At 43.8% G+C, this 72,089-nt stretch overlaps 3 protein-coding genes across 3 annotated transcripts; 2 read left to right on the top strand and 1 right to left on the bottom strand.

The window, feature by feature from the left end:
- Window positions 1-46,736: 46,736 nt before the first annotated feature.
- Window positions 46,737-48,948, top strand: LOC123137787 (plasmodesmata-located protein 8). The gene is made up of 3 exons (XM_044557633.1): window positions 46,737-47,657; window positions 48,433-48,534; window positions 48,704-48,948. The coding sequence occupies exons 1-3, from the start codon at window positions 46,916-46,918 to the stop codon at window positions 48,706-48,708; spliced, it is 849 nt and encodes a 282-aa protein (XP_044413568.1). The 5' UTR covers window positions 46,737-46,915; the 3' UTR covers window positions 48,709-48,948.
- LOC123137786 (vacuolar-processing enzyme beta-isozyme 1-like) lies at window positions 48,150-54,201 on the bottom strand. Its single transcript, NM_001405094.1, has 9 exons — window positions 53,732-54,201; window positions 52,460-52,624; window positions 51,230-51,386; window positions 51,065-51,150; window positions 50,792-50,991; window positions 50,447-50,495; window positions 50,165-50,371; window positions 49,450-49,656; window positions 48,150-49,354 (listed from the first exon to the last, which is right to left on the bottom strand). Exons 1-9 carry the CDS (start codon window positions 53,939-53,941, stop codon window positions 49,172-49,174), a joined length of 1,464 nt encoding a protein of 487 aa, NP_001392023.1. The 5' UTR covers window positions 53,942-54,201; the 3' UTR covers window positions 48,150-49,171.
- Window positions 54,202-54,447: 246 nt separating this feature from the next.
- Window positions 54,448-59,608, top strand: LOC100682494 (hsp70-Hsp90 organizing protein-like). Its single transcript, NM_001405096.1, has 7 exons — window positions 54,448-55,452; window positions 57,348-57,636; window positions 57,776-57,861; window positions 58,513-58,736; window positions 58,829-58,895; window positions 58,982-59,041; window positions 59,125-59,608. Exons 1-7 carry the CDS (start codon window positions 54,550-54,552, stop codon window positions 59,236-59,238), a joined length of 1,743 nt encoding a protein of 580 aa, NP_001392025.1. The 5' UTR covers window positions 54,448-54,549; the 3' UTR covers window positions 59,239-59,608.
- The last annotated feature ends 12,481 nt before the right edge of the window (window positions 59,609-72,089 follow it).

Raw genomic sequence — 72,089 nt, 5'->3', positions numbered from 1 at the left:
ATTCCTACATGAATAGATCTTGTCTACATCATGTCATCGTTCTTATTGCATTATCCGTTTCTCCATGACTTAATACACTAGATGCATGTTGGATAGCGGTCGATGTCTAGAGTAATAGAAGTACATGCAGGCAGGAGTCGATCTACTAATGTTGGGCGTGATGCCTATACAATGATCATTGCCTGGGTATCGTCATAATTATTTGAAGTTCTATCAATTGCCCAACAGTAATTTGTTTACCCACCGTATGTTGTTTTCTTGAGAGAAGCCACTAGTGAAATCTACGGCCCCCGGGTCTATTTTCTCATCATATATCTTCATATCTATATTGCTATTTGCCTTTTTATTTATTTGCATATTTTATTTTCAGATCTATATTATCAAAAACCCAAAATACCTCGTTGAATTTTATTTGCCTTTATTTTATTTGCATCTACCAATCTATCACTTTACGAGTCTTTTACCCGGGAGGGATTGACAACCCCTCTTCTGCGTCGGTTGCAAGTATTTGTTCTTTCTGTGTAGGTATCGTTTACATAGTGTTGTTTGGTTCTCCTACTAGTTCGATAACCTTGGTTTCACAACTGAGGGAAATACCTACCTACGTTGTACTGCATCATCCCTTTATCCTCGGGGAAAACACTGACGCAGATACGATACATAAATAAAGCATCAGGAGGAATTTCTAGCGCCGTTACCGAGGAGACATCATCAACATCTATCAGGTTCCTAATCACAAATCTCATCTCCTTGCAATTTACATGTTTTGCCATTTGCCTCTCGTTTTCTTCTCCCCCACTTCACAAAAAAATTTCGTTTTATTCGCCCTCCTTTTCTCGCTCGTTATTTTTCTCGTCAGATTTGTTTATGTGTGCGGTCTTGATTGCTTAGTTTGTTAATATGGCCAGCATGACTGCTCCTCCTTCATCTCCAGATTTTGAACTTTTATACTTCAAGCAAAGACAAGGAGAAAATTTGAAAGATGATTGGTATAGGCTAATGGAATTTTACCGCATTAGCAACCTAAAGGGGAATGCAAAGATTTTGCTTCGAAATTTTTATATAGGATTAACCTTACATCATAGACAACTCTTGGATTTTGCCGCAAATGGAAGGGATGAGATCCTAGAAGGGATTTGGGGAATTCCACCAACCAAAAAGAGGATTTCTTTTACTCAAGAGGGAGTTCAGATTTTAGATAAGTTGAGTGATTTGCATAAACATATGGTTGAGTTGCAAAAATATAACGAACCTCTCAAACATATTAGTGGAAATCTCAATCATATGAATACTTTGATTACTCTTTGCAATAAACGGTTGGATATTTTAGATCTCAAGATGGTTTCTTTTTCTAAAAATTTGGGGAAGCGCAAGGAGCCTCTCGGCTTCAAGAAATCCCTTAAGATGACAATACTTGAATCTATGCATTATGCCTAGCTAGGGGCGTAAAACGATAACGCTTGTTGGGAGGCAACCCAATGAATAAAATTTATTTTTTGCCTTTTTCCTTTCCGTTCTTGAGTGTTTGCGCAATTATTCTACTGTTATGATTGTGTTTTTAAGTTTTAATTAGTTTTTGTGCCAAGCTCCTTTGGAATCATGTTAGGTGATAGTTGATTCGATCTTGTTGAAAAAACAGAAACTTTTGCACTCAGTAAAATAATTTTCATAAATCACAGAAACGTGATTTTGCTCTGTTTTTTTACACAAGATTGATATACAAATTTCCCACGTTTTCCTAATTTTTCAGAATTTTTGGAGTTACAGAAGTATACGAAGTTTCCACATTTCTACAGACTGTTCTGTTTTTGATAGATTCTGTTTTCTTTGCGTTGTGTGCTTATTTTGATGAATCTATATATGGACTTTATTGGGGGGGGGGTATAAGCCATAGTAAAGGTGGAATACAGTAGATATAATGCAAAAATAAAATATGAATGGGTTTGCTACAATACTTAGAGTGGTGATTTGCTTTGTTATACTAACGGATCTCACAAAGGTCTTGTTAAGTTTTGTGTGGTTAAAGTTTTCAAGTTTTGGGAGAGATCACGATGGATGAAGGAATAAGGAGAAGCAAGAGCCTAAGATTGGGGATGCCCCATGGCACCCCAAGATAATATTCAAGGATGAACAAGCAACTAAGCTTGGGGATGCCCCGAGTGGCATCCCCTCTTTGTTCTAACGACCATCAGTATTTTACTTGGAGCTATATTTTTATTTGTCACATATCATGAGTTTTGCTTGGAGCGTCTTATATTATATGAGTCTTTGCTTGTTTTGCTTTTTATCGTGTGTCAAGTATCCTTGCTGAACGCACTTATTTGAGAGTGCCAAAATTATGCTATAATATGTTAGAATTGCTCTTTATGCTTCACTTAAAAAAATTGAGCTATGGAATTGCTCTAGTGCTTCACTTATATCTTTTTGGGCACGACGTGCTTTGATAATTTTGAAGAAATTCTCTCATGCTTCACTTAGATTTATTTGAGATTTAGTATTTTTGAAGAAATTCTCTCATGCTTCACTTATACTATCTTGAGAGATGAAATTTTTTATGCTCATGTTCTTCACTTAAATTTGTTTGAGCTTGTAAAAAAGCAATTACAACATATGAAACTAGTCCCAAAGTGATAGATATTCAAGAGGAATATAATAAAAACTTTCATGAAGATCATTGGACAAAATAAACTTGATTCTTTGTAATAGTTTTGAGATATGATGATATTGATATGTGAGTCACGTTGATGAGTAATTATGCTTTAGTAAGAATATTGGTGTTAAGGTTTGTGATTCCCGATGCAAGCACGAAAGTCAATAGTTATGCAATGAAATTACATCCTACTTGTGGAGCATTATTCAGTGTTAGTTATGCTTAATGCTTGCTTATGTGATTTTTCGTTTCTTGGTTGGTTGCTTCTCAATCTTTTTGCTAGCCTCCACTTGTACTAGGTAGAAATACTACTTGTGCATTCAAAATCCTTAAACCCAGTTTTTCCATATGAGTCCACCATACCTACCTATATGCGGTATTTCCGTGCCATTCTAAGCAAATTTGCATGTGCCATCTCCAATTTTCAAAATAATTTCCTTTTTGTGTGCTCGTACCGCTCATGAAGCGATAGGGGGTGGCCAATATTTTCCATGCTAGATGTGTTATTCTCAAGATGAGTGTTTATTCACTTGTCATTGCATGAGAGTACGGCAAAGGTATTAGGGATGCCCAGTACCGAAATGAAAAATGAATTTACTTTATGTTGTCAAATAATAAATACCTTGGAAAGTGTTGATATGGACAACACCTGTGGATACGACTAGCCATGGATTGTGAAAGAATGCTGGAAAAAGGAATAAACTTTACTTTCTGATTAGGAACCGCCTATGATATATCTGGCATGGAAAGTGTTGGGAATTACTCGGTCGTTTTCATTGACGGGAAAAGTATGCCACCCAAAATGTTTTTATCTCAATTCAAGCGTTGAGCTCTGGCACCTCTACAAATCCCTACTTCCCTCTGCGAAGGGCCCTTCTATTTACTTTATGCAATTTTTATTTTTTGAGTATCCATCTTCTCTTATAAAGCACCAACTAAGGGGCACTATGATCATACTTGAGCATTGGGTGTAGCTAATATGCGAGTGTGTTTCATGAATGGATCAATGATTGAGCATGATGGGCTAAGGATAACTTGCTTTAGTATTGATATTTTGAAAGACATGGTTGCTTGTTGATATGCTTGAGTATTGAAATCTTCATGTCGAAACTAGACTATTGCTTCGAACCATATAAAAGTACATATGTCCGTGCTACAAAAGAAAAGAATGTGATGAACATGATAGGCAACATTCCACATCAAAAATTCTGTTTTATCATTTACCCACTCGAGGATGAGCAGGAATTAAGCTTCGGGATGCTGATATGTCTCCAACGTATCTATAATTTTTGATTGTTCCATGCTGTTATATTATCATTCATGTATGTTTTACAATCATTTTATAGCAACTTTATATCATTTTTTGGGACGAACCTATTGACATAGTGCCTAGTGCTAGTTGTTGTTTTTTGCTTGTTTTTTACTTCGTAGAATATCAGCACTAAACAGAGTCCAAACGCAACAAAACTTTTTGGAGAATTTTTCTGGACCAAAAGACACCTGTTGGGCCAAAGAAGTACCAGAGGGGGGCTCCGAGAGGAGCACAACCCACCTGGGTGCGCCTGGGGGGCCCAGGTGTGCCCTAGTGGGTTGTGCCCACCTCGGCTGCCTCCCACACAACCTCTTTGCTCTATAAATACCCCAAAAATCCAAAAACCCTTGGGGAGTCGACGAAACACAATTCCAGCCGCCGCAAGTTCCAGAAACACCAGATCCAATCTAGACACCATCATGAAGGGGTTCATCATCCTGATTGGTGCCTCTCCGACGATGCGTGAGTAGTTCATTGTAGACCTACGGGTCCGTAGTTAGTAGCTAGATGGCTTATTCTCTCTCTTTTGATTCGCAATACAATGGTCTCTTGGAGATCTATTTGATGTAACTCTTTTTGCGGTGTGTTTGTTGGGATCCGATGAACTTTGAGTTTATGATTAGATCTTTTTATCCATGAAAGTTATTTGAGTTTCTTTGATCTCTTATATGCATGATTACTTATAACCTCGTATTTCTTCTTCGAATCTTTGGTTTAATTAGGCCGACTAGATCGATTTTTCTTGCCATGGGAAGAGGTGCTTTGTGATGGGTACGATCGTGCGGTGTTCTTTCCCAGTGACAGAAGGGGCAGCAAGACACGTATTGATCGTTGCTATTAAGGATAACAAGATGGGGTCAATTCCTACATGAATAGATCTTGTCTACATCATTTCATCATTCTTATTGCATTACTCTGTTTCTCCATGAACTTAATACACTAGATGCATGCTGGATAGCGGTCGATGTGTGGAGTAATAGAAGTACATGCAGGCAGGAGTCGGTTTATTAATCTTGGACGTGATGCCTATATAATGATCATTGCCTGGATATCATCATAATTATTTTAAGTTCTATCAATTTCCCAACAGTAATTCATTTACTCACCGTATGCTATTTTCTCGAGAGAAGCCACTAGTGAAATCTACGCCCCCCGGGTCTATTTTCTCATCATATATCTTCAGATCTATATTGCTATTTGCCTTTTTATTTATTTGCATCTATTATTTTCAGATATATATTATCAAAAACCCAAAAATACATCGTTTAGTTTTATTTGCCTTTATTTTATTTGCATCTACCAATCCTTAATTTTACCTGGGAGGGATTGACAACCCCTCTTTTGCGTCGGGTTGCAAGTATTTGTTCTTTGTGTGCAGGTACCATTTACATAGTGTTGCTTGGTTCTCCTACTGGTTCGATAACCTTGGTTTCACAACTGAGGGAAATATCTACCTTTGATGTACTGCATCATCCCTTAATCCTCGGGGAAAACACTAACGTAGATACAATACATAAAGAAAGCAGTAACTACCCGTGATGCTTCCAAAGGTTATAGACGTTGCATGTGTAACTTGGTGCTGGTGCAGTTGTGTAATGGGGTAGTTGAGTGCTGAAGCTATATGATGTTGTACTCTAATGTATTTCAATTATGAATCATGCTTCCTTAATACGAAAATAAGATATGTTGTTGTTGGAGATATGCCCTAGAGCAATCATGGTATGATGATATTTCCTATGTGTTTATGAATAAAGATAGTCCTTGGACATTATCAATGATGTGTATGAGCAAGTACGTGACTTGTTTGTGGGGACTATGCATTGTATGATGACTGTCCTAAAAGGGCCCTAGTTGAAGGCTGTGTGGGCGCGCAGCCGACTAGGACTAGCATATGACACGGTCGATGGCTTGGTCTCACTAGCCCAATGGAGCATTGGATGCTAAATCCGGATAATATTGGACTTGGAATAAGGCTGGTCAGATTCGACGTAGTCGGATCCGAGTCGAGAAAGATCTGAGCGGACAGACCCAACAATGAGACGCAGCGATTATTCATCTAGGTGAGTCGGCTAGGTACAACCATACGTTCTATGTCCTAAGACCTAAGCTGAACGCATGTAACTCAGGATGGTGACAAACTGCTTTGGGCCGACCAAACGCTACTCCGTGACTGGGTAGTTACAAAGGTAGGTTTCGGGTTTGTCCAGTCCCATGCTGCGAGACATGGTCGAGCAAGATGGGATTTGCCCCTCCGATCAGGAGAGGTATACTCTGGGCCCCTCGTGTGATCCGACCAGGAGAAGCATGGCCATGCGATAGGGATTATCAAATAATCCAGATTGTGGTCAGTATCACTGGAACGAGAAAGAGGTCGGGCTAGAACAAGGATGACAGTTTCGCCTTGAGTCCGACAACATATATCGTGAGGCAAAGGGAACAGAAGTGTGACACGTTGTACAGGTTCGCCTAACCAGCTTCATAGTTTGCTTGGTGATCGGCACGCCTTGCTAGAGGCCACTACCAACCATGTAGGTCGGAGGTGATCCTAACTGTGACCAAGCTGACTTGAACCTAAGGGGTCGCGCGCTTAAGGGAAGGAACCTACGTGGTCAGTTCGTAGGACACTGGTCGGATGTGATCCGAACTGGACTAGGAACGTGACCGAGTAGACTTTGGGCTTTAGGGTCCGTGCGAGGCCCAAGTGTTGAGCCTGCGACGGACGCCTATATAAAGTGGAGGTGCAGCGCACTTATTGGGTTGATCGCTTCGGCGCTGCGACTAGGGTTTGCATGTGTTGCGAATAGCCACCTCCACTCGCCGACTGTGTGATCAGACCTAGCAGTCCGCCGCACGGTGTTTCTCCTGCACGCATGGATACCGTTAGAGGCAGTGCACTTGCACCGCTCCGGCGAACTTGTGCGTGGGATCGGACGACCGACTGTTCGAGGGAGATCGGACGAGGAGATGATCCACGCGGACGCGCTGCCCCAACTCTTCTTCTGCTGCACGGCACTGCGCGTCTAGTGGTAACGAACTGTGATCCATCTCGCGTAGCATGTTCTTGGTTGTTCCGCACGTAGGAAATTTTAATTTCCAGGCAACGCACCCTACCGCAGATCCCAACATTGTTTGCTTAATATGGAATGTCAATTACATTAATAAATTGATTATTGATAATAGGCCAATTAGCATGCTAATTGGGGTTTTCTCTTGCAAACGGTTATTGAGAAAACACCGCGGGCGATGACCTCAAACAACACACACAGTTTCTAGAAATAAAACGTGTTGGATCAATGAACAATCGCACACGACTTCCTCTTGAAAACTGTTTGCGTTATGCCACCATGCGCAAACATTTACCACATAAAAAGTGTGTGTGATGGACAACCTATGCCACATAGTTTCTTCTACGCATGTGTGTGGTGCATTCAATAACGTAAACGGTAAAATTGTTAATATCATCCGCAATGGCAACGGTATCACAAACGATTTAATGGGGAAAATTATGTGTGTTGTATGTATGAACGGAAAAGTTTTCCCTGGATTGACTGTGTGGGATGTACATAGGAATGGAAACATACTTCTTGGATTGACTGTGGGGGATGTACATACAAACAGAAACGTATTCCTTGGATTGACTGTGTGGAATGTACATACCTACGGAAACGTTTGTCTGGGACTGTCTATGTGGGATGTACTTACGATCGGAAACATTGAGCCTGTATAATTGTATTTTTAACACAACTTGACGTATAACCGAATTTGATCGCTCGCCCGTCGCACACGACCTCATTTTGCCGAGCGTGTGTGGCCGGAGGGCCTATCCCTGACGGTTTCTAGGTCATGTGGGAAGTACCCTCCTATCGCACACACTCACTTGGCAACGGTTCAAAACGCTGTCGCGGAAAGGGGTTAAAAACCATTTGTATAGCACCTTGTTGTACCAGTGATAACTAAGATGCACACAGTCAACACTAATGCACACACAAAAAGGATCCTGCTGGCAAATAGCAAAGTCATACATGACCAAAGCTATGACTAGAATAAACAACCCGAAGTGAACAAAACATCGAACGAGGAAAAACAAAAACGACCATGGGCACCAACTATCTCTTGACAACACATGGATTATGAGAAAGGTTCTTCAAAAGAAACGCCTTCACAAAAGAAATGACGCTCAAGCGCCGTCATAGCCGGGTCCAACAAATGAAGTCTAGATCGTGGGTTTTCACCCTGAAGATAACGTCCGAGCAAGTTTCGAGCAATGTCTTCAACAAGGTAAAGAAAAAAGTCTGTGACATTGTCAGGTATAACCAACTAGAGTTAGACCCGAGGTTTTTACCCCAGAGCATGAAAGGAGTTACTCAAGAAGCACCCCAAACCAAAGTCATCTTGTGTCCACTTCCACTTTCCGCTACTCCAAGAGCGTTGCACACGCGATGAAGTCACTAGCAATAGAGGGAGGAAGGTTGTGGACACCGCCAAAATCCCTCAGAATGTTGTGGCAGCACCACATCAGACGACTACAGACTATTGCCACCGCTGAACCTTAGATCACGGGAGAGCCACCCATGTCTGGTGGTACTAGCCCAGCCATGGCCGTCATTGTATCTTGTGGACTGCTGCTTGTTGTCGCTGATGCCACAACTGCTCAATAGTACATACAATCATCTTTCCTCATAACTAGATTGATGTCGCGCCTCCTTGAATAACTGTCGATGTTGGCCTGCTGCTCACTCCTCGCGCCGCCGCGGAACCATCAAGGACCCGTCGCCACCGTCAACCGCCAAGCCATTGCCCGACAACATCGTCCAGCAGCAACGAGGGAGGGAGATCGGAGAGGGAGTTCATAGAAAAACTGGATTAGATCACCTCGCCTGCCACCCATCCAGACGACATGGGGGTAGTTATCACTCGATTCCCTGCTATGTACTCCTACCATGTTTTTTTTCATGGTAATACATGTCTCATTCATATCGTAAAGATTAAAGTACAAGCCACGTAAGGACCAACATGACAAAACTAAAAAGATGGCAGAACAGCTATGAGTTTGACACCAACGCCCATCATCTGCCTCCGGCACCACCACAACAGCCACCAAAGAAAAGAATGACGGATCACCTCCTCACCTGAGCTTGATGCAGCTCCATCGCTGATATGCAGCTTTGCGGACCTCCAAGGTGGCTCACCAAAAGTGAAGCCCTTGCCATTGAACTAATCAGACCGGGGCAACACCCTGGACGCGCCATCAACCTCTAGATCTGGCACACCACCATGACTAAGATGCCGAAGGAGGAAACCATATCTGCCCTCCACGAACCACGAACCCAGCACATGTTCTGTCTTCCAAATGTTGTCGATGCAGACCACAATCTGCATCCGCTCTGGACTACCTCCCGCGCCAACGCTGGAGCAAACGCCGTTGCAACGATGAAGCCTGAGGACACAGGTCAACCATGAGGATGTCGCCACCGCCACGCTATCCTTGCTTGATCAGACTGGTTTCCAAATCCATCCCCAACCATAGGACCGATGGCCTCGTCAGGGAAGGATCCAAAGAACCTTTGTTCAGTGTAGTCATCTTCGTTGATGAAGCCAAGATGATAAAAAGCCTAAAAAACTAGACTATGAGGAAGTAAAAATGATCCACAAGCGTGGATCCGGCGACCCCCTCCCCCCTCACCACGGACGACCGAGGTCGCAGGTGTAGGGGAGCCACTGGAGGACGGCGCTGGAAGACTGGCCTCTCCTAGCGGCGGCTAGGGTTGCAGATGCCAGGGATGAGAGGAAACACACTACTCCTACCATGTACTGATATGGGTCACTAGAAAATCTGGATCATATATATACTCCTACCATGTACTGATATGGGTGCTCTGAACTTCTAAAGTCGCACAATCATTTCTTACCATCAGATAGTCGAACAAGGAAATCTTCATAGAACAAACGCAGCTTGATTCAAAAAGCACAAAAGAAAGCTCCCTTTTTTTAGAACATAGATGCAAGGAGCATCAGACTTTAAATTAGTAAATCCACAACAGGCAGAGTCAAGGTCGAAACCAACGAGAGTACCAACAGACTAAGTCCACGATGAACAGAGAAGAAGTAGCATTACATGGGGTCTCGGGCCCCAACCCAAGAGCACACAGGCTCGATCATACTACGCAAAAATGCTCACACAGGAGCAGGTGGTGCTTGGGAGACGGCTTGTATGTTCTTGATGCACTCCATCACCTCGGTCGTGATCTCATAGTCCTATCCTTTCCCAAACGGCGTCCACTGCTACAAGTAGAGATGACATCTTGTAGGATCGAAAGTATGTCTAGAGGGGGGTGATTAGAGTACTTGACCAAATAAAAAATCTAGCCTTTTCCCAATTTTAAGTCTTGGCAGATTTTAGCAAATTATCACAAGTCAAGCAATCAACCCACACATGCAATTCTAAGAATATAGCAGCGGAATGTAAATCATTGCATATGAAGGTAAAGGGGAGGAGTTTGGAAGGAGCAAACGCAATGTAGACACGGAGATTTTTGGCGTGGTTCCGATAGGTGGTGCTATCATACATCCACGTTGATGGAGACTTCAACACACGAAGGGTAACGGCTGCACGAGTCCACGGAGGGCTCCACCCATGAAGGGTCCACGAAGAAGCAACCTTGTCTATCCCACCATGGCCATCGCCCACGAAGGACTTGCCTCACTAGGGTAGATCTTCACGAAGTAGGCGATCTCCTTGCCCGTACAAACTCCTTGGTTCAACTCCACAATCTTGACGGAGGCTCCCAAGTGACACCTAACCAATCTAGGAGACACCACTCTCCAAAAGGTAATAGATGGTGTGTTGATGATGAACTACTTGCTCTTGTGCTTCAAATGATAGTCTCCCCAACACTCAACTCTCTCTCACACAGATTTGGATATGGTGGAAAGATGATTTGAGTGGAAAGCAACTTGGGGAAGGCTAGAGATCAAGATTCTTGTGGTTGAATTGGAATATCTTGGTCTCAACACAAGTATGTGGTTCTCTCTCAGAAAATGAATGCTGGAAGTGTAGGCATGTTCTGATAGCTGTCTCCATAAATGGAGGATGGGTGGAGGGGTATATATAGCCTCCACAGAAAATCTAACCATTACACACAATTTACCAAACTCGGTGGGACCGAATAGTGAAACTCGGTCAGACCAATTTAGTTCAAAATATGAACGTTAGGCTTTTCGATGGGACCGACATGATCAACTCGGTGGGACCAATTGTGTTAGGGTTGGGCATAACGTAATCTCGGTGAGACCGATCATATGAAATCGGTGAGACCAATTTCTGTAATAGGAAAATAAAGAGTTGGTTAGGCAAACTCGGTGGGACTGATTCACTCATTTCGGTGAGACCGAAACGTTACGAAAAGGAAACAGAGAGTTTGCATTGCGAACTCGGTGGGACCGATCGCTCATCTCGGTTATGAAACGTTACGAAGGGAAATAGATAGTTTGCAATCCTATCTCGGTGAGACCGAGATCCCTATCGGTGAGACCGAACTGATTAGGGTTTCTGGCTATGGCTATGTCAAATGAACTCGGTGGCGCCAGATAGATCAAATCGGTGAGGCCGAGTTTGACTTTTGGTTTGGGACATATGTGGATGTGAGAAAGTGGTTGAGGGCTTTTGGAGCATATCACTAAGCATTTTGAGCAAGCAAGCCATTAAGCAACACCTCATCCCCTTTTAATAGTATTAGCTTTTCCTATGGACTCAATGTGATCTCACTAAAATGAAAATGTAGAGTCTTGAGCTTCTGCCAATATGTGTTCTTAGCATTTTGAGGGGTCCACATCTCTAGTCCATGCCATGCCAATCATTGAACTTTCTGAAATGATTATCTTGAAAGAATATTAGTCCAATGAGCTATATGTTGTTAAGAATTACCAAAACCACCCAGGGATTAGTTGCACTTTCAATCTCGCCCTTTTTGGTAATTGATGACAACATATAGATCAAAGCTTCAACAAATGATAATAAGAATGAAATACATCGTCGCTTTGAGAAGTATGTGATAAGCAAGAGCTCCCCCTAAATTTGTGCATTATTTAAAATTTTCTTTTGAATGCAAATGCACAATCGATTAGGATCGTGGGTTACTCGTCCATGTCACATACATCTTGGTGGAGCGCTCAAAATGATAGCATATGAAATATGCACTCATCACCAAGGCAAGATGTGAATGATCATACATGAAAGATAGATAATATCATCATCCAAGCACAAGCATTAACATATGATATGATCAAACACATGACCATACAAGTATCTCACACACACATAAAGTATCATCCAGGCAAGCAAACAAATAAGTAAGTAGCAAACAAGATAGCAAAAAGAAGCAAAGCTCTCTCTCTCGAAGCCTATGATCTATACACTTTCTCCCCCTTTGGCAACAAGTTATCAAAAAGCTTGAAAATGCATAGTGCTATGTGGCTCCCTAAGCTTGATCTTCGAGAGGTGGCATGGAGAGGAGTCCTGCAACAAATGCATCTGATGAGGTTGTAGGAGCTGGTGGAGTTGCAACCGGAGGGGCAACTGAAGCTGTGGCTGCAGGTGCTGAAGTAGTAGCTCTAGTGTCTGTCACTGGCACGGTTGCAGACCTATGTGCCCTAGGCACTCTCTGAAAAGCTTTTGTGGTAGCTTTCCCTTTCCTCTCTTCAGCTTCTTCCTGGAGCTGCTCAACTGCTGTTTGCATCTCTGTGACCTTCAAGTCTAGATCATAAATTTTTGTCTCAACGATCCTTTCAAGGCTCTCTTGGTTTTGAGTCAGGGTGGCCAATCCTTTCTCAATCCTCAAAGTGGCTTGAATGAGATAGCCAAGTTGATCTTGTTTTGACTTGAGAAAAACTTGTGAAGCCTCTCAGCACTTGGCATCTTGGCTGCCTTCTCTGCTTTTGCCTTCTCCCGCTTCTCTTGAGCCTCTGCTGATGTAGGATCTTCAGCATCCATGACAACTGAGTTGTCCTCAAAGTCAGACCTCAAGGGAAGGTGCTCTTTGTCCAACAAGTATATGCCTTTGCCCATCTTGGAGTTAATGAGCATCTGGATGTGTGGAGCATACCCACATGATCTCTTTTGGTCTGCTGCTATTCTCTTGATGGTTTCAACAATCAAACTCATCACTTTGAATTTCTAGGGCACATCAAACATCTGAAGCAAGTTGATGGAGTGGCCTCTGATCATCCTGTGATCTCCTGATTTGGGAAGCAAGGTGTGCCTCAAAATGGTGTTCATGGTGGCCAGTCCAGACAACAGATAATACACTGAGCCTAGCTTGTGTGTCTCCAAGGCCTTGTCAGGAATTTCCTTGTACATGTTGGCCATGGAGTCGTGACCCTTCCTAGGTTTAGCATAGACATCAATGTCATCCTCATGCTCTTCACGGGCATTGATCAGCTTGGCCCACTCAGCAACAGTAGACTGATTCCTTGTTCCTTCAGTCATCAATACAATTCTTCCATCAGGGTAGAAGTGAGCTATTGAATAGAACTGCATAATGAGCTCATCATTCCACTTGGTCAACTTCTGACCCACAAATTTGTCAACTCCATTGAGTCTGAAGCTTTCATGCACTCCAGGGAAGTGGTCTTCATTATTGTCGATGTACTCCCAATCAACCCACTTCATATCACACACTATGGGCTTCTTTATCCAGAAGAACTCTCTCATAGAAGTCCTGCTGTTCCTTGGTGTGAAAGTTGTAGTCCACAACAGTCCTTCTCCTCACAGCATAAGGGTCTGATTGTCTCCACAATCCGCGACCTTTATCCTTCCTCTCCATCATGTTTTCAGCCACTGGGTGATTGTCATCATGATCAGGGATCTTAGGCTTCAACTTTCTGAGCACTTGGGCTTTATCTTCTTCTTCTTCTTCTATTTCAGGCACTGGGGCCTTGTTCTTTTCAGCAGCTGGTATATTTTTGGTGCTCCTCTTTGGTGCAGACTTGGTGGCTAGAGCAGTAGCTTCGGGGGCAGTCTTGGGCTTTGAGGGAGCAGCCCCAGACTTGATGGCATCCCCCATCAACTTCTGAGTCTTTGATGCTGGTGCAGCATCCTCTTCTTCTTCTTCCTCATCTGATTGGATCATCATTAAGGGCTTTCCAATAACTCTTGCCATAGTTTTCTTGGCCCTTTCCTTCCTCTTCTTGCCTTCACCAGTAGCCTCTTCTCCAGATGATTTGGAGGCTTCAAGAGTTGAGGCTCTAGCCTTTGACATGGGCACTCTCTTGGCAGGAGCCTTCTTGTTCAGACCAGGCTTTGTTGAAGCTGCTGTGCCAAATTCCTGCTTGACTACTTTCTTCTTGGAGCTGACCTCCTCCTCAGCAGCAAAATAGTCTTCATCCTTAGAGTCTGAGTTTCTCTTTCTCCTCTGCCTACTAGCAGCCTTAGGCAGGTTGCTAGGAGTGCTTCTGCTACCATCATCATAGCTGTCAGAGGGACTAGTGCCCTCACTCATGTTAACTTGCTGCTCATACTTGTTCTGGCTGTCACTCTGATCAGACATTTCTGACACTGCAAACTGAAAGCTGACCCTGTGAATAGATATAGTTGAGATAGAGTGGATGATCATCACAAAGTGCAGAGATTTTGCAAAAAAATTGAGTCAAAAACTTAGTTTTAGTTTTCCACAGAAAGCATTTTGGAGCTACCTATTTGTTAAACTCGGTGCCACCAAAGCAATATTGGAGTCTGAACTAGTGACATCGGTCAGACCGAGACACAGTTCGGTGAGTCCGAGATTGCTAGGGTTTCGCTGAGAGTTGAACTCGGTCACACCGATTTGCAAGTTTCGGTCAGATCGAAAGTTACAAGTGCAATGACCTAAGCCAAATCGGTGAGACCGATTTCTACAACTCGGTCGGTCCGAGATGAGTTCGGCGGAAACCTAACCCCAAATTTTTGAATCAAAACTAATCTAAAGGAAGTTTTTGCTGGACAGATTGATCTCATACGTGGTAAGAATCATGACATTGACTTTGTGCTAAGAATCGGAGGTAAAGATTGCACAAAGGATCGAACTCATACCCTAACTTGGCGATGAGCTCGCTATGGCGGCAACAGCGCTGAAGATTCCAGTTGACGGCAACGGAGACCAGCGGCGGGAGGTCGCTGGCGATGAGGAGATGATCTGGAGACCTGAGTCGGCAGAGCAGGACACGCGCGGGCGAAAAGGTTTTGGAGGAGTTTCCAAATTTTGACCTGTGTGTATATATATCCCGACCCTGTCGGTGTGACTGAGTGGAATGATTCAGTGGCACCGAGATGCAGAATCACAAGCGGTTACTGCAACTTGGTGTGACCGAACTGTTCTAATCGGTTGCACCGAGATTGAAAACCTAGATCAACTCAATGAACTCGGTATGACCGAAGTGGACGAATCGGTCAGACTGAAATACACAGAGAGGTTTTGGAAGTTTAAGTCTATGACGAATCGGTGACTCTGAGTGCTCCTCACCTAGAGGGTTCGAATCTGACTTGTTTAAACTTTGTGATGTAGCATGAATAGAGTTTGAGACGAGAAATGCATAGATAGCTAGAGGAAGTTCTTAGGCATTCTTGTCCATCCATTTGGCAGAAGAAGAAGAGCCAAACAATCAAAGCAACAAATGGATGTCCTCGAATGAGAAAAAAAAATGCAATCAACATGCTCACACAATAAGATGACAAATGAAATATGTGGCAAAGCATGCACAATCATTCTAGCATCTATCAAGCAATTGGCGATGACTAGGTCATCTGTATATGAGTATATTGACTTAGGAGTCAAATGAGAACATTTGATCATAGGTCATACTCATCGTTTAAGCGCAAGTGGGGTTACCACTTTTACATAAAGCATTGTTGTGTTCACACAATTAGAGTTGCTTTAGCTCAATTCTTAGAGTAAAGCTCCCCCTAGATGTGATATCCCCCCTAAGAGGGATGAACTAACATTGGGTTTTGTCCATGATGACTTCATGTAGATGTTGAAGATGTGGATGCTCAATGTTGATGTAGATCATTTGGTGCAATCCATTGGAGTGAGTTGCACTTTCAATACCTACATGGGTTAGTCCCACAAGGAACAAACGGATATCCATAGACATAGAGTGAAGTACACACAAGATGATGTCCATGAAAGAATTAAGTTACCTTGTCCCTTGACTTACCAACAAGAGGGTTTGTAACTCCTTGAACTAGTGCAAGATATGAAAGTTGATTGCACTTGTTCTCACCAAAATGATATGAGAGAAGTATGTTGGCGTTGTCACCCTCAAGAACTCTCTAGTTCTTCTTCTTCGGGATCCACATCAACTTGATGGGAATCCTTGGGGTTGTAGATGTACTTGATGAAGTAGAACTTGATGTAGACTTGGGAACCCACTTGACCAAGGCCTTAGGAGCTTCTTCAAATGCATCAATCTCTTCTTGAAGCTTGTGCTTGCCTTTTTGCTTGTGGTCTTGTGGTGGAAGATCATCTTGAGCTTGTGTCCCCTCGAAGGAAGTAGGATCATACTTCTCTTGTTGAGGAACAAACTTCATCTTGGGGTATTGATCTTCTTCCCACTCAACTCCATTGGCATTGAACTTTTGTTCAAAACCAACACCTTGATTCTTCCGGTGCCTTCCTTGCTTGCGTACAATTTCCTCAAATTGCTTACTTCCGGCAAGGCTCTTGTAAACACCTTTCTCTAGAATTCCCTTCAATAAGCTATTTTCTTGCTCAAGTGTAACTTGGCTAAGAGAATCATTAGTGGAATCAAGAGAACTACTAGAAGCAACAATATTGGTTTAGCATGATTATTGTTACTACTAGAGGAAGAATCTTTCTTAGCCTTGTTGCTAGATTTTACTTGTGGCATGTAAGTGGACAAGAGTAAACGCTTGGCAATGTAAGAAGAACTTTTCTTACGAAGATCACCATTGATTGCTTTTAAGAACCCATGCTCTTGCTCTAGGTTGAGCTTTTGAAAGCATAGCTTCTCATGAGTCGTAATGATCTTCTAAGGTAGTTTCATGAGCTAACTTAAGAGTGTTTAGCTCTTTAGTTAGACGCTCAATCTCCTTCTTATCATCGTCATTCATTTTATCTTGATTAGCATGATTAATAGCAAGTTCATCATAGTTTTCATCACTAGAGTTGTCAACAAGTAAATCAGCATCACCTAGCAAATCATCTTCATCACTATTGAAATCAACATACTTGGGATGAGATAGCTTTGGGCCTTTAGCCATGAAACATCTTCCAATTCCTTCATTTGGTGAGTCAAATATGTCATAGGAGTTGGTTGACACAAGTGCTAGACCGGCAACACCTTCATCTTGAGTATATTCTGAGTCGGAGTGATAACTTCTCTCGGAGTGATGGTCGGAGTCAGAGCTGGAAACCCATTCACCAACATGAGCTTGATGTCTTTGTTTTGTGTAACTCCTTGAAGACTTGTCCTTCCTTTCTGAATCCTTGGTTCTGCTAGAGGTTCTTCGTACATAACGATCATCTCTACTCCTTCTCTCTCTTGGAGGTGATACTTCTCTTCTTTTGTAGGGAGCCATACACTCATTGGAATAGTGTCTGGGTCTTCCACAATTGTAGCAATTACGCTCATGACTAGAAGATCTTTTGTCATTGTAGGACCTTGGCTTGGAACTTCTTTCTTTGCTTCTACTCTTATAGAACTTGTTGAATTTCTTCACCATTAGGCTCAATTCTTCATTGAAGGCTTGTTTCTCACTTGATGATGTAGGAGCATCACATGAGGCTTTGTAAGCACCATTAGACTTGTTGTGAAGCTCTTCTTTATCCTTGAGTGACATCTCATGAGCAACAATTCTTCCAATGATTTCGGTTGGCTTGAGATCCTTGTAATTGGGCATCATTTGAATCAAAGTGCACACGGTGTCATATTTTCCATCCAAGGCTCTTAGGATCTTCTTGATGATGAATATGTCGGTCATCTCATCACTTCCTAAGCCGGCAATCTCATTTGTGATGAGAGCAAGCCTAGAGTACATTTCAGCGACACCTTCACCATCCTTGATTTTGAACTTGTCAAGCTGACTTTGAAGCACATCCAATTTGGATACCTTCACGGAGTCGGTACCTTCGTGCATATCAATCAAAGTATCCCAAATTTCCTTTGCATTCTCAAGACGGCTGATTTTGTTGAATTCTTCAGGGCACAATCCATTGAAGAGGATATCGCAAGCTTGAGCATTGTATTGCAGCATCTTCAATTCTTCCGTGGTAGCTTCACGATTCAGTTCTCTCCCATCGAAGAATTCACCTTGCAAGCCAATATACACAATAGCCCAAATGGCGGGGTTATGTCCAAGAATATGCATTTTCATCTTATGTTTCCAACAAGCGAAATTAGAACCATCAAAGTAAGGACCTCTACGGTGTTAATTTCCCTCGCTAGATGCCATACTCTTCTAGGTTGTCAAACCAAGGCTATGATCACCAAAGCTATGGAAATCAAGGCAAATGGAGACCAAAGCTCTGGTACCACTTGTAGGATCGAAAGTATGTCTAGAGGGGGGTGATTAGACTACTTGACCAAATAAAAAATCTAGCCTTTTCCCAATTTTAAGTCTTGGCAGATTTTAGAAACTTATCACAAGTCAAGCAATCAACCTACACATGCAATTCTAAGAGTATAGCAGCGGAATGTAAATCATTGCATATGAAGGTAAAGGGGAGGAGTTTGGAAGGAGCAAACGCAATGTAGACACAGAGATTTTTGGCGTGGTTCCAATAGGTGGTGCTATCGTACATCCACGTTGATGGAGACTTCAACCCACGAAGGGTAACGGTTGCGCGAGTCCACAGAGGGCTCCACCCACGAAGGGTCCACGAAGAAGCAACCTTGTCTATCCCACCATGGCCATCGCCCACGAAGGACTTGCCTCACTAGGGTAGATCTTCACGAAGTAGGCGATATCCTTGCCCGTACAAACTCCTTGGTTCAACTCCACAATCTTGACGGAGGCTCCCAAGTGACACCTAACCAATCTAGGAGACACCACTCTCCAAAACGTAATAGATGGTGTGTTGATGATGAACTCCTTGCTCTTGTGCTTCAAATGATATTATCCCCAACACTCAACTCTCTCACACATATTTGGATATGGTGGAAAGATGATTTGAGTGGAAAGCAACTTGGGGAAGGCTAGAGATCAAGATTCTTGTGGTTGGATTGGAATATCTTGGTCTCAACACATGAGTAGGTGGTTCTCTCTCAGAAAATGAATGTTGGAAGTGTAGGCACGTTCTGATAGCTCTCTCCATGAATGGAGGATGTGTGGTGGGGTATATATAGCCTCCATAGAAAATCTAACAGTTACACACAATTTACCAAACTCGGTGGGACCAAATAGTGAAACTCGGCCAGACCGATTTAGTTCAAAATGTGAACGTTAGGCTTTTCGGTGGGACCAACATGATCAACTCGGTGGGACCGATTGTGTTAGGCTTAGGGCATAACTAATCTCGGTGAGGCCGATCACATGAAACTGGTGAGACCGATTTCTGTAACAGGCAAACAGAGAGTTGGTCAGGCAAACTCGGTGGGACCAATTCGCTCATTTTGGTGAGACCAAAACATTATGAAAAGGAAACAAAGAGTTTGCATTGCGAACTCAGTGGGACCGATCGCTCATCTCGGTTAGGAAACGTTACGAAGGGAAACAAAGAGTTTGCAATCCCATCTCGGTGAGACCAAGATCCCTATCGGTGAGATCGAACTGATTAGGGTTTCTGGCTATGGCTATGTCAAATGAACTCGGTGGCGCCGGATAGATCAAATCAGTGGGGCCGAGTTTGACTTTGGTTTGGAACATATGTGGATATGAGAAAGTGGTTGAGGGCTTTTGGAGTGTATCACTAAACATTTTGAGCAAGCAAGCCATTAAGCAACACCTCATCCCCTTTTAATACTATTGGCTTTTCCTATGGACTTAATTGTCTTGAGCTTGTGGCAATATGTGTCCTTAGCATTTTGAGGGGTCCACATCTCTAGTCCATGCCATGCCAATCATTGAACTTTCTGAAATGATTATCTTGAAAAAATATTATTCCAATGAGCTATATGTTGTTAAGAATTACCAAAAGCACCCACGGATTAGTTGCACTTTCACATCTGAATATACAGTCAGCCGGGTGAGACGGAATTTTATTTTCTTGTTTGTGAACTTGTTCCTAATAGTCCACAAAGACCAAAGAAGCGCCCCAACACATCTCCATAAAACCCTACCAAATGCCCCGTGGTGGGCACTAAGAATGTTGCAAATCTTGATGATCGAGGTGGAATTCCAAGATTTATGAAAAACTCACGCACCGCACTCCAAGCGACACGAGCAAGGTGGCAGTGGAAGAAAACATGATGAGCGTCCTCACTTTCTCCGCATAGAGCACAATTCTCATTCGAGGGACCTTGATGCTTAGCCGCATTCCCGGAAGTTTGGAGACACTGCGGATCATTTACCAAAAGAAAACTTTGATTTTCAATGGCAGACCCACCTTTCATAGCCTCTTAGCGATATCTAGCATTAGTCCTTGGGTAAGTCTCGCGTACATGGAATTTATTGAGAACTGGACGGAGGGAAAGAGCTTCCACGGGACCGCGCCCGGGTTCGGGGATAGATGCACGTCGGCCAGCTGTTCCTTAAGCTAGCCCATCTTAGCCCCTCCTCAGGGGAGAGAGCCCTCTTGAAATAGACAGCCGACGGTGTTGCAGGCAGTGCCTCAGTTATAGAATCTTTCGTTCTATCACAATGACGAACAGGGTTTGTAACTCCTGCCAAAGGGGCTCGGTGCCAAGCCAGGAGTCAAGCTAGAACCTAGCTAACTTGCCTTCTTGAACCTCAAACTTGGCACATAACGCAAACGCGAACTTGACCACGTGGATCCCATTCCAGAAGGCCGATCTACGCATGGCGACCTCAAAAAAATTCCCATTTGGAAAGTACTTGGCCCGTAAAAGATTGGCCCATAGATCTGAGGTGTTTTGGGCTAGCTTCCAAATCCACTTAGCTAACAAGGCGACATTCATAAGTTTGGAAATGAGAATGCCTAGACCACAATTCTTCTTCAGTCAGCATACAACAGCCCACTTGACTAAGTGGTACTTGCGCTTAGTCACGGCCCCTTCCCAAAAGAACCAAGGAACCGGGGTGTCTAATTTGGCACGGACACCGTCTACAAGCAAGAACGTCCCTATTGTAAACAGGTGAAGCGAGGAGAGACTAGAGTTTGTTAGGATTAGTCTAGCACCGGAGGAAATGAAAGCGTCCTTGCCAGGGGCAAACCCTATTCGCTACTTTGCCATACAAAGGCTCCCATTCCGCAATAGTAATTTTCTTGTTAAATATGGGAAGGCCGGGGTACCGAATAGGAAAGCTCTCTTCTAGAAGTGTCAAACTAGCATTGGGACTATTACTTTGCTCTGACGAGGCCTGATGACAAGTATGACAAACCTGAAAAACACAAGGAAAACCAGTCTTCACGCTCTGGAAGCAAAAATTGTAGTTATTGAATCTAATCTCCGCATCAATAGTTCAACACCCATAGTCCATAGAAAAGGTTCTGCCGCAGATACATGAATGCAGTGTGGGGTGGTGAAGAAATGCAAGGGCGTCTCCAAAGCAGACTCTCAGATCGCCCGCAAACATTTGAAAGTGCCCTCTCCGGATGTGGTTTGCCATCCAATGTTGTCCCGCATCGGTCCGCAGTCCAGTCCGCTTTCCCGCAAACCTAAAGCAAACTAGGGGAGGCTTTGCGGAAGTCCGGACCACCGTCATGTAGGACTTCGGTTCACCCAAAACCTCTCCCGACCCCCATGTCCCCATTCCTCCCTCTTTCTCTTCACCCTCTTCCTTCCTCGTCGATGCCGCTGCTCTACCACCCCGGTCATCTGCCAAGCCCATCCCAAACCTCCGCAACCTCCACCGCTATAGCCGGTCACCATGCTGCTAAGCAATGGGATTGGAGACCTTATGGCAGGTGATGACACATTGCATGATCATGCACAAAAGTGATCGTGGCGGATGAGAATGAAGATGATGTCGGAGGTCTGAATTTGAGAACATGGGTGGTCCTGTCCAAGTTCCAGATCAGAATCTGGCTACGTTTGATGAGTTTGTTCAAATGCATCAACAAATTCGGCATCGAGCAACTCATGACAAGCTCAAGGAATATTTAATATGTATGTGGTTAAAGGGGACAAGTAGAACATATGTGCGAGTGCATTTCAAGTTTAAACTATTTTATTTGAGACTGAGTTGGATTGTAATGTTTAAATTAGAACTACTATCGCATTTGAATATTTTCAATCATCGACAATTTTATGTGCTATTATTTTGAGCTCCCAAACTTAAAAAAAAGAGATGGAAGTTTTAGGGAATGAGGTTGGATGTTTGGTTCCCGCATCATTACCCGTGGATTAGTTCGGATCAGTCCGCGAACAAATAGTGTGTCCGTTTTGAGGGTCAGCGTTGAAGATGCCCTAAAGTATGGTTATACACGTCCTAAGAGTTGTTGCTTCTTTTTTGAGGAAGTTAGAATGAGAGTATTCATTCTTTTTCTAGATCAATTTGCTAGAATTTATTGCTCGATAGTAATGTTTACAGGAATAATGGCAGGATCGTGGGGTTGACTCTGCCACACATGACAACCATGATCTATGCTCTAGTGTAACAGAATGCGTAGCGAGTGTATGAGCTTTAAAGTTTGAGCTCCTATTCTCAAGAACATAAACACATGAAATAAAAGAAGACCTCTAGTTTCTAATCTCCGTGATAACAACTCCATAGTTTCCTTCAGCTCAATCATGTATATCTTTGATTACCATCTTGCAGTCCGGTGCTTTGAAGAGGTTTTGGATACCCAAATCTTTTTCTGGAGGCAGAGTTTCTTGGCAAGCCAATGCTTCAAACCACGCATGATCATATAAGGCGGGAACTAAAATCGCAAACGATCTCAGGTAAACACCGTCTTGAGCACTCACATATCACATTACCTGCACCTCTATTTCTTGCTCTTGACATTCCAACATCAACATTCAATTTCACAGATTCCGCTGGAGGCGGAATCCACCGCGTCCCCAGGGTAATGACTGCCACATTCATCCTAACCCGACCCCGCCCCCATTTCACGCTTTGACTTTGATTTGTTCAAATTCAGCAATAAACTGAGTCACAAACAAATGAGTCGAGTGAGGACTTTGGTTAACACCCTCCTGGATGAGCTTCCACCTCGCAGTCCAGACGGCCCAATGGGTGACCGCCATTCTGGTAAACACTTCATGTGGTAGTACTTGTATCATGAAGAATGCCCAAATTTCGTAGTTGGCTATGGTGGTTGCTATCATATGCTCAATCAGTTCTTAATCAACTAGGGCCCAAATGCACCTTGAAGATGTACACTCCAACAAAGAATGCTGCTATGAATCCTCCATGCCACATAGTACGTAAGTACATGATGTCGACATGTTTCTATTCATATGGATATCCTCCGCAGGGAGCCAAAGCAACCATTGCTTTGCCGACCACCATAAAAGGAGTTTCAGCTTTCTGGGAACCCACATTTTCAACAAATGCGCTAGTAGCCGAGACTATTCATTTTGTCGAGACGAATCTCCTCATCCTCGCCCAACCAATAGCCTTTGATCATCCGGCCCATTAGTCTCAAATGTTGTTAGGCAACGATCTAATGAAGACCAGGGTGTGTGGCTGTGTCTCGCCCGCAGCGAGATACATGCCCATCTCACCTCAAGGACGCCTTGAATACGCCGGCCCATAATAACACTATTAAATGTCCAATTTTCTTTTTTTTTATTGTTCATTGCAAATTTGAAAAAATGTTAACATGGTGTACTGTTTTGTTAGTGTAATTTAAAATAATGTTGATAGCATTAAAATAATGTCCATGACTTTAGTAAATGTTCACACGTTTCAGAAATATGTACATTAATTTTTTGAAAAAATATACATACCATGTTACAAAATTGTGTAATTCGAAAAAAAAAGTTCAATACCATTAAAAAACGTATGTTCAATACAAAAATGTGTATTTCAAACAAATGTATGTGACATTTTTGAAAATTTCCATATAATGTTAAAAATGTTTGTGTAATTGAAAAAATAAATATTTCATACCATTCAAAAAGAATAAATTAGATTTTCCAAAATGTACACGCATTTAAAAATGTGTTTGTCGTATTCTCAAAAATGTTTGTACCATTGAAAATAAAAAATTATTTTCAACATGTATTTTACTTTTTTCAACACGTAATAAAAAGTTTAAAAACATAGTATTTTTCCAAATATTAGCCATATATTTGGAATATGGTAAACGTTTATAAATTTATTTATCTTTGTAGAAAAAATATACAATGTATATGAAAAAATGTGGACATCAAAACATATATTTGGAAAGATGTTAAACTTGTACTCCCTCCGTTCCCTAATATAAGATATTTTAGCTATTTCATTATTGACTACATACATACTAAAATGAGTGAACATACATACAAAAATGTATAAAAATGTTTCTGATGTATTAGAAAAATCAATATGTACAAAAAATGTAGACTTGTGTTGGGAAAAAACACAAAGAAACCCGATGAAAACCAAAGGAAAAGGAAAACATAAAATAAATTAAAAATAATAAAGAAAACCGTGGCAAAGAATGAAAAACCCGATAAAATAATGCACACAGAAAAACTTGCACCACTGCTACAGTAATGTACTGTCCCAGTAATTTGCTTGTCAGAGGCGAGACAGAGCTCCATCTGGCATCTCCTATTTGACACCCTCAGCGCTTTGGCAAATCCTAAACGGCGCCCGTTGCGCCCGTTTCTTCTATTTCGACAAACGGGCGCACACCCTGTCTCCGCGATGGGCCGGCCCCTTTTCATTTTTTTTTGTTTTCTGAACTTGCTGCAAAAAGCGAAGTGACAAGGAATCGAACCCGCGCCGCTGGGGTCTTTACAGAATGAGCTAACCAACACAGCGAAGCCACCTTCCATGATTATCTAATTCCTCTATCTTCTTTACTTCTACCGAGTTTTTCTTTTTTCTTTTTTTCTGTTGTTTTTTCTTTTGGCCTTTTCTTTTTCTTTTTCCTTTTTCCTTTTTCTGCCTTTTTTCAAAATCGACGAACTTTTTTCAATTTTATGAACTTTCTTTCAAATTCGATGAAGTTTTCTTCAAAATCGATGAACTTTTTTCATATTCGGTGAACTTTTTGCAAAATCGATGAACTTTTCTCACCAAATTCCATGAACTTTTTTCAAAATTGATGAACTTTTTTCCAAATTCAATTAACTTTTTCAAATTCGATGAACTGTTTTCGAATTGGATGAACTATTTTCAATATCCAAAATATGTTCAGATTTTTCGAAATTCGTTTGCCTTTTCAGAAAATGTTTTTTGAAATTCCAAATTTTGTTCATGTTTTCAAATTTTGTTCATGTTTCAAAAATAGTTTCGAATTTCAAACTTTTGTTCACCGTATTGAGGAAAAATGTTCACCATACATTGAAAAAAATGTTCAGTGTGTATATAAAAATGTTTCATCGTGTATAGAAATTTTGTTCAGCATGCATTCAAAACGAGTTCATCGTATTTAAAAAAAAGTTCTATGTGTATTTGAATATTGTTCACCATACATTGAAAAAATGTTCAGTGTGTATAAAAAAATGTTCATCATGTAGAGAAATTTTGTTCAGCATGCATTCAAAAAGAGTCAGCGTATTTAAAAAAATATTCAGTGTTTCTTTGAATAATGTTCACCCTATACTAAGAAAATACTCAATGTGTATTCTAAATTCCCTTTCTAAAAATTGTTCATAGTACAAAAAAAGTATTCAATTTTCAAACTTGTTCTCTTTTTAGTTTTTGAAAAACATAGTTCACATTTAAAAGAAGAGGAATATTCGAAACATTTGTTCGCATATTTAAGATTTTCAATTTTTCCAAGAACTAATGGAAAATGTTGAGAAACCCTGGATCTACCATTTGGGTTGGCACTTAAAAACAAACGCCGTTTTTAGGATGTACACAATTAGTATCCCAGCTGGCCAGCTTCGTTAGCATGCAGCGCTATGTCTGGAGTTCGAGTCCCATTACGATTGTTTTTTTAAATTCGTTGAACTTTTTTAGATTTGATGAACTTTTCTTAAAAAAGAAGGATGAAGGTTTTTTCAATTTCGTTGAACTTTTTTTAGATTCGATGAACTTTTCTTAAAAAAATAAGGATGAACGTTTTTTCAAATTCGTTGAACTTTTTTTAGATGCGATGAAATAATTTTTAAAAAGAAGGATGAATTTTTTTCAAATAGATGAACTTTTTTTAATTTACTGAACTTTTCTTAAACATCAATGAACTGTTTTTTTTTTAATTCGTAAACTTTTTTCAAAATTTGATGAAGTGTTTTTAAAATAATTAGGAAATCTAATAAATAGCGCTAATTTATTGGTTCTTATACATTTCGCGTTCGTTGTAGTCACTAGCTGTTAGTTGTTGTAGTGGTTAGCGGAATGTTTCCTCCCTTGTAGTTTGAAGTCGTGAGTTCGAGTGACTGTACCGGCAGTTTTTTCCGCGAGACATTTTTCCTTCCTCAGCGCGTGGTGGGCCGGCCCATGAGGTGCGTCGTGTGAGCGCCAGCTTCCTGAACTGGCGCTTAAGGCGCCGGTTAGGAGCTCCCCAGCGCTTTTATAGGCTAATTCCTCAACCGGCGCAGACGCCCTCTGTGCTGGGTCGGCCCATTTAACATTTTTTTTATTTTGTCTTAAACTTCAATTAACGCGGGTACCGTGAGTGAAACTCCCGACCTCCTCTTCAGTTTGAATAGGTGCAACCACTAGAACGTCTCAACACCCCTCAAAAAAAACTTGAACATCTTAACGGGTGTGAGCACTTACGTCTTTATCACTTTTTATTCTTTCTACTATTCGCGGTTCATTGATTGGTTTTTTGAGAAGTTCGTATATGGCTTTTTCGTTTTTTATTTTCCTTTTAAAAATGTGTAATTTTTTTCCAAATTTATGAGTGTTATTTTAAATCATTAAACCTTTTTTCAAATCCATGAACTATTTTTCAAATTTGATGATTTTTTTAAAAAAATTGATGAACTTTCTTAAAAATTGGTAACTTTATTCAAATTCGACGAATTTTAAAATTCATGAATTCTTTTATAGTTTGTGATTTTTTCCCAAAATCTCTAAATGTTTTTCAAAATTTAATCAACTTTTTCGAATTACATGAACATTTTTTTTATTTTTTGAAATGTTTTCCATGGTGGTGAACTTTTTCTTATTGCAAATCTGTGATTATAAAATTTACTTTTTGTTTATTCCAATGATTTATATTGGTACAGAATTTATGTTAAGGTTGTACTAAAAGAAGTAGTAAATAGCTTTGTTTTAGGATTGTAGACAATTAAGTGGTCTTGGTCCAGTGGTTATTGCACCATGTCTTTTGGCCAACTACGTTTGCTTGCGGGTTCGACGATAAAGGATTTCCCCTTGCTCTATATTAGTATAAAGCAACGAGCAAGCACATGATACACCAACCTCGTCGGGGTTGTGGCACAAGCAAGCCCAAAGAAAAAAGAGAGAAAGAAAACAGAAACAAATACCAACAGAGTCAGGTCGACGAAAACAAAGAAGATCGAAGCCGCTGGACCCACCGGAGAAGTCCCACTACGTTCCTAGCACTTCAAAGCACCGCGTACCGAGCAACACCTTCAACAAGGAAAGCGACAACGCCGTCGCTGCTGCCTGGACGAGTCCTAGGGTTTCCCCCGGTACGCGGAGGGCAGTGGGAAAGGGGTACACCCGAGGCCCTTCAGGAAGGAACGGCGGCACCCGTAGGCGTCACCGCGTCGGAACCGGACAAGCCGATAGGGATTTCTCCCAAACCCAAAAAATCACCACCGCCCCTAACAATCCAGAGTGCTCCACCCAACTTTCCTCCCACCAGCATGCGCTACCATGGCCACAGTGCCCTCCGCAACGCCTCACTGTGGTCATCGGCATGAGGCCAATAGGAAAGAGGAGGGGGCGTCGAAACCGGGGACAATAGAAACACAGTTAAGCGGAAGGGAACAACCTCCGTCGCCCTCACAGTAACCGACCGGATGCGACCGCGGGGGACACACCAGGCCCCTACTTGCCCGCCCGGGCCCAAATGGACCCGCGAAGCCCCCGCCTCTGCACTGCAGCACGCCCACTGACAGTGTCGCCACCACCCGGAGACCACCACCACACCACCTTGATCTCCAAGGAGTTGCGTGATACGTCTCCAACGTATCTATAATTTATGAAGTATTCATGCCATGTTTACAACAATTTTATATGATTTTGGTATGATTTGCATGGAACTAACCCGGATTGACGCTGTTTTCAGGAGAACTACCGTGGTGTTGTTTTTTGTGCAGAAATAAAAGTTCTCCAAATGCAACGAAACTTTTTGATGATTTTTTGGAACAAAATAGGCACTAGAAGCTTCATGGGAGGACCAGAAGGTGAAGGAGGTGGGCACAAGACACCTGGTCACGCCAGGAGGCCCAGGCGCGCCCAGGTGGGTTGTGCTCACCTCGAGGTCCATCTCACGTGATTCCAACACTGAAAAATCCTATAAATACCAAAAAACCCAGAAATAACCCTAGATCGGAAGTTCCGCCGCCGTAAGCCTCTGTAGCCACAAAAAACCAACCAGGAACCCGTTCTGGCACCCTGCCGGAGGGGGAAATCATCACCAGAGGCCATCTTCATCATCCCTATGGTCTCTATGATGATTAGGGAGTAGTCCACCCTCGGGGTTAAGGGTTTGTACTAGTAGTTATGTGTTTAATCACTCTCTCTCTCTCTCTCGCGCGTGTTCTTTAGATAGCACGCTCTTGATGTATCGCAGGCTTTGTTAATATAGTTGGATCATATGGTGTTTCTCCCTCTCTATCTTGTTGTGAAGAATTGAGTTTTCCCTTTGAGATTTCGTTCTTACCGGATTGAATACTTTTGTGGATTTGAGGGCACTTGATATATGTCTTGCATATGAATACCTGTGGTGACAATGGGGTATTATATTGATTTCTTGAGATATGTTTTGGCACTCAACTCGTGGATTCCCGAGGTGACATTGGGGTAATCTATGCATAGGGGTTGATGCACGTTCTCGTCTTTTATTTCTCCGGTAGAAATCTTGGGGCACTCTTTGAGGTTCTTTGTGTTGGATTGAGTATTATGAGTCTGAATTTGCTTTGGTGTTATTTTAGTATGAACTCTTGATAGATCGATCGGAAAGAACAACTTAATGTTATTTTAGTATGAACTCATGATAGATCAATCTGAAAGAATAACTTGTTATTATTTTAGTACGAACTCTTGGATAGATCGATCGGAAAGAAAATAGCTACATGTTAAAGTATTCCTTTTGTTTGTATTTCTTGTAATAGGAAACTAGCACAATATCCCACCAAATATTGTTGTATGATTCGGTTGAGGATTTGCTTTAATTCACCTTGATTACCAAGGCATGTAATCCTATATATTGTGAATACAAGGGCCGCCCCAAGTGTGGCGTGAATCACAAATCCTACATTGTTTCTTGGTATCAGATACACACGATCCTACCTGATCGCCTCGCTCGCTCCCTGCCTCCTCGCAGCACCGCCTAACCATGAACACCAGGTCCTCCCTCACCACCTCAACCCTACCCACCACCATGAACTCCACCACCGATGCCGTGGTCACCGCCGTCATGCCCGCCGCTGCGTCTCCCGCTATCAACGTCGCAAGCGTCTGCACCCATGTCATGTGACACTGTACCTCCACGCCTCCAACTTCACCAAGTGGAGGATGCTCATCCGCGTGCTTCTTGGCAAGTACGGTCCGCTCTCGCACGTCAACACAATCCATGCCGAGGTGGACCGCACTGTCGAATGGGTTCGCGAGGACTATATTGTCCGCTCGTGGCTCTATGGTTCGAGCTCGGATGAAATCCTCGACATAATCATGGCGGAGGAACAGATGGCGCAAGAAACTTGGACACTCATCACCAACCTGTTTCTTGACTATCAGATGACACGCGTCGTTTATCTTGAGGAGGAGTTCTGGGACCTCGTCTAGGGTGAGCTCTCCATCACAGCTTACTGCCACCGTTTGAAGGCGCTCTCTGATGCTCTCAGCGATGTTGGCACCCCCATCTCTGACCAGACACTTGTCCTCAATTGCCTTCGTGGTCTCAATCCGTGATTTTCGGACATCACGACGATTGTCACCATGTAGAACCCCCTTCCCTCGTTCAGCCAGACGAGAGCACTGTTGACCCTCCACGAGACCCAGCTCGCGAATTTCGTCGCGATTGGGCACCAGACGGCACTCTATGGGGGTGTGCCTCCCCATGGTGGTAGTGATTCCACCTCCTCTGGACACCATCGCGGCCCAGACTATGGAGATGGCGCTCGGCACGGCAGCGACGACCCTCGCTACAGGAACACCTCCGGGGGACACCGCAACAACTGCAACTGGAAAGAAGAAGGAGGAGGAGGAGGAGGAGGAGGAGGAGGAGGAGGAGGAGAAGGAGAAGAAGAAGAAGAAGAAGAAGAAGAAGAAGAAGAAGAAGGAGAAGAAGAAGAAGAAGAAGAAGAAGAAGAAGAAGAAGAAGAAGAAGGGCTCTGGCGGTGGGAACGGCGACAGGAAGTCCCAACACACGTGTTGGCCTCCTCGGGCCGCGACCTCCCGTCCTTCCGCCGGCCCAGGCTTTCACCTCCCTCACCCCGCTGCACGGCCAAGCTTTCGGCACCAACCCACCTCCCACTCCTGCCTACGGCAGCTCTCCGGCTTGGGACTACTCTGCCCTCCTCGCTGCACTAAACAACGTCGTGACTCCATCAACAGTAGGTGAATGGGTAATGGACTCCGGAGCCACAACGCACCTGGCCTCCAACCCCGGTTCGCCCTGTTTTCCCATCAGCTTGGCTTTGTCACCTCCAAGTCGGATGTGTCCCTCTTCATCTACAGGCGCGGCATGGACCTTGCTTATCTCCTATTGTATGTGGACGACATTGTCCTCACTGCCTCGACGGATCAACTATTATGTCACCTCAAACAACAGCTCCACTCCGAGTTCGCCATGACGGACCTTGGTGCCTTGGCATCTCCGTCACTCGGACATCCTTGGGCATGGTTCTCTCTTAGCGTCAGTTGTTGAGGAACGTAGTAATTTCAAAAAAATTCCTACGCACACGCAAGATCATGGTGATGGTATAGCAATGAGAGGGGAGAGTGTTGTCCACGTACCCTCGTAGACCGTAAGCGGAAGCGTTATGACAACGCGGTTGATGTAGTCGTACGTCTTCACGATCCGACCGATCCAAGCACCGAACGTAAGGCACCTTCGTGTTCAGCACACATTTAGCTCGATGATGTTCCCCGGGCTCCAATCCAGCAAAGCGTCGGGGATGAGTTCCGTCAGCACGACGGCGTGGTGACGATGATGATGTTCTTCCGGCGCAGGGCTTCGCCTAAACTCCGCGATGATATGACCGAGGTGGAATATGGTGGAGGGGGGCACCGCACACGGCTAAGGAACGATCCGTAGATCAACTTGTGTTTCATGGGGTGTCCCCCTGCCCCCGTATATAAAGGAGCAAGGGGGCAGGAGGCCGGCCCTAGGAGGGGGCGCGCCAAGTGTGGAGTCGTACTAGGACTCCTTGGTCCTAGTAGGATTCCACCTCCCTTGTTGGAGTAGGAGAAGGGGAAAGAGGGGGAGAGGAAGAAGGAAAGGGGGGCTGCACCCCTTGTCCAATTCGGACCAGAGGGGGGGCGCAGGCCTCCTTCCTTTTGGCCTCTCTCCTCTATTCCCGTATGGCCCAATAAGGCCCATATACTCCCCGGCGAATTCCCGTAACTCTCCGGTACTCCGAAAAATACCCGAATCACTCGGAACCTTTCCGAACTCCGAATATAGGCGTCCAATATATCGATCTTTACGTCTCGACCATTTCAAGACTCCTCGTCATGTCCCCGATCTCATCCGGGACTCCGAACTCCTTCGGTACATCAAAACTCATAAACTCATAATATAACTGTCATCGAAACCTTAAGCGTGCGGACCCTACGGGTTCGAGAACTATGTAGACATGACCTAGAACTATTCTTGGTCAATAACCAATAGCGGAACCTGGATGCCCATATTGGCTCCTACATATTCTACGAAGATCTTTATCGGTCAAACCGCATAACAACATACTTTGTTCCCTTTGTCATCGGTATGTTACTTGCCCGAGATTCGATCGTCGGTATCTAATACCTAGTTCAATCTCGTTACCGGCAAGTCTCTTTACTCGTTACGTAATGCATCATTCCGTAACTAACTCATTAGCTACATTGCTTGCAAGGCTTATAGTGATGTGCATTACCGAGAGGGCCCAGAGATACCTCTCCGACAATCGGAGTGACAAAACCTAATCTCGAAATACGCCAACCCAACATGTACCTTTGGAGACACCTGTAGTACTCCTTTATAATCACCCAGTTACGTTGTGACGTTTGGTAGCACCCAAAGTGTTCCTCCGGTAAACGGGAGTTGCATAATCTCATAGTTACAGGAACATGTATAAGTCATGAAGAAAGCAATAGCAATATACTAAACGATCAAGTGCTAGGCTAACGGAATGGGTCATGTCAATCACATCATTCTCCTAATGATGTGATCCCATTAATCAAATGACAACACATGTCTATGGTTAGGAAACATAACCATCTTTGATTAATGAGCTAGTCAAGTAGAGGCATACTAGTGACTATATGTTTGTCTATGTATTCACACATGTATCATGTTTCCGGTTAATACAATTCTAGCATGAATAATAAACATTTATCATGATATAAGGAAATAAATAATAACTTTATTATTGCCTCTAGGGCATATTTCCTTCAGTCTCCCACTTGCACTAGAGTCAATAATCTAGTTCACATCATCATGTGATTCAACACCAATATTCACATCTGTATGTGATTAACACCCATAGTTCACATCGTCATGTGATCAACACCCAAAGGGTTTACTAGAGTCAATAATCTAGTTCACATCGCTATGTGATTAACACCCAAAGAGTACTAAGGTGTGATCATGTTTTGCTTGTGAGAGAAGCTTAGTCAACGGGTCTGTCACATTCAGAGTCGTATGTATTTTGCAAATATTCTATGTCTACAATGCTCTGCACGGAGCTACTCTAGCTAATTGCTCCCACTTTCAATATGTATCCAGATTGAGACTTAGAGTCATCTGGATCAGTGTAAAAGTTTGCACCGATGTAACTTTTACGACGAACTCTTTTATCACCTCCATAATCGAGAAACATCTCCTTAGTCCTCACTAAGGATATTCTTGACCGCTGTCCAGTGATCTACTATTAGATCAAAATTGTATTCCTTTGCCAAACACAGAGCAAGGTATACAATAGGTCTGGTTCACAGCTAGCATACTTTATAGAACCTATGACTGAGACATAGGGAATGACTTTTCATTCTCTTTCTATTTTCTTCCATAGTCAGGTTTTGAGTCTTACTCAATTTCATACCTTTGCAACACAGGCAAGAACTCTTTCTTTGACTGTTCCATTTTGAACTACTTCAAAATCTTGTCAAGGTATGTACTTATTGAAAAAACATATCAAGCGTCTTGATCTATATCTATAGATCTTGATGCTCAATGTGTAAGCAGCTTCATCAAGGTCTTTCTTTGAAAAACTCCTTTCAAACACTCCTTTATGCTTTGCAGAATAATTCTACATTATTTCCGATCAACAATATGTCATTCACATATACTTATCAGAAATGTTGTAGTGCTCCCACTCACTTTCTTGTAAATACAGGCCTTTCCAAAAGTCTGTATAAAACCATATGCTTTAATCAACTCATCAAAGCGTATATTCCAACTCCGAGATGCTTGCACCAGTCCATTGATGGATCGCTGGAGCTTGCACATTTTGTTAGCACCTTTAGGATTAACAAAACCTTCTGGCTGCATCATATACAACTCTTCTTCCAGAAATCCATTCAAGAATGCAGTTTTGACATCCATTTGCCAAATTTCATAATCATAAAATGCAGCAATTGCTAACATGATTCGGACAGACTTAAGCATCGCTACGGGTGAGAAAGTCTCATCGTAGTCAACCCCTTGAACTTGTCGAAAACCTTTTGCAACAAGTCGAGCTTAGTAGATAGTAACACTACTATCAGTGTCCGTCTTCCTCTTGAAGATCCATTTATTTAACATGGCTTGCCGATCAGAGCAAGTCAATCAAAGTCCATACTTTGTTCTTATACATGGATCATATCTCAGATTTTATGGCCTCAAGCCATTTCGTGGAATCTGGGCTCATCATCGCTTCCTCATAGTTCGTAGGTTCATCATGGTCTAGTAACATGACTTCCAGAACATGATTACCGTACCACTCTGGTGCGGATCTTACTCTGGAAGACCTACGAGGTTTGGCAGCAACTTGATCCGAAGTTTCATGATCATCATCATTAACTTCCTCACTAATTGTGTAGTAATCACTAGAACTGATTTCTGTGATGAACTACTTTCCAATAAGGGAGAAGGTACAATTACCTCATCAAGTTCTACTTTCCTCCCACTCACTTCTTTTGAGAGAAACTTCTTCTCTAGAAAGGATCCATCTTAGCAACGAATAACTTGCCTTCGGATCTGTGATAGAAGGTGTACCCAATAGTTACCTTTGGGTATTCTATGAAGACGCACTTCTCCGATTTGGGTTCGAGCTTATCAGGTTGAAAACCTTTTTTCATATAAGCATCGCAACTCCAAGCTTTAAGAAACGACAGCTTAGGTTTACTGCTAAACCATAGTTCATACGGTGTCGTCTCAACGGATTTAGATGGTGCCCTATTAAACGTGAATGCAGCTGTCTCTAATGCATAACCCCAAAACGATAGTGGTAAACCAATAAGAGACATCATAGATCGCACCATATCTAGTAAAGTACGATTACGACGTTCGGACACACCATTACATTGTGGTGTTCCAGATGGCGTGAGTTGCGAAACTATTTCACATTGTTTCAAATGAAGACCAAACTCATAACTCAAATATTCGTCTCCACGATCAGATCGTAGAAACTTTATTTTTCTTGTTACGATGATTTTTCCACTTCACTCTGAAATTCTTTGAACTTTTCAACTATTTCAGACTTATGTTTCATCAAGTAGATATACCCATATCTGCTCAAATCATTTGTGAAGGTTAGAAAATAACGATACTTGCCACGAGCCTTAACACTCATCGGATCGCATACATCGGTATGTATTATTTCCAATAAGTCAGTAGCTCGTTCCATTGTTCCGGAGAATGGAGTTTTAGTCATCTTGCCCAAAAGGCACGGTTCGCAAGCATCAAATGATTCATAACCAAGTGATTCCAAAAATCCATCTTTATGGAGTTTTTTCATGCGCTTTACACCGATATGACCCAAACGGCAGTGTCACAAATAAGTTACACTATCATTATTAACTTTGCATCTTTTGGCATCAATATTATGAATATGTGTATCACTACGATCGAGATCCAACAAACTATTTTCATTGGGTGTATAACCATCGAAGGTCTTATTCATGTAAACAGAATAACAATTATTCTTTAACTTCAAATGAATAACTGTATCGCAATAAACATGATCAAATCATATTCATGCTCAACGCAAACGCTAAATAACATTTATTTAGGTTTAACACTAATCTCGAAAATATAGGGAGTGTGTGATGATGATCATATCAATCTTGGAACTATTTCCAACACTCATCGTCACTTCCCCTCAACTAGTCTCTGTTTATTATGTAACTCCTGTTTCGAGTTACTAATCTTTAGCAACCGAACAAGTATTAAATACTCAGGGGTTACTATAAACACTAGTAAGGCACACATCAAACACCTGTATATCAAATATACCCTTGTTCACTTTGCCATCCTTCTTATCCACCAAATATTTAGGGCATTTCCGCTTCCAGTGACCATTTCCTTTGCAGTGTAAGCACTCAGTTTCAGGCTTTGGTCCAGCTTTGGTCTTCTTCACGGGAGTGACAACTTGTTTGCCATTCTACTTGAAGTTTCCCTTTCTTTCCCTTTTCTTGAAACTAGTGGTCTTGTCAATCATCAACACTTGATGCTCTTTCTTGATTTCTACCTTCGTTGATTTCAACATCACGAAGAGCTCAGAATCGTTTTCGTCATCCCTTGCATACTATAGTTCATCACAAAGTTCTACTAACTTGGTGATGGTGACTAGAGAATTCTGTCAATCACTATCTTATCTGGAAGATTAACTCCCACTTGATTTAAGCGATTGAAGTACTCAGACAATCTGAGCACATGCTCACTAGTTGAGCGGTTCTCCTCCATCTTTTAGCAATAGAACTTGTTGGAGACTTCATATCTCTCAACTCGGGTATTTGCTTGAAATATTAACTTCAATTCCTGGAACATCTCATATGGTCCATGATGTTCAAAACATCTTTGAAGTCCCGATTCTAAGCCGTTAAGCATGATGCACTAAACTATCAAGTAGTCATCATATTGAGCTAGCCAAACGTTCATAACATCTGCATCTGCTCCTGCAATAGGTCTGTCACCTAGCGGTGCATTAAGGACATAATTCTTCTATGCAGCAATGAGGATAAACCTCAAATCACGGATCCAATCCGTATCATTGCTACTGACTTCTTTCAACACAATTTTCTCTAGGAACATATCAAAATAAACATATGAAAGCAACAATGCAAGCTATTGATCTACAACATAATTTGCAAAATACTACCAGGACTAAGTACATGATAAATTTAAGTTCAATTAATCATATTACTTAAGAATTCCCACTTAGATAGACATCCCTCTAATCCTCTAAGTGATTACGTAATCCATATCAACTACACCATGTCCGATCATCACGTGAGATGGAGTAGTTTCAATGGTGAACATCACTATGTTGATCATATCTACTATATGATTCACGTTCGACCTTTCAGTCTCCGTGTTCCGAGGCCATATCTGTATATGCTAGGCTCGTCAAGTTTAACCTGAGTATTCCGCGTGTGCAACTATTTTGCACCCGTTGTATTTGAACGTAGAGCCTATCACACCCGATCATCACGTGGTGTCTCAGCACGAAGAACTTTCGCAATGGTGCATACTCAGGGAGAACACTTCTTGATAATTAGTGAGAGATCATCTTAAAATGCTACCGTCAATCAAAGCAAGATAAGATGCATAAAGGATAAACATCACATGCAATCAATATAAGTGATATGATATGGCCATCATCATCTTGTGCTTGTGATCTCCATCTCCGAAGCACCATCGTGATCACCATCGTCACCGGCGCGACACCTTGATCTCCATCGTAGCATCGTTGTCGTTTACGCCATCTATTGCTTCTACGACTATCGCTACCGCTTAGTGATAAAGTAAAGCAATTATAGGGCGTTTGCATTTCATACAATAAAGCGACAACCATATGGCTCCTGCCAGTTGTCGATAACTTCGGTTACAAAACATGATCATCTCATACAATAAAATATAGCATCACGTCTTGACCATATCACATCACAACATGCCCTGCAAAAACAAGTTAGACGTCCTCTACTTTGTTGTTGCAAATTTTACGTGGCTGCTACAGGCTGAGCAAGAACCGTTCTTACCTACGCATCAAAACCACAATGATAGTTCGTCAAGTTAATGCTGTTTTAACCTTCGCAAGGACCGGGCATAGCCACACTCGGTTCAGCTAAAGTGAGAGAGACAGACACCCGCCAGTCACCTTTAAGCATGAGTGCTCGTAACGGTGAAACCAGTCTCGCGTAAGCGTACGCATAATGTCGGTCCGGGCCGCTTCATCTCACAATACCGTGAGCCAAAGTATGACATGCTGGTAAGCAGTATGACTTGTATCGCCCACAACTCACTTGTGTTCTACTCGTGCATATGACATCTACGCATAAAACCAGGCTCGGATGCCACTGTTGAGGAACATAGTAATTTCAAAAAAATTCCTACGCACACGCAAGATCATGGTGATGGTATAGCAACGAGAGGGGAGAGTGTTGTCCACGTACCCTCGTCGACCGTAAGCGGAAGTGTTATGACAACGCGGTTGATGTAGTCGTACGTCTTCACATCCGACCGATCCAAGCACCGAACGTACGGCACCTCCGTGTTCAGCACACATTCAGCTCGATGACGTTCCCCGGGCTCCAATCCAGCAAAGCGTTGGGGATGAGTTCCGTCAGCACGACGGCATGGTGACGATGATGATGTTCTTTCGGCGCAGGGCTTCGCCTAAACTCCGCGACGATATAACCGAGATGGAATATGATGGAGGGGGGCACCGCACACGGCTAAGGAACGATCCGTAGATCAACTTGTGTTTCATGGGGTGCCCCCCTGCCCCCGTATATAAAGGAGCAAAGGGGCAGGAGGCCGGCCCTAGGAGGGGGCGCGCCAAGTGTGGAGTCCTACTAGGACTCCTTAGTCCTAGTAGGATTCCACCTCCCTTGTTGGAGTAGGAGAAGGGGAAAGAAGGGGAGAGGAAGAAGCTTCGGACCAGAGGGGGGAGGGGGGCGCAGGCCTCCTTCCTTTTGGCCTCTCTCCTCTATTCCCGTATGGCCCAATAAGGCCCATATACTCCCCGGCGAATTCCCGTAACTCTTCGGTACTCCGAAAAATACCCGAATCACTCGGAACCTTTCCGAACTCCGAATATAGGCGTACAATATATCGATCTTTACGTCTCGACCATTTCGAGACTCCTCGTCATGTCCCCGATCTCATCCGGGACTCCGAACTCCTTCGGTACATCAAAACGCATAAACTCATAATATAACTGTCATCAAAACCTTAAGCGTGCGGACCCTACGGGTTCGAGAACTATGTAGACATGACCTAGAACTATTCTTGGTCAATAACCAATAGCGGAACCTGGATGCCCATATTGGCTCCTACATATTCTACGAAGATCTTTATCGGCCAAAACGCATAACAATATACTTTGTTCCCTTTGTCATCGGTATGTTACTTGCCCGAGATTCGATCGTCGGTATCTAATACCTAGTTCAATCTCGTTACGTAATGCATCATTCCGTAACTAACTCATTAGCTACATTGCTTGCAAGGCTTATAGTGATGTGCATTACCGAGAGGGCCCAGAGATACATCTCCGACAATCGGAGTGACAAAACCTAATCTCGAAATACGCCAACCCAACATGTACCTTTGGAGACACCTGTAGTACTCCTTTATAATCACCCAGTTACGTTGTGACGTTTGGTAGCACCCAGAGTGTTCCTCCGGTAAACGGGAGTTGCATAATCTCATAGTTACAGGAACATGTATAAGTCATGAAGAAAGCAATAGCAATATACTAAACGATCAAGTGCTAGGCTAACGGAATGGGTCATGTCAATCACATCATTCTCCTAATGATGTGATCCCATTAATCAAATGACAACACATGTCTATGGTTAGGAAATATAACCATCTTTGATTAATGAGCTAGTCAAGTAGAGGCATACTAGTGATTATATGTTTGTCTATGTATTCACACATGTATCATGTTTCCGGTTAATACAATTCTAGCATGAATAATAAACATTTATCATGATATAAGGAAATAAATAATAACTTTATTATTGCCTCTAGGGCATATTTCCTTTATCAGTATGCCTTGGAGCTACTTCACCGCGCTAGCATGGTTGAGTGTCACTCCTCTGCCACTCCGATTGACACTAAGTGCAAACTTTCATCTCAGGATGGTCCTCTTCTCTGTGATCCCATCGAGTATCAGAGCTACGTTGGCGCCTTATAGTATTTCACGCTCACGCGACCGGATATCGCGCATGCTGTTCAGCAGGCCTGTTTATACATGCATGCGCCAGAGAGCCTCATATGCACTTGGTTAAGCGCATTCCCTGGTACATAAAGGGAACCCTAGACCTCAGCTTGCACCTCTTGAGATCCTCCTCCACGGCACTTACTGCATACTCTGACGCAGATTGGGCTGGGTGCCCTGACACCCAACGTTCTACGTCCGGCTACTGCGTCTATCTTGGTGACAACCTTGTCTCTTGGTCGTCTAAACGTCAGACTACTGTGTCTCGTTCCAGTGCCGAAGCGGAGTATCGCGCCGTTGCTCATGTTGTTGTTGAGTGATTTTGGATCCGTCAGCTCCTTGGGGAGCTCCATCACCCTCTAACGTCTGCCACTGTTGTCTTCTGTGACAACATTAGTACTGTCTACATGGCCTCTAATCTGGTCCAGCATCGTCGTACCAAGCACATTGAGATTGATATCCACTTCATTCAGGAGAAGGTGTTGCTTGGGAGGTCCAGGTCCTTCATGTGCCATCCTCGCATCAGTACGCTGACATCATGACAAAAGGATTGCCCTCACAGCTGAGTTTCGTTCCATCTTATGCTTGTTTCCGTACGACGCACAAGCTGAGGGGGGTGTTAAAGTATTCCTTTTGTCTATATTTCTTGTAATAGGAAACTAGCACAATATCCCACCGAATATTGTTGTATGATTCGGTTGAGGATTTCCTTTGATTCACCTTGATTACCAAGGCATGTAATCATATATATTGTGAATACAAGGGCCGCCCCAAGTGTGGTGTGAATCACAAATCCTGCATTGTTTCTCTACAAACATTTTCTTCTTATGTTCTCCGCTAGATAAGAACTTTTGAGTGATATTCATCGCACTTTGAGGGATGGTTATATGATCCAATTATATTAGCACTGTTGAGAGATTACACTAGCGAAAGTACGGACCCTAGGCCTCATTTTCAAGAATTGCAATACCGTTTGTGCTCACTTTTGTTACTTGCTACATTGCTGTTTTTTATTGTTCCTATCACAAAAATCAATATCTACTGTCATTACTACACTTTTATCACCATCTCTTCGCCGAACTAGTGCACCTACACAATTTACCATTGTATTTGGTGTGTTGGGGACACAAGAGTGTTAGGAAACGTTGGATGGAAAACAAAAAAAATCTACGCACACGCAAGATCTATCCATGAAGATGTGTAGTTACAAGAGGGAAGAGCATCTTCATATCCTTGAAGATCGTTAAGCGGAAGCGTTTATCAATACGGTTGATGTAGTCGTACACCTTCACGATCCGTCCTGATCAAGTACCAAACGTACGACACCTCCGTGTTCAGCACACGTTCATCTCGATGACGTCCTCTCCTTCTTGATCTATTAAGAGAGACGAAGTAGTAGATGAGTTCTGGCAGCACGGCGGTGTGGTGACGGTGGTGGTGAAGAACAATCTCCGCAGGGCTTCGCCTAAGCACTACGGAAACTATGGCGGAGGATAAACTAGAGGGGACAGAGTTGCCGGTGAAGGAAATATGCCCTGGAGGCAATAATAAAGTTATTATTTATTTCCTCATATCATGATAAATTTTTATTATTCATGCTAGAATTGTATTAACCGGAAACATAATACATGTGTGAGTACATAGACAAACATAGTCTCACTAGTATGACTCTACTTGACTAGCTCGTTGACCAAAGATGGTTGAGTTTCCTAGCCATAGACATGAGTTGTCATTTGATTAACGGGATCACATCATTAGGAGAATGATGTGATTGACTTGACCCATTTTGTTAGCTTAGCACTTGATCATTTAGTTTACTGCTATTGCTTTCTCCATGACTTATACATGTTCCTATGATTATGAGATTACGCAACTCCCGGATACCAGAGGAACACTTTGTGTGCTACCAAACGTCACAACGTAACTGGGTCGTTATAAAGGTGCTCTACAGGTGTCTTCAATAGTGTTTGTTGAGTTGGCATAGATCAAGAATAGGATTTGTCGCTCCGATTGTCGGAGAGGTATCTCTGTGCCCTCTCGGTAATGCACATCACTAGAAGCCTTGCAAGCAATGTGACTAATGGTTTAGTCACAGGATGATGCACTACGGAACGAGTAAAGAAACTTGCCGGTAATGAGATTGAGCTAGGTATTGAGAGACCGACGATCGAATCTCGGGCAAGTAACATACCGATGACAAAGGGAACAACGTATGTTGTTATGCGGTTTGACCGATAAAGATCTTCGTAGAATATGTAGGAACCAATATGAGCATCCAGGTTCCGCTATTGGTTATTGACCGGAGACGTGTCTCGGTCATGTCTACATAGTTCTCAAACCCGTAGGGTCCGCACGCTTAAAGTTTGGTGACGATCGGTATTGAGTTTATGTGTTTTGATGTACCGAAGGTAGTTCGGAGTCCCGGATATGATCACGGACATGACGAGGAGTCTCGAAATGGTCTAGACATAAAGATCGATATATTGGACGACTATGTTTGGGCACCGGAAGTGTTTCGGGAGGTTTCGGACATATACCGGAGTACCGGGGGGTTACCGGACCCCCCCCCCCCGGGAGTAATATTGGGCCTAATGGGAGTTAATCTTCCGGATGATAGTGTCATTGACAGAATTCTTCAATCACTGCCACCAAGCTACAAGAGCTTTGTGATGAACTATAATATGCAAGGGATGGATAAGACAATTCCCGAGCTCTTCGTGATGCTAAAGGCTGCGGAGGTAGAAATAAAAAAGGAGCATCAAGTGTTGATGGTCAACAAGACCACCAGTTTCAAGAAAAAGGGTAAAGGGAAGAAGAAGGGGAACTTCAAGAAGAACGACAAACAAGTTGCTGCTCAAGAGAAGAAACCCAAGTCTGGACCTAAGCTTGAGACTGAGTGCTTCTACTACAAACAAACTGGTCACTGGAAGCGGAACTGCCCCAAGTATTTGGCGGATAAGAAGGATAGCAAGGTGAACAAAGGTATATGTGATATACATGTTATTGATGTGTACCTTACTAAAACTCGTAGTAGCACCTGGGTATTTGATACTGGTTCTGTTGCTAATATTTTCAACTCGAAACAGGGACTACGAATTAAGCAAAGATTGGCTAAGGACGAGGTGACGATGTGCGTAGGAAATGGTTCCAAAGTCGATGTGATCGCCATCGGCACGCTACCTCTACATCTACCTTCGGGATTAGTTTTAGACTTGAATAATTGTTATTTGGTGCTAGCATTGAGCATGAACATTACATCTAGTTCTTGTTTGATGCGAGACGGTTATTCATTTAAATCAGAGAATAATGGTTATTCTATTTATATGAGTAATATCTTGTATGGTCATGCACCCTAGGAGTAGCTGATGTTATCTTAAACATCAAGCTGTTGAGAGATATGAATGGTGGGATCACACTGCTTCAGTCTCACTATGTGGAAAAGGTCTTGAGTCATTTTGGGTATAGCGACCGCACGCCTTCTCCAACTCCATATGATACTAGTGTGTTGCTTCGAAAGAATCGACAGATTGCTAGAGATCAACTGAGGTATTCTCAGATTATTGGCTCACTTATGTATTTGGCGACATCTCTTTTGCTGCGAGCAAGCTGAGTCGGTTTCTGTCAAAACTAGGAGATGATCATTGGCATGTGCTTGAGAGAGTTATGCACTATTTGAAAGGCATTGCGAGCTATGGGATTCACTACACAGGGTATCCAAGGGTACTGGAGGGTTATAGTGACTCAAACTGGATATGTGATGCTGATGAGATTAAGGCCACAAGTGGTTATGTTTTTACACTTGGTGGTGGCGCTGTTTCCTGGAAGTCTTGCAAGCAGACCATCTTAACGAGGTCAACTATGGAAGCAGAACTCACAACATTAGACACTGTCACTGTTGAAGCAGAGTGGCTTCGTGAGCTCTTGATGGACTTACCTATGGTTGAAAAACTAATACCCCCCTATCCCGATGAACTGTGATAATCAAACTGTTATCGTCAAGATAAACAGTTCTAAAGACAATATGAAGTCCTCAAGGCATGTGAAGAGGAGACTAAAATATGTCAGAAAATTGAGGAACTCCGGAGTTATTACGTTGGATTATATCCAAACGTCGAAAAACTTGGCAGATCCCTTCACAAAGGGTTTATCACGTAATGTGATAGACAATGCATCGATGGAGATGGGTCCGAGACCCACCGCATGAGTTGTCCATAGTGGTAACCCACTCTATGTGATCGGAGATCCCGTGAAGTAGAAGTGGGAGACAAGCTGTTGGTCAGCTGTGAGGAGAGTATCCCTATATTAATTATCCCACTCCGTGAAGATGCAATACTCTCCTGATCTGCATGGCAGGTTGATACTTATCTTAATGTGTTCCAAGTGGCTTATTCGGGTAAGCAGAGATGTTGTCCTACAGAACATCTCCTAAGGAACACACCTATATAAATTTGACTGTTAACGTCGCAGTCTGTGAGAATTGGGTGTTCTCTAATAAATTCATGAAAGGCCCTCGAGTATGACGTATACGCTCCATCCGCGGGGAAGCCTTGCGGCAGCCCAGTATCGGTCAAAAATTTGTGTGAAACTAGTTTCAGAGAAAACTTATAGTTCAAGGCATAGTCCACTATTCAAGTTGTGATCTAGTGTAGCATAAAACTCTAAGTGGAAGTTCAACTTCACAATCTCCACTAAGCACCGGTATATAATTAATGTTTTGAAACTAAATGATGAGATGTGCCAATGAGACTTTGTGGGGGATTGTTGAAATTTTGCTAGTAGGCCTTTGGCCCAAAGCCCAACTAAAATTCTGAAATTCTCTTGGCCCATTCATGCACACATGTGAGTGGAGTGAGTGAGACTAGAGTTTAGTCCCACCACGGAAGTTGAGAGAGACTTGCACCTCTTTATGAGGTGAGCTCTTCTACCACTTGTATGAGCATGAGAAGAGGAGACCTACACGCGCGCTCCTCCTCCTTGCTCGCCTCGCCACGCCACGCCTCGTCACGATGCGCTGTGGGTTGCGGGATTGAGCCGAGCCGAGGACAGAGCTATGCACGTTGTCTATATTTTTGCTGTTCGGGAAAATTAATGAGTCATTAATTAATAATTAACGGACGCGTTAATTACTGAACCGTTTCCGATTCTTTTGGATCGTGATAACTCGGACGTGGGGTTTACTCCCACAACCTACCCGGCCCGCACTATATAGTCAGGCAGACGTCTACCCTAGCCATCGCCGCTTCGTATGGTTTCTCACCACCATTCCAGATCATTGCGCCGTCAAGCAAGTCTTCTCCATCCCTCCTTTCGGCGTGCATCGGGAGAAGGGACAACAAGCCTCCGGAACCCCGCCTTTCGTGATCCTGTACGGGAGAGGGGCGATCAGGTTTTTGGGGAGCGCACTCGCGCGACTGCTGGCAGTGACGACTTCGCGAACGACGACTTCTTCCCCGACCTCGGCAACCTCATCCTCGACGACATGGGCGACAACGTCAACACCGGCGGTGCTGCTCCCGCTGCATCGTATGTGATTCTATCCTTCCTGTTCGAGATCGTGGTAGAATTCATATTTCTAGTATGTGCTCTAGATGTGATCTGTTCATATGCTATGCTAGTTCGCATAATTAGTTCAATCTCTGCTACTGCGGTCATGATTTATCTTCTGTTTATTTGGATTAAATCTCGTAGTAATTTTCACATTTTTTCAACACAAACCGTTTTCACCGTTAGATTCCTCACGTCGAGATCTTCAAAATTAAATCCCACGTTAATAGGTTTTGACAAACCATTTTTCACGAAAAAACCCAGACGAAAAAAACGAACCGGGAGCACATGGTTTTTCCCTTCCCGAAAGAGGCACGCCCATGCCTCTCGTGGAATCACAACCGTGACTCTCGCGAAAGCAAAACCGTGCCTCTCGCAGAATCACAACCGTGCCTCTTGCGGAAGCAAAACCATGCCTCTCGCGGAACGAAAAAGAAGAAGAGAAAACACGTTTTTTTTTCGTTTCCGAGGAGGCACGGCTGTGCCTCTGGCGAAAGCACAACCATGCCTCTCGTGAAAGAAAAAAAACACATTTTTTATTTCGTTTTCGAGAGGCACGGCCGTGCCTCTCGTGAAAGCACAACCGTGTCTCCCGCGGAATGGAAAAAACAAAAAACACTTTTTTTTTCCGTTTTCGAGCGGCACGGTCTTGCCTCTCTTGAAAGCAAAATCGTGCCTCTCGCGGAAGGAAAAAGAAACAGAAAACATGTTTTTTTTGTTTCCGAAAGTCACGGCCGTGACTTGCGAAAAAAAGCGTGTTTTTTTGCGCAATTTTTTTTTAATTTTTTTTTCTAAAGGAGACCGGTGGAAACCCAAAACGTCGAAAACCCCCAAAAAAAACTGTTTAGAAAGCCGAAAACACGTGCGAAAAAACAAACAAAATTCGGAGGGAGCGCCTAGAACGCGACACGTGACGGGCGGCCGAGAGCACGCCAAGTGACGCTGATCATTGTGAGCCTCCTGAAGGAGCGCTCGTTAATTAGTTGCTCTCGCTTTTTGTTTTTTGAGAGGTTCTGGAGTTGGTAGGTGCAAACGTTTCGGCCGCACGGCGTGGACCGAACCTTGTAAGCCTGCACAACCGGCCCAAGTTTCATAATTTTTGTCGTTTTGAAGTAAAGCCCCGAAAAAAATATCGTTTTGAAGTAAAACCACTATAAAATTATGAAACGGAAGGAGTAAATGTTAAGAAAAGAAATGCCAGCAAAGTATTGCTGAAAGCCCACCATGCCCTCTTGTTTATGAGCTCGAGTTTCGACCTCGACGGCGTACAAGAATCTCTCTCTGATACGAGCGGCACCGCACCGACCGTTTCGGCCGGATATATCGTTGTACCTCGAACGTATATGCATCTCTTGCCCACAATCACAAGGCCATCCACGACACGCGCGCCCAGCTGCGAATCGGACCAAATCCAGAGCTAGCTCGTGCGCGTGTACGTGCCCTGTTACTGTCTAGGCCACTGCCTCACCCAGTCACCCATGCCTCAGCTCCGCGCCCTCGTCGCCATCACGCTACTCCTCCACCTCCACGCCGCACCGACGGCCGTCGCGCAGGCCGCGACGGGCGCGTTCATCTACGCCGGGTGCTCGCCGTCCAAGTACGAGCGCGATACCGCCTTCCAGAGCAACCTCGCCTCCCTCCTCGCCTCCATCGCCTCCACCGCGTCCTCCGGCGCCACCTACAACAGCTTCACCGCGGGCGGCGGCGTCGGCCAGGCGGAGGCTGTCCGCACGGCCGCGTACGGCCTGTACCAGTGCCGCGGCGACCTGAGCCGCGGCGAGTGCGTGGCGTGCGTGCGGGAGACGGTGGCGCGCCTGGGCGCCGTGTGCGCCAACTCGTACGCCGCGTCGCTGCAGGTGGACGGCTGCTACGTGCGGTACGACGCCAGCGACTTCGTCGGCCGGGCCGACAACACCGTCGCGTACCGGAAGTGCAGCTCCAGCAGCAGCGAGGACGCCGGGTTCCTCAAGAGCCGCGACGCCGTGCTCAGGGAGCTGCAGGCGCAGGCCGCGACGGGGTACAAGCTGACCGCCTCCGGCACGGTGCAGGGGGTGGCGCAGTGCCTCGGCGACATCGCGGCGCCGGACTGCGCCGCGTGCCTGGCGCAGGCGGTGGTGCAGCTCAAGGGCACGTGCGGCTCCGCGCTGGCCGCCGACGTCTACCTGGAGCAGTGCTACGTCAAGTACTGGCAAAACGGACACGACTTCCGCTCTTCACAGGGTACGTATTTTCTTAGGAATACGTCTGCGTACGTGGTACAATGCCAACTATGTTAAGTATCGCTGTAGGAGTAAAACCATCTTCTTCTTCTCTTTTCTTTTTGCGGGGGAAGAGTAAAACCATCTTCAGCTTCAACAGATCACAACAACTCCTTCATTTCCTTGACAAGTTAATTTTTAGCCCTTTTTTCTCAAAAAAAAAACTGATTTTCTTAAAAATCCTAACGTTTAACTTCGTTTTATCAATGAAGTTCGAGACATACACATCAATTCAAATCTACGAGATTAAACAACAGTGAAAAATTTAGAGAACATGCATACCATGGCCCCACCGGATGCGCGAATTGGTCGTCAGATGCAACTGGAGACCACTATAGAACTATTATTAGTGATGATCAGTCAAAAGGTGATATGGAGGGCATGGGGCAATTGCAACGAGCATATATTCCGAATTGGTAAACTTCCAATCCAAAGTTTATAAAGAGGAGGACAAGCGGAATATATTCCAAACTATCGTTTTGTTAGATGTGAGTGAGGTAATGGTGGGGTTCGCAACAAGATTAGATGTGATTACTGGTAAACATGGTTGTGGGGGGGTGACTTCATATCATGGCGCTTTACACACACCGACGTGTTCAGTACAAATTTACTGATCAAATGATACATAGAAGCTACCCTACTCGTACTGATAATATTCCCTGTGAGCAAAGGATCACTTTGTGTGAGTGCTGCACTTGTTTATTTTGGACTTATTAATCTGCTTGGCTCGGCGACAGACTATTCGGGAGACGAATTTGGGAGGACCGTGGCCATAATAATTGGGATCTTGGCCGGGCTAGCACTCCTGGTGGTGTTCATCTCTTTCCTCACCAAAGCATGTAAGTCCTCTAAATTATGTCAGACCAAACTTTAGTTTTTCTTTTCTACCAAACTTCACTTGTGATTGTTGGGGTTTTGTCACCCAAGCCCAGAAATGAGAAAAGGAAGAGGAGGTTACCGCATCAAGTACCGTCGGGCACAGTTAACCATTTTTCCAATGCAATGCAGGCTAGAAGCCCACACGGCCCAGGTTACATCCAGCTACAGCATTAGAGACTAGAGGAGCAGGACGACAACATGGCATCAGAAGTTCAAGGAAAAACCCAGCAAAGGCTGCACATTCGCACTTCCATAGATCCACTGATCTTCAAGTTGTCTCAGAAGTATTGCCTCGGTTTTTCCTATTTTACTTTGAGAGAGGAAACTGCTCTTGAATAATTAAGACAAGAAAGAGAGGTCTGCTTGTGAACGCATTACTTGGTTGTTCAGCTAACCACACACCATGCACGATTAATAGTACGTGGTATAATATACATCACACAGCTAAAGCAACGTACATGGCCACATTCTTATATAGTCGGCCTAAAGGTTATTTTGATGATGATACACTACTAATAGCCCCATACAATACTACATATTCACATAAGCCGAGGACAAGTAACAACATACTAGCATGCACCTCAGCAGGTTGGTTGATCAAGCGCTGTACCCTTGGATCAACGTGCTCCATCTCGCGGAGTTCTGAACGCCGCAAGCACCGATGCTTGCTTCCTTCATCGTTGTGCCGGAAACACCATTGTTGCATATATTTGCGAAAGCTCGCATGTGCTTCATACCGTACTGAGTGAGCGATCCGCAATGAGACTCGAAGATCCGCACCTGAAGAAGCCGCTCAAGAGTCAAATCATCATCAACATTAAATTGACTGAGCTGAAACTATGCAGGTGTACACAACACAAGAGTCTCCTACTTACCATCCTCTTCAGGCAATCCCAGTCGTCCACTAGAGGCTTCCCAGAAGGTCTGACAGCTTGAAGCTCCGAAGGTCCATTCTCGAAGCCAAATAGGAGCTTCCCAATAAAATCAATGCTGTTGTCAAGATGCTTCCTGTGGGCGACTGTCTCACTGATCTCCCTCAGAACGTTCGCCTTCTCTTTAGACTTTTCATGTAGCAGCTCATACTGAAACCAAACCAAAATACCTTCAGCTAACATAGGCACATAAGGCAGAGGCTGATACTAAACAAAAATACTAATCAATCGCAGACACAGTGCTATAGGTTCCGATGCAAGTAGCTCACTAGTAAGTACAACTAAAATGGAGAATTTCCTGTAAACAAGAAATAGCAACTGATATATCAAGTGTAGACAACAAATCATCAATGGACCTAAGAAACACAAAATAGTGAGATATGACATCCCCTGACATAAGAATGCTACAAACCTACCCAAGATATTTTAGATGGTTCCAAATAAGAACCAGTATAACGCACAAATAACGTATCAACCTCAACTTTTCATGCTAGTTTAATCTCTTGCACAAGGGAAAATGTAACAAAAAGCTCAAATCGATAGACAGTAGACTGCTTAGTTGAGGTAAATCATCCTTCTGAAACAGAAGTCTATTACTGCAATTAGTGTTGAAGAGGTTAGCAAACCAACTGAAAGACTTCATAACACTGAAACATACCCTCCTCCACAAGAAAAGAAGATCTGCGTCTCTTTGGTTGATTGCAGCCTTTGGGGCTTGCAAAAATAGCTTGTTTGTAATGTTGGTGTTTGCAGGATTGAAACCTTGATAAAGGTAAAGCTTCTCATCCTTGAAGGTCTTGTCGCCATACTCCATAACATGAGAACCGGCACTATAGCTGTTCATGTCTGAGGTTCGCTTCTTTACCTGCACATGAAACTTTCAGTACCAGGACCTTTACAATTACAAATGACAATGGTAAAAAGGCAAATAAATCCGCACCACTTCATACTGCTTCTTGATTGTCTCCTCCTTCAGATTATTAGTCTCACTGTAAAATAGCATGGAGATAACCAAACACGTCATTAAGTGAATGCTTAGCATACAAACAGATTCTTCAGCAGACTTGTGTAATCTGGATTCGCAGGTTCTATGTCATGTACTTCAGAACTAAAGGAAGGAATGGACATGACTTGTTACAAAATCCTCCTCGAGGAACTATGCAGTGCAAAGTAATGCAACCAAAATATAACTCATCAGCTGCTGGTCGTTGTACCCTATTCTGCTAAACACTGGTACTCTGTAAATTAATCTTGCCATTGTGAATTTAGGTTACGAGTTACAGACCTGTCTTCCATCCAAGAAATACTGTAGAGATCACCTAAGCAGGTAATATACTCAGAAGGAGGCGATGGTTCCATTCCTGGGCAGTATGTACCCCAGCTGCTTTCTTCTGCATTAGATGCTGTTGTGACATAAATATTGAGGTCTGCAGGCATCAAACCCTCAAAAATACTGCCACTTTCACAAGCTTCCACATATATAACCTGCCAATTATAGCACTGATTTCAGTCAAACAGGCCACGGTTACCACAAACAAGTAACTATGGGCAGCATTACCATTTTTGCATAGGTATTGGATGCATGTTTTTCTTGTAAGACCTTGATAAAATCAGCAGCATAGAGATATGGCAGGTTGGGCATACCTGAAACTTGCAAAAGTCAATACACAAGATGAACAAAACTAACTAATACAACAAAGCAGCGGGTATAACTTCCACACACCAAGGACTCCGGGACCCCCGTGATCTGAGTAGTAGATAAATATATGGTCATTTGGTTTGCTATCTATGACCTTCTTACTCCCTCCAGTGACCGCAGTTTTGTTGCCCAAGAGAACTGCATAGAAGTTCTTAGCAGTAACTGCCTCTCCGGTGTAGTCCTGAAATTATAATGCATATCTTCATCGAACTTGAGAGAAGGGCAATAGATATGTTCTGTACTTCTACCATACACAATTCTTAAGCCATATGAAGCTCAAAAAGAACATGCCGATATTGAACTATTTCTTTTGTGTCTTGATGCAGTGATAGTTAAGTTTCTGTAGAACAGTCCTACAAGTACACCGAAACACACACAGCCCCCACAACCAGGGGCATAGCCAAGCCCCAGGTTGCCCGGGCAGGGGCCTGAGGCGTAAAAGGCACGTGCTGTAATTGACGAAGCCAAACAACTTAACTGGCGAAATCAATAGACTGCAAGGGAACAACCTACATAGAAGTATTCGCCTAACAGCATGCCTGTTTATTCCCCATGAATATATTAGTGATTCCCATCAGGATTCAGGAGACAAAAATAATGGTAAGACTGTCATCATGTAAGTAGCTAATAGCTACTCCCTCCGTTCCTAAATATTTGTCTTTTAGAGATTTCAAATGGACTACCACATACAGATGTATATAGACATATTTTAGAGTGTAGATTCACTCATTTTGCTCCATATGTAGTCACTTGTTGAAATCTCTAGAAAGAAAATATTTAGGAACGGAGGGAGTAGAACACAAAATAAGTTACTCACAATGTTGAGGCTGAGTTATGAATGCACACAACAGCATACATTAGCCCACATGCAATGCTATTTTGGAGATTTTGCTACATTCTAATTTTAAATTTCTCCTGACAATATTTCATATCTTAGTAAATCTAAAATTGTTCTTCTGCGAACTACTCCCACCGGACCTAATATAAGCCTTTTTAGAGAATCCAATATGGACTACATACAGAGCAAAATGAGTGAATCAACACTCTAAAATATGTCTATATAATCCGTATGTAGTTCGTATTGAAATCTATAAAAGGGCTTATATTTAGGAACAGAGGGAGTACTTAATTTAATAATTTTGAATATACACGATTAAATGTAATATAATATCATACAAACTAGCTCATGGAAATGCGTTGGTTGATGACTAGTGATCCTAATGTTCAACTCCAAGTTAAGCTCGCAGGTCATACCTTTGGAACGCCAGCATATACATCTTCGCCCTCTGGGTGATTGATGATAACCCCTGGCCTCGGGTTGAGAAGGTTGTTGGCAATGTCATCATACATAAACACCACGATGTTCTCCTCTTTTACGCCTCCTTTTCTCAATATCTGGTAGGCATGGCATATATCGGCCTGCAACAGCAACACACCAAGAATAAATCAAGAGTTCAACAAATGGTCCACGAAACATAGCTACTTCATGGTATCTCCTTAGTTTCGAACCAAAGCAACATGTAAGCACACATTATTTTACCCAAATAATAAGTGCCACATGTGTGGCACGAAGCACTCGGCCCTGATGTTTTTTACAACTAAAGTTGCCATCCGAAAACCAAAAACAAAACTGAAACTTGTCATCCGAAAAGAAGTTGCCATCCTCGCATTCCTAAACATGCCATAAAAAACATTCGGAGTTGCCATGTGTTTGTGCCAAACGTGTGGGTGTGGCACTTATCAGGGTCCTTGTTTTACCCACAGGCAAAATGTTCAATCAGGCTTTCAAGACTGCTACAAAATTCCAGTGTACACTAGTGATCTGATTAAAGGTGCAAGTATCCACATAATGAAATCTAGCTCTTATTTCTTTTGTCATCTAAATTCTGTCCAGCATCACCATTATTTTTCAGTGGCAAAATTTATCTCGTTTCTACCCTAACACAGAAAATCAGAAACCATTTCCCCATTATGAATCAAGTTGCTACCGACACTGAATCTCTCCTGAAAAGATCAAGAGAAGAAGCAAAACAAAACATCACTGTCTGGAGCTTCCTAACAAACAGACAACTGCAGTTGGGGGTAGCAGGATACGAATTAGACCATCAAATGTCCCTATTTGGAGATTCTTGTGATTCTTAAGTATAGTTATCTAGGAAAACCTTGGGAGTTGTCAAGTTCTGCACCTGCCGCCGAGTACCAACAACTGTGTTGATTTCAGAACTTGGGGGGGGGGGGGGGGGGGGGGGAGGAGAGTTAAGCTTTGAGCTTTTGGGTCACCGATCAACCCATGACCGCCAAAATTGAACATGTAAAACTCCAAATCTGCGATCTCCAACTTCTCAACAGCAATAATATCGGCAATATTCAGAACTGCGCACTGATTGCCGCAAGAGAACTTCCACAAACCGCCAATCCTTCAGCTGTCACGCTCATCTCGTTTCCAGCCAAATCGAACTACGTACGCAACAACAACAACGCACGCATCACCACGCCGATGATCTCCGACTGCGGTCAGCTGCTCACCTGGTGCCTGTAGTTTCCGTAGCCGGAGGATCCGGCGACGAGTACCGCCCACCTCGTCCCGACGCCGTCCTCCCCCTTCTCGGAGCTCTCGTCGCCCGTGGCGGGCTCCTCCTCCCCCGGCATCCGGATCACCGGGTCCCACTTCCCCTTCGAGGCGTCGGCCGCCGCACACAGCAGCAGGAGCAACGCGAAGCACCACCGCGGCGCCATCGGTCTGCGCAGGTGAGGTCGCAGTAGCACTACTGTCTAAGAGCACCGCGCGGGGGAGCCGGAACGTACGGGCGAGAAGAGCGGCGCGGGGTGCGGGGTAAAGTAGGCGCCGCGCCGCGCCCACGCCGCCATGCAGGGAGGGCGAGCAGCCTGGAGAGCGGACGCGTGGGGCGTGGGGTGCCAGGTGGTGGTGCGGCTCGTCGCCTTTCGGCGGCGGCGTCGTCTCCCCCCGGTCAACAAGCCCAAGCGAAACATGGGCAGGGCCGGCCCAATAAGCAAGGCTTCGACGGAGTCGTTGTTTGTCTCAAAAAAAAAAAGACGGAGTCGTTGTACATTGTACGCTTTCTCAATGCGTAAAACGTAATAAGGAAGTACGTAACGGAAGTCCACGACGCATCGGCTCGTCCGGTCGCTGCAGTGGCCGTGGGAAGGTTCCGGAACCCTTGAGCGAGCGAGCTCGGCCCGGCCCCGGTCTTTAGTAGAAAACTCTGCTGCTGCTCCGCCTTAATCCCCATCTAACCCCAGGATTTGTCCTCCTCCACCCAGCCGCCAAACCTTCTCGAAGCTTCCCCGGCCCGCCCCCGATCCGATCGGACCGCCCGCCCGCCATGGCCGACGAGGCGAAGGCCAAAGGTAATGCGGCCTTCTCGGCCGGCCGCTTCGAGGAGGCGGCGGGGCACTTCTCCGACGCCATCGCGCTCGCCCCCGCCAACCACGTGCTATACTCCAACCGCTCGGCGGCGCTCGCCTCGATCCACCGCTACTCCGACGCGCTCGCCGACGCCGAGAAGACCGTCGAGCTCAAGCCCGACTGGGCCAAGGGCTACTCGCGCCTCGGCGCCGCCCACCTCGGTCTCGGCGATGCCGCCAGCGCCGCCGCCGCCTACGAGAAGGGCCTCGCCCTCGATCCCAGCAACGAGGGCCTCAAGGCCGGCCTCGCTGACGCCAAGAAGGCCGCGGCCGCCCCGCCGCGCCGCGCGCCGTCTGGTGGCGCCGACGCGATCGGCCAGATGTTCCAGGGCCCCGAGCTCTGGACCAAGATCGCTTCCGACCCCGCTACGCGCGCCTACCTCGACCAGCCGGACTTCATGCAGATGCTGCGGGAGGTGCAGCGGAATCCCAGCAGCCTCAACACGTACCTGTCCGACCCGCGCATGATGCAGGTGCTCAGCCTCATGCTTAACATCAAGATCCAGACGCCCCAGGACTCCGATTTCCCGCAGTCTTCCTCGCCGTCGCAGCCGCCGCAGCAGCAGAAGCAGCAGCCCGAGACAAAGGCGAGGGAGATGGAGCCTGAGCCACAACCGGAGCCGATGGAGGTGTCTGATGAGGAGAAGGAGCGGAAGGAGAGGAAAGCTGCTGCTCTGAAGGAGAAGGAGGCAGGGAATGCATCCTACAAGAAGAAGGACTTCGAGACGGCGATCCAGCATTACACAAAGGCCTTGGAACTTGATGACGAGGACATCTCCTACCTCACTAACCGAGCAGCGGTGTACATCGAAATGGGCAAGGTGAGGTTTATTGTACAGATTCCATGCCTTAAAAGTTAAGGATCTGATCTTCAGTTCACCCCTACTGTGTATATGATTGGTTGCTACACTGTAAGCATTGGTAGTAGTAGTTGACTATCGGGCAATTAGGTCATGGCACGTGCTGCATATATATAGTGACTAGCAGTTGAGGGGATCAGCGGTTTGATTGATGTGCTAAACTGATGAACATCAAGGTAAGATGGTCTGGGTTCTAGATACAAGAGGTTTTGGGGACTAATAGGACAATTGAAAGAGGCCTAAAACTAACCATAAGTATATGTGCTATATTCCCATCCCACAAAATCGTTTCACGGTTCCCCCTAAAATGATTTTGTGAGAACTGACTCGCCCCGGGAGGAACAGGTCCGCTATCACATACTGCAAATTTTAAAACATAGATCATACATATTTCCCGCTACAAATACATAGATAAACTTACATCTAATAGATAGGGAGGCGGTGGCTCAATTGTTGACGCCAAGGAAGAACGCTTCTGCCGACCTGCGGCAAGCGTGGGCGTAGGCGTGTCCTCCTTTGCCGCGGGAGATGCCCTATAACCTTGCCGGCCCGCATAATTCCGGCTGATATAGCGTTTTTTCGTGTTTTGTGGCCCGAACAGGTCCACTATATTTAGCCCGGCCCGTAAAAATTATACAAGCGGCCAGCAGAACCGCACTTTGGCCGCTATATCTACCAGACGACATGCGCTTTGGGTTCCCGTCTTGCATTTCCTCTGCTGCTAGCCGCCACTACCTTTCTCTCTACGGCGAGCGATTCCACCCCATGCAAAGCTTTTTTCTAACGATCGATGGCGGGATCCGCACACAGGCGTGGTTTGTCACTGCCGCGCAAGATCTTCCACGACAACGTGGAGGCCGGCAGCTCCCTCCTCCCCCCGTCGAGGCTTGACAGTCCCAACAAGCCACTTGGGCCCACTTCAAACGCCTCCACGAGGAGTTCTACCCGCACACCGATGCGGAGAAGGGGCTGTCGACAGGCTCGCCGCGGCGAAGGAGGAGCACACCTTCGCCCACTCTTGCCGCCAGTCGGTGGAGGCGTTCTTCCTCGGCGTCCAGCACTGAGCCACCGCAGCTCCCACACTTAGATCTGTTTTATCTATGTATATGATGAATTCCTGTGTGATGAACTTTGTAGCGGGAACTATGTTGTTTAATTTGCAGTAAGCTTTCGTGGGATCTGTTCTGCTGGGGAGCATCACTTCCCGCAAAATCGTTTTAGGGGGTAAAACGATTTTGCGGTGGGAATATAGCGCATCTGCTAGTTGCTCTTACAGGTAGCCCTGTACTGAAATACAGACTGGTATATTGGCTTAGGTGATGACCGACGCCTGCGTTGGAGCTGTGCATGTAATACAGATTGACATTGTACAGGTGTCATACTAATAGAAATATTCTGTTTCCATTTTGATGTGAATATAATGACACACCCTTGCCCTTTGAATTTGGGTAGATAAGGAGGTGTGGCATGCCACAATTATGGCAGCAAACCATACAGTTGCCACATCTTTGGCAGTATATGGCTATTGTATATCCATAAAGGTTGCAGAGTGAACAGCAAATATAGATATGACCCTAGAGGGAAAAGCTGCATTTTCTTAATATCAATCCGTGAAGGTTTTCTACAATATAGTGATGGAAAAGATTCTTAGAAGCAGCTGCGTGCTCTTGGATGTGTGTTGCCTTAACATGCCATTTTTGTTTACTTTTGAGTAAGAAGAGCGTAGTGTTATGGTTAGAGATTTGCGACCATCCATAGAGCTGATTACTGTCCCTCCTTATTTTCTGCAACTAAATATATCCTGGTAATATATGTTATTTCTTGTTTATTGGAGTCTTATCATTTCCTGTCTCCAGTACGATGAGTGCATTGAGGACTGTGATAAGGCTGTGGAGAGGGGAAGAGAACTTCGTGCTGATTTCAAGATGGTTGCAAGGGCACTAACAAGAAAAGGAACTGCTCTGGCCAAACTTGCTAAGAACTCCAAGGACTATGATATTGCCATTGAGACTTTCCAGAAGGCTCTAACTGAGCATCGGAATCCAGACACTCTTAAAAGGCTAAATGAGGCTGAGAAGGCAAAGAAAGACTTGGAGCAACAAGAGTATTATGACCCGAAGTTAGCTGATGAGGAGAGGGAGAAAGGTAAGAGTGGCATTGCGTTGTCATCATTAGTCTTCCATGCTCCTTTCATCTTCTTCTGGTAGTATCTGTTTGTTGCAGATTTATCTTTAGAGTTGCTTTTTATGCTCGTCGCAGGCTTGCTTATCTGATGGTTTTGTAGGTAATGAGATGTTCAAGCAGCAGAAGTATCCAGAAGCAATAAAGCATTACAATGAGGCTATCAGGAGGAACCCGAAGGATGCTAGGGTAAACTTTTTTAGTCCCTGTTGGTTGTTTTTCTTTGAAGTAGCTTAAGTATAGGACCTTAGTAAGTCCCGAACATTCGGAATTTAAGCATGTCATCCCAAACATTTTTTGATGGCAACTTTAGTTGCTACGAGGTGGCAACTTTGTTCCAGTTCGATTTTTTATCAGAAAATTGCCATGTTTGTCAAAATCGCCTTAACTAAAGTTGCCATGAAAAGAGTTCGGATTAGCATGCTTAAAAATCGAACGTTCGGGATTTATCTATTCCATAAGTATATATGCGACGGAAAAGTTTGTTTCATTGTTCCAATATATGGAACCTCTGGGACAGTGTGATGATAGAGGTAGTTGCAAGTTTTGCAACTCTACAACATATGGAACTCAGCAGATTGTAGACCACTGAAATATGTATGTTTGCTTTAAAGTGTCCTGTTTTTCGTATCACTTGGCACTTCTTTCATAGGCCTTTAACAATTTTGAAATTGCACCTGAACTTCAATCAACTCTCAGCTGCTGCCCCCTTTTCCTTTTGTTGTCATGTACGCCTGTTTATTGCATTTGTTGACTGCAGTTGTGTATTGTCTTGTCTATCATTCTACATATGTTTGTTACAGTTTTAACTGTTTTAATGGTTTACCACTTCACCTACAGGTGTACAGTAATAGGGCTGCATGCTACACCAAGTTGGGAGCCATGCCTGAAGGTCTTAAAGACGCAGAGAAGTGTATTGAGCTAGACCCAACCTTCACCAAAGGGTATACAAGAAAAGGTGCAGTTCAGTTTTTCATGAAGGAATATGAAAAGGCAATGGAAACTTACCAGGCTGGGTTGAAGCATGACCCGAATAACCAGGAACTGCTTGATGGTATAAGGAGGTAACGAAGTTATGCCATATAACCATTTAGTCTAGTCACTTTATGTTTTGAAAATATGCATAAACAAACTTATATGCTGTTGGCCTTTGCAGGTGTGTTGAGCAGATCAACAAGGCTAACAGGGGTGACATAAGTCAGGAAGATTTGCAGGAGAAACAGGTAAACCTCTTGATGCACTTCATTGGTTCTTTATGTTGGCTGTTTCAAAAACTCAACATCACTAACCGTCCTTGTTATTTTTGTAGAGTAAAGCTATGCAGGACCCGGAAATCCAGAACATCCTTACCGATCCTATCATGCGACAGGTATCATCGAATCTCAGTTCGTTGTGAGAGTAATGCCACTCGGTCTATTTGTTCATACAAATGACGCTGGAAATGTTTTGCAGGTGTTGATGGATTTCCAGGAGAACCCTAGGGCTGCTCAGGATCATCTGAAGGACCCTGGAGTAGCACAGAAGATCCAAAAGCTCATAAACGCTGGAATAGTCCAAACGAGATGATCAAGCAAAGCTAGAAAGAAGCCAGGGGCGTTTGTATTGAAATTGTGCTCGGTTGTGTCACCACTGTACACTGCTTCTCTGCCCAGTGTGAACGAACTTCTATTGTATGCCATGGGGCTTTTCAGTTGGATTCGTGAGTACAGCCAGCCACATCGTTTTTCCTGTTTACGGCTATTATGTTACAGTTTTATGCGGGCAATATCCCATGTTATTACTTGTAGCCGTTTCCGCCTTCACTGTGGACAAAGAGAACAATAGAGTGTTATTGTATTTTATTTCTTGCTCTAGGAAAATGCTGTCAATGGAGAAAATTCATTGTCGCCTATTGTGTGGATGATACTTTATTTTGATGCGGAGCTCTTTGCATTTCAGAAATGTGGGTTTCTTCGTAGCTGGCGCCAAGCACTAATTATTTCGACTGATTCCTTCTCTATTGTACAATCACGAGTTTGAGCTCTGTTTCCTTCTCTATTATACAATCACGAGTTTGAGCTCTGTTCAAGAAGGAAGTCTGAAGCATTGACTGAGAATGAGTCAAATAAGTGAATGGTGAAAATCAGCGCACGAACTTCATTTTTGATACTAAAGATTAGGTGGGCAGCACGCCAAAGAGAATCGTATTGAAGCTGGCATGTTTTGTAGACACGGGAAGTTTCACATGACACGAATGAACATGGTGCCCGAAGCCGAGGAACAAGGATGCTCGACCTGAAACCAAGCATGAAACAACACCAGCATGATGCCCAACGTCGCCAAAGCAAACACCGGCGACGCCTTCATGAAGGAGATCGGCGCCTCAAGAACCGGACCTAGGGTTCGCAGATGAAGTCCGAGTAATCTCATAGCTGCCGGATCCGGATACGGAGGTGATGTGGCTAGGTCGATGGTCGAAATTGTCGTGTCGAAAACTGGGTTGATGGGGCTCTGGCACAAGAGTGAGGCATGGAAGTGTACAGGGTCGGGTCGGGGAGCCGACGAGGCAAAAAGGACTAGCGCAGGAAAACAACGGCGGCTGGCGACTTCGACAAGCTAGTCGCCGGCGAGAATGCAGATCCCAGCAGTCGGGCCGTAGCCGTCGGGGCGCGGCAAACCATGGACACTAGAGAATGCAGGCACAAGGCCGCCAAGGCCGGAGTAACGCAGGCAAAAGCCCGTTGCTAGGCGCCCCGTGCCCACCACACCACCAGGTCGGCGCGTCGCCAAAGGCAGACACCACCTGGGGAACAACCACCGTTGCCTCGACACGCTGCCACACCGGAGCCGCCACTACAGCTCGAAGGAAGGCGCCGTCGGAGATGAGGAGACACACATGCACGAGGCGGGCTCACAAGCTCGGATAACATGTTAAGTTGTGATCCAAAGTTATATGGGGCTCCTTCTGACGGAGTGGAGTGGAGGCCCGTCGCCGACTGACAATACTCGTTTTTAGGCTTTTGTAGGACACAAGGGATGGTTTTAAGGGCTTTTTTTAGTTAGCAGGAAGTTGTTTTAAGTTAGACTCAGGGCTTCGCTAGCACTTTAGTTTGCGCTAACAGACAAATCGGTATTCGAGTCCTTTGGAGAATGAGGAGACACACATGCACGAGGCGGGCTTGCAAGCTCGGACAGCCTGTTTGGTTGTGATCCAAATTTATATGGGGCTAACTTCTGAAGGAGTGGAGCGGAGACCCGTCGACGTCCTTTTTAAGATTGACAATACTTGTTTTTAGGCTTTTGTAGGACACAAGGGATGGTGTTAAGGCCTTTTTTTAGTTAGCGGGAAGTTGTTTTGAGTCAGGCCCAGGGCTTCGCTGGCGCTTTAGTTTGCGCTAACAGGCACGTCGGTATTCGAGTCCTTTGGACAATGAGGAGACACACATGCACGAGGCAGACTCGCAATCTCGGACAGCCTGTTAAGTTGTGATTCAAATTTATATGGGGCTAACTTCTGACGAGTGGAGCGGATGTCTGTCGCCGTCCTTTTTAAGGCTGGCAATACTCGTTTTTACGCTTTTGTGGGACACAAGGAATGGTTTTAAGGCCTTCTTTTAGTTAGCAGGAAGTTGTTTTAAGTCAGGCCCATGGCTTCGCTAGCGCTTTAGTTTACGCTAACAGGAACGTCGGTATTTGAATCTTTTGGAGAACATGTTACATATTGTCCTAAAATTTACAGGTTGCCGGCACAACTTTTCCTTATGTGCAATCATTTATAATCATTATAGTTTTGTGTGAGAAGTGCCTAAAAAATTAGGCTCCTCAATATTTAATCCCCTACTTTTGACAGCAACAACATAGAACCTGAGGTGATACCATGATAAAAAAAATACAAGATAATATAGGAAGTATACAAGTTTAAGCAACAAGATACGACGGCGCAGATTTGTCATACGGTAAATGTAAATCAAATATCAATCGATGTATGAATTTGTCGCCTTATCGATTTCTTCTTAGTGAAACATCAATCATGAATGCATGCCGATCTCATTAGTTCATGCCAATCGATCAATCAAACTATGAAAACTTCAAGAGTAGCCGTCTTTCATGTCTCATCTGCCTTACGGTCTTGCCCTACCATCTGATTAGCACACCCGAAGTGATTCCTTCATCTGATGTTTCTTTTAAAAGGTGTTTTCCTTCATGCATGCGCAACATGAGCATACACGTTGAGTGGCCAAGCAAATCAGAAAATAACTAGCACCACCAAAAAAATATCACAACAAGAATATATCTGGCACTACCTAAAAATATCACAACTAGAAACTAGGCTTCTAATTGTTGGATAAACAACAACTGGATTTACCGAGGGCCAAAGGCCAGTACATATACAGATGTGGTAAAGTGCAGAAAAGCCCCTTATACAATGGGGATGTACAGCAAGGAATTATACACACCTAACACCCCCCCTCAAACTCATGGTGGATCAACAACACTGAGTTTGGAGAGGAAAAAGTCATGCTGCGCTCGAGTCTGTGCCTTTGTGAAGAAGTCCGCCAACTGTAACTTAGAGGGCACATAGTGAAGAGCGAGAGTCTGATCCTGCACAGCAGCACGCACAAAGTGGGCATTCACACCGATGTGCTTGGCGAGCTCTAATGTCTACTACACAACATTCTTCTTGTAGACGTTATTGGGCCTGCAGGTGCACAGGTTTGTAGGACAGTAGCAAACTTTCCTCAAGTAGATGACCTAAGGTTTATCAATCCGTAGGAGGCGTAGGATGAAGATGGTCTTCTCAAGCAACCCTGCAACCAAATAACAAATAGTCTCTTGTGTCCCCAACACACCAAATACAATGGCAAATTGTATAGGTGCACTAGTTCGGCGAAGAGATGGTGATAGAAGTGCAAAATAGATAGTAGATAAAGGTAATTGTAATCTGAAATTATAAAAACAGTAAGGTAACAAGTGATAAAAATGAGCGTAAACGATATTGCAATGATAGGAAACAAGGCCTAGGGTTCATACTTTCACTAGTGCAAGTTCTCTCAACAATAATAACATAGATAGATCATATAACAAGCCCTCAACATGCAACAAAGAGTCACTCCAAAGCCACTAATAGCGGAGAACAAACGTAGAGATTATGGTAGGGTACGAAACCACCTCAAAGTTATTCTTTTGGATCGATCTATTCAAGAGTTTGTACTAGAATAACACCTTAAGACACAAATCAACCAAAACCCTAATGTCACCTAGATACTCCATTGTCACCTCAAGTATCCGTGGGCATGATTATACGATATGCATCACACAATCTCAGATTCATCCAACCAACACAAAGTACTTCAAAGAGTGCCCCAAAGTTTCTACCGGAGAGTCAAGAACGTGTGCCAACCCTTATGCATAGGTTCATGGGCGGAACCCGCAAGTTGGTCACCAAAACATACATCAAGAGGCACATGATATCCCATTGTCACCACAGATAAGCACGGCAAGACATACATCAAGTGTTCTCATAAAAGATGCAATCCGATAAGATAACTCCAAAGGGGAAACTCAATTCATCACAAGAGAGTAGAGGGGGAGAAACATCATAAGATCCAACTACAATAGCAAAGCTCGGGATACATCAAGATCGTGCCATAGGGGGAACACGAGAGAGAGAGAGATCAAATACATAGCTACTGGTACATACCCTCAGCCCCGAGGGTGAACTACTCCCTCCTCGTCATGGATAGCGCCGGGATGATGAAGATGGTCACTGGTGATGGGTTCCCCCTCCGGCAGGGTGCCGGAACAGACTCCCGATAGGTTTTTGGTGGCTACAGAGGCTTGCGGCGGCGGAACTCCCGATCTATCTTGATATTCGATAGTTTTAGGGTACATAGGCTTATATAGGCGAAAGAAGTCGGCCGGGGGGGGGGGTGCTCGAGGGGCCCACGAGACAGGGGGGGCACCACCCTGTAAGGGGGGCGTGGCCTCCTATCTCGTGGCCTCCTCGAGGATCTTCTGACGTGGACTCCAAGTCTCCAGGATCATATTCTTCCAAAAAATCACGCTGCCGAAGGTTTCACTCCATTTGGACTCCGTTTGATATTCCGTTTCTTCGAAATACTGAAACAGGCAATAAAACAGCAATATGGGCTGGGCCTCCGGTTAATAGGTTAGTCCCAAAAGTAATATAAAAGTGTATAATAAAGCCCATAATCATTCAAAACAGATAGTAATATAGCATGAATGCTTCATAAATTATAGATACATTGGAGACGTATCAGCATCCCCAAGCTTAATTCCTACTCGTCCTCGAGTAGGTAAATGATAAAAAAAGAATTTATGAAGTGTGAATGCTAGAGGTGCACAAGTTTGATCAATGATAATTTCAATCACCTTTACTAGCATCATTATATGTCATAACAGTAGTTCATCTCATAAAACTTTTCACGAACTAGTAACAAGCAATTCACATGTTAAAGCATAGACCATAAACTTTCTTGAAAACTAGCAAACTTCATTCTTAGTCATCAAACAATTGCAATTCATCTTACTTTCAGGAAGAGTCTATGTCAGAGCTTTGATTTAGCAAACTTCACATACTCAACTATCATATAGTCCTCTACAATTGCTAACACTCACGCAATACTTGTGGTTATGAAGTTTTAATCAGACACAGAGAAAGATTGGGGCTTATAATGTTGCCTCCAAACGTATTCACCTTTGGGTGATGTCAACAATAATAGTTCATGCTAACGTACATCCAATTGGATATATATATCAGGATCACCCTAACACAAAGTGCTTGCCAAAGGATAAAATGAAAAAGGGAAAGGTGAAGATCACCTTGACTCTTGCATAAAGTAAAAGACATAAAGTAAAAGATAGGCCCTTCGCAGAGGGAAGCAGAGGTTGTCATGCGCTTTTAGGGTTGGATACACAAAATCTTAATGCGAAAGAACGTCACTTTATATTGCCCCTTGTATATGGACCTTTATTATGCAGTCCGTCGCTTTTATTGCTTCCATAACAAGTTCGTACAAAGCTTATTTTCTCCGCACTAATAAGTCATGCATATTTAGAGAGCAATTTTTATTGCTTGCACCGATGACAACTTACTTGAAGGATCTTACTCAATCCATAGGTAGGTATGGTGGACTCTCATGGCAAAACTGGGTTTAAGGATATTTGGAAGCACAAGTAGTATCTCTACTTGGTGCTAGGAATTTTTGGCTAGCATGAGGGGGAAAGGCAAGCTCAACATGTTTGAATGATCCATGACAATATACTTTAACTGAGATGCGAGAAAACATAACCCATTACGTTGTCTTCCTTGTCCAACATCAACTCTTTAGCATGTCATACTTAATGAGTGCTCACAATTATAAAAGATGTCTATGATAATATATTTATATGTGAAATCTCTCTTCCTTAAATATTCTTTCATGAATTTTTCAAATCACTAATACAATGCTTGCTAACCGTCAACAAATTTACAACCTCTACTTCTTAGATGTGAAGTCAATAATCCCCATGGGATAAGCAAATGAGGCATATATAATTTCAGATTTATGACATTCAACTCATTCAACCATTTACTCATAGGATATAAGTGAAGCACACGAGTAAATGAAAAACTAGTCCAAAAAGATATAAGTGAAGACCAATGAGTAGCTAAATATTATGCAACTATATGAAGACTCTCTCTCATTAAAGAATTTCAGATCTTGGTATCTTATTCAAACAGCAAGCAAAGCAAAACAAAATAAAATGACATTGCAAGGATAGCACAACTCGTGTGAAGAAGCAAAAACTTAGGCTCAACTAATACTAACCGATAGTTGTTGAAGAAGAAAGGTGGGATGCCTACCGGGGCATCCCCAAGCTTAGATGCTTGAGACTTCTTGAAATAATATCTTGGGGTGCCTTGGGCATCCACAAGCTTGAACTTTTTTGCCTCCTTAATTCCTCTCATATCATGGTTTCTCTTTTTATCAAAAGCTTCATTCGCAACAAACTCAACAAGAACTCGTGAGATAGGTTAGTATAAACCAATGCAAAACCTTATCATTTTCTACTGTAACAAATCACTTAAATAATTATTCAACATTGCATACTAAATGCCTCTACATATTTAATACTCCTATCCTCAAATAGAATCATTAAACAAGCAAACATATGCAAACAATGCAACCATAACAGCAATCTGCCAAAATAGTACAGTCTGTAAAGAATGCAAGAGTATCAATACTTCCCTGACTCCAAAAATTATGAACTAAAATTACCAATGTAATAAATTTATCAGAGCTTAATATGCAAAAATATTCAACATTATACCATTCTCTGACTTTTCTAGGGGATTTTTGCAACAGCGGTAAACTTTCTGTTTTCAAACGGCAACATGTAAACTAGCAAAACAAGCACGGCAAAGGCTATCCTTAAATTTTTTATTGAAACTAAAGATGCAAAACATTATTATAACTAACAGCAAGCAAAAACTAACAAAAGAAATTGACGCTCCAAGCAAAACACATATCATGTGGTGAATAAAAATATAGCTCCAAGTAAAGTTACCGATGAACGAAGACGAAAGAGGGGATGCCTTCCGGGGCATCCCCAAGCTTAGGCTCTTGGTTGTCCTTGAATATTGCCTTGGGGTGCCTTGGGCATCCCCAAGATTAGGCTCTTTCCAATCCTTATTCCATAGTCCATCGAATCTTTACCCAAAACTTGAAAACTTCAACCACACAAAACTCAAAACAAAACTCGTAAGCTCCGTTAGTATAAGAAAGTAAAACCACCACTTAGGTACTGTAATGAACTCATTATAAATTAATATTGGTTTTAACCCTACTGTATTCCAACTTCTCTATGGTTCATGCCACTTAATACTAGCCATAGATGCATCAAAATAAGCAAACAACACATAGAAAACAGAATCTGTTAAAAACAGAACAGTCTGTAATAATCTGTATCAAACGTATACTTCTGGAACCCCACAAATTATGAAATAAATTGGTGGACCTGAGGAATTTGACTATTAATCATCTTCAAAAAGAATCAACCTAAAAGCACTCTCCAGTAAAAAATGGCAACTAATCTCGTAACCGCTAAAGTTTCTGTTTTTACAGCAAGATCATATAAACTTCACCCAAGTCTTCTCAAAGGTTCTACTTGGCACTTTATTGAAACAAAATCTATAAAACATGATTAATACAGTAGAATAATCATGTGGACACACAAAAATAGTAAGGGTAAATATTGGGTTGTCTCCCAACAAGTGCTTTTCATTAATGCCTTTTTAGCTAGGCATGATGATGACAATGATGCTCACATAAAAGATAAGAATTGAAACATAACGGGAGCATCAGGAAGCATATGACTAGCACATTTAAGCCTAACACACTTCCTATGCCTAGGGATTTTGTGAGCAAACAACTTATGGAAAAAATAATCAACTAGCATAGGAAGGCAAAACAAGCATAGCTTCAAAACTTTAAGCACATAGAGAGGAAACTTGATATTATTGCTAATCCTACAAGCATATGTTCCTCCCTCACAATAATTTTCAGTAGCATCATGAATGAATTCAACAATATAACCAGCACCTAAAGCATTCTTTTCATGATCTACAAGCATATAAATTTTACTACTCTCCACATAAGCAAAATTCTTCTCACGAATAGTAGTGGGAGCAAACTCAACAAAATAATTATCATGTGAGGCATAATCCAATTGAAAACTAAAATCATGATGACAAGTTTCATGGTTATCATTATTCCTAATAGCATACAAGTCATCACAATAATCATCATAGATAGCAACTTTGTTCTCATAATCAATTGGAACCTCTTCCGAAATAGTGGAATCATCACTAAATAAAGTTGGCACTCTTCCAAATCCACTTTCATGTTCATCACAATAAGATTCAACATCCTCCAAAATAGTGGGATCACTACTTCCTAAAGTTGACACTCTTCCAAACCCACTTTCATCAATATAATCATCATAAATAGAAGGCATGCTTTCATCATAATAAATATTCTCATCAAAACTTGGGGGACTAAAAATATCATATTCATTAAACATAGCTTCCCCAAGCTTGTGGCTTTGCATATCATTAGCATCATGGATATTCAAGGAATTCATACTAACAACATTGCAATCATGCTCATCATTCAAAAATATAGTACCAAACATTCTAATGCATTCTTCTTCTAACACTTGAGCACAATTTTCCTTCCATCATTCTCACGAAAGATATTAAAAAGATGAAGCGTATGAGACAAACTTAACTCCATTTTCTTTTTGTAGTTTTCTTTTATAAACTAAACTAGTGATAAAACAAGAAACAAAAAGATTCAATTGCAAGATCTAAAGATATACCTTCAAGCACTCACCTCCCCGGCAACGGCGCCAGAAAAGAGCTTAGTTGACAGGGTGTGAGTGAGTGCCCTTTACCTAGCCTCCCCGGCAACGGCGCCAGAAAAGAACTTGATGTCTACTACACAACCTTCTTCTTGTAGACGTTGTTGGGCCTGCAAGTGCACAGGTTTGTAGGACAGTAGCAAACTTCCCGCAAGTGGATGACCTAAGGTTTATCAATCCGTAGGAGGCGTAGGATGAAGATGGTCTCTCTCAAGCAACCCTGCAACCAAATAACAAAGAGTCTCTTGTGTCCCCAACACACCCAATACAATGGCAAATTGTATAGGTGCACTAGTTCAGCGAAGAGATGGTGATACAAGTGCAAAATAGATAGTAGATAAAGGTAATTGTAATCTGAAATTATAAAAACAGCAAGGTAACAAGTGATAAAAGTGAGCGTAAACGATATTGCAATGATAGGAAACAAGGCCTAGGGTTCATACTTTCACTAGTGCAAGTTCTCTCAACAATAATAACATAGATAGATCATATAACAAGCCCTCAACATGCAACAAAGAGTCACTCCAAAGCCACTAATAGCGGAGAACAAATGTAGAGATTATGGTAGGGTACGAAACCACCTCAAAGTTATTCTTTCGGATCGATCTATTCAAGAGTTTGTACTAGAATAACACCTTAAGACACAAATCAACCAAAACCCTAATGTCACCTAGATACTCCATTGTCACCTCAAGTATCCGTGGGCATGATTATACGATATGCATCACACAATCTCAGATTCATCCAACCAATACAAAGTACTTCAAAGAGTGCCCCAAAGTTTCTACCGGAGAGTCAAGAACATGTGCCAACCCTTATGCATAGGTTCACGGGCGGAACCCACAAGTTGGTCACCAAAACATACATCAAGAGGCACATGATATCCCATTGTCACCACAGATAAGCACAGCAAGACATACATCAAGTGTTCTCATAAAAGACTCAATCCGATAAGATAACTCCAAAGGGGAAACTCAATTCATCACAAGAGAGTAGAGGTGGAGAAACATCATAAGATCCAACTACAATAGCAAAGCTCGGGATACATCAAGATCGTGCCATAGAGGGAACACGAGAGAGAACACGAGAGAGAGAGAGAGAGAGATCAAACACATAGCTACTGGTACATACCCTCAGCCCCGAGGGTGAACTACTCCCTCCTCGTCATGGATAGCACCGGGATGATGAAGATGGCCACCAGTGATGGGTTCCCCCTTCGGCAGGGTGCCGGAACAGACTCCCGAGAGGTTTTTGGTGGCTACAGAGGCTTGCGGCGGCGGAACTCCCGATCTATCTTGATATTCGATAGTTTTAGGGTATGTAGGCTTATATAGGCAAAAGAAGTCGGCCGGGGGGTGCTCGAGGGGCCCACGAGACAGGGGGCCACCACCCTGTAAGGGGGGCGCGACCTCCTATCTCGTGGCCTCCTCGAGGATCTTCTGACGTGGACTCCAAGTCTCCAGGATCATATTCTTCCAAAAAATCACGCTGCCGAAGGTTTCATTCCGTTTGGACTCTGTTTGATATTCCTTTTCTTCGAAATACTGAAACAGGCAATAAAACAGCAATATGGGCTGGGCCTCCGGTTAATAGGTTAGTCCCAAAAGTAATATAAAAGTGTATAATAAAGCCCATAATCATTCAAAACAGATAGTAATATAGCATGAATGCTTCATAAATTATAGATACGTTGGAGACGTATCAAGCTCATGCTTCACCGGGTCACGCGCAATACTGATAGCACCAGTACTATCTGACAGTAAGGGAGTCGAGGTAGTGGCAGTCACACCATAATCCTCAAGTAACCACCGTAACCAGATCACCTCAGCCGTCAACATAGCCATGGCTCGCAACTCAGCCTCTGTACTCGAACGAGAAACTGCAGTCTATTTCTTTGTCTTCCGGGCAATAAGAGAGCCACCAAGAAAGACACGATAAGCAGACAGCGAGCGTCGATCAAAGGGATCACTAGCCCAGATAGCATCAGAGTAGGCCTGGAGCTCAAGAGAGCTGGAGCGGGGAAAGAACAGGCGCTGAGAGATCGTGCCACAAAGATATCGTAGAATACGGAGGAGATGACTATAGTGGACAAAGGTGGGGGCTGAAACAAGCTGACTCGGGATGTGGACGGGATAGGAGATGTCAGGACGTGTAACAGCAAGATAGACAAGACTGCCAACAAGGTGATGATAGCGAGTGGGATTAGGAAGGGGGTCACAATCAGAGGCACGAAGCTGAACGTTGAGCTCCATAGGAGTCACAACTGTGCGCTCACCACCGAGAGCAGCGCGAGCAAGAAGATTCTGAATATACTTTTCTTGGGAGATGTAGAAGCCATCAGAGATCGAGGAGATCGCAATCCCAAGAAAATAGCGAAGTGGACCAAGATCAGTCATGAGGAATTGGTCACGAAGGCGAGCCTTAACAAAGGCAATGTAGTCAGAGTCGTCACCAGTAATGATCATGTCATCAACATAGAGAAGGAGAAGAGTTCGACCACGAGGAGACGTGTGAACAAACAACGCGGGATCATGATCACTGGGCAAGAAACCAGCGGCAGTCACCACAGAGGCGAAGCGCTCAAACCAGGCGCGAGGGGCCTGTTTAAGACCATAGAGGGAGCGACGAAGTCTACAAACCATACCATTAGGAGCATAGTACCCTGGTGGTGGCTGCATATAAACCTCCTCACGCAACACGCCATTGAGAAAGGCGCTCTGAACATCAAGTTGAGAGATAGACTAATGACGAATAGAAGCCACAACAAGAAGAATGCGGACAATGGTCATGTGGGCCACAGGAGCGAATGTCTCATCATAATCGCGTCCCTACTCCTGCTGAAAACCATAGGCCACAAGACACGCTTTGTCACGCTCAAGAGAACCATCAGAGCGAATCTTAATCTTGTAGACCCATTTGTAGGTGATGGGAAGAACACCAGAAGGGAGGAAACCAGATCCCATGTGCCAGAGCGCTCAAGGGCATCAAGTTCTTCGGCCATCGCAAGCTGCCATTCAGGCTGAGTCATGGCAGTCTGATAGGAAGTGGGCTCATCAATAACAGAGAGACCGTACTGATTAGGAGAGTAGCGATCAGGCGGGGGGCGAGGCCGAGCACGGAGGTTATGAGCCGGGGAAGGCATGAAGGGAGGTGCACCAGAGGTGGAAGGCGCGTCAGGGGAAGCATCCTCAGAACGAGGGCGACGAGTATAGTGAAGAGGAAAGGTGAGAGAGGGCGACGGACCGGAGATGATGGTGGAGAGGTGGAGGAGGAGGATGGGGAAGATGGTGTCGGTGGTGAAGGAGAAGGAATGAGAGGTGCAGGAGGAGGAGGTGAGAAATGAGGCACAGAGCAGGGTGTCTCGGGGAGAGAAGAAAAGAAATATCGTCCACAGAGAAGCTCGAAGAAGAAGGACGTGGGTAGTAAGAGTGAGACTCGTCAAAAGCCACATCACGCGATATGCACAAATGACGACCAACCGGATCCCAACAGCGATAGCCCTTGTGCTCATCACTGTAGCCAAGGAAAACACACTCAACCGACTGAGCAGTCAGTCTGGTGTGTTCTTGCGGGGCAAGAAGGACATAGCACACACATCCAAACATACGAAGAGCAGAGTAGTCAGGAGAACAACCAGTGAGACACTCCATATGAATACCACCTTGCAGAGCAGTCGATGGCTGAATGTTGATGAGATAGGTGGATGCAGAAACAGCCTCAGCCCAAAAGTGGAGTGGAAGGGAAGCGGCAATCATTAGCACACGAGCCGTCTCAAGTAGATGACGATGCTTACGTTCGGCAATGCCATTCTGAGCATGAGCACCAGGACATGAGAACTGGGCAAGAGTACCCTGTTCCGCAAGAAAGCCACGTAACAGCCGGGATTTAAACTCACCAGTGGAGTCAGCATGAAAAGTACGAATGGGCGTGGAAAACTGGGCTTGAACCATGGCAGCAAAACGTTTGTATATAGAGAGAATCTCGCTATGAGATTTCTTGAAGTAGAGCCAAGT

Source organism: Triticum aestivum, chromosome 6B (genome assembly GCF_018294505.1).
Source record: "Triticum aestivum cultivar Chinese Spring chromosome 6B, IWGSC CS RefSeq v2.1, whole genome shotgun sequence".
Classification (NCBI taxonomy): domain Eukaryota; kingdom Viridiplantae; phylum Streptophyta; class Magnoliopsida; order Poales; family Poaceae; genus Triticum; species Triticum aestivum.
The sequence above is the reverse complement of the archived record's forward strand: the minus strand, read 5'-3'. Positions and strand labels throughout refer to the sequence as shown.

Bases quoted from the DNA above. Each gene is read 5' to 3' on its own strand.
- LOC123137787 (XM_044557633.1), top strand. From the start codon at position 46,916: ATGCCTCAGCTCCGCGCCCTCGTCGCCATCACGCTACTCCTCCACCTC. The intron at 47,658-48,432 runs GTACGTATTTTC...GCTCGGCGACAG, and splicing joins CGACTTCCGCTCTTCACAGG to ACTATTCGGGAGACGAATTT.
- LOC123137786 (NM_001405094.1), bottom strand. From the start codon at position 53,941: ATGGCGCCGCGGTGGTGCTTCGCGTTGCTCCTGCTGCTGTGTGCGGCG. The intron at 51,151-51,229 runs GTGTGTGGAAGT...TGCAAGTTTCAG, and splicing joins CGGGGGTCCCGGAGTCCTTG to GTATGCCCAACCTGCCATAT. The intron at 50,372-50,446 runs GTGCGGATTTAT...TTTCATGTGCAG, and splicing joins TCAAGAAGCAGTATGAAGTG to GTAAAGAAGCGAACCTCAGA.
- LOC100682494 (NM_001405096.1), top strand. From the start codon at position 54,550: ATGGCCGACGAGGCGAAGGCCAAAGGTAATGCGGCCTTCTCGGCCGGC. The intron at 57,862-58,512 runs GTAAACTTTTTT...CTTCACCTACAG, and splicing joins GGAACCCGAAGGATGCTAGG to GTGTACAGTAATAGGGCTGC. The intron at 58,896-58,981 runs GTAAACCTCTTG...TTATTTTTGTAG, and splicing joins AAGATTTGCAGGAGAAACAG to AGTAAAGCTATGCAGGACCC.